General features: G+C 42.2%; 6 protein-coding genes across 10 annotated transcripts; all 6 read right to left on the reverse strand.

Annotated features, from left to right (window-relative positions):
• Positions 1-1556: 1556 nt before the first annotated feature.
• On the reverse strand, positions 1557-5191 carry LOC128442708 (thyrotropin-releasing hormone receptor). Its single transcript, XM_053425273.1, has 2 exons — positions 4415-5191; positions 1557-2807 (listed from the first exon to the last, which is right to left on the reverse strand). Exons 1-2 carry the CDS (start codon positions 5189-5191, stop codon positions 2409-2411), a joined length of 1176 nt encoding a protein of 391 aa, XP_053281248.1. The 3' UTR covers positions 1557-2408.
• A 1623-nt stretch (positions 5192-6814) lies between these two features.
• Positions 6815-10822, reverse strand: ocstamp (osteoclast stimulatory transmembrane protein). 2 transcript variants are annotated; one of them, XM_053425137.1, is made up of 3 exons: positions 10728-10822; positions 8724-9738; positions 6815-8636 (listed from the first exon to the last, which is right to left on the reverse strand). In XM_053425137.1, the coding sequence occupies exons 1-3, from the start codon at positions 10763-10765 to the stop codon at positions 8304-8306; spliced, it is 1386 nt and encodes a 461-aa protein (XP_053281112.1). In that variant the 5' UTR covers positions 10766-10822; the 3' UTR covers positions 6815-8303. The 2 variants fall into 2 exon arrangements, with proteins under 2 accessions (XP_053281112.1, XP_053281111.1); XM_053425136.1 differs by having other exon boundaries at positions 8724-9741.
• Positions 10823-11865: 1043 nt separating this feature from the next.
• slc13a3 (solute carrier family 13 member 3) lies at positions 11866-18223 on the reverse strand. 2 transcript variants are annotated; one of them, XM_053425198.1, is made up of 12 exons: positions 17973-18223; positions 17448-17630; positions 17172-17209; positions 16316-16532; positions 16108-16233; positions 15847-15924; positions 15633-15737; positions 15426-15523; positions 14344-14456; positions 13805-13966; positions 12654-12791; positions 11866-12572 (listed from the first exon to the last, which is right to left on the reverse strand). In XM_053425198.1, exons 1-12 carry the CDS (start codon positions 18206-18208, stop codon positions 12408-12410), a joined length of 1659 nt encoding a protein of 552 aa, XP_053281173.1. In that variant the 5' UTR covers positions 18209-18223; the 3' UTR covers positions 11866-12407. The 2 variants fall into 2 exon arrangements, with proteins under 2 accessions (XP_053281173.1, XP_053281174.1); XM_053425199.1 differs by lacking the exon at positions 15633-15737.
• Positions 18224-21350: 3127 nt separating this feature from the next.
• On the reverse strand, positions 21351-25263 carry LOC128442876 (uncharacterized). 3 transcript variants are annotated; one of them, XM_053425487.1, is made up of 5 exons: positions 25173-25263; positions 24222-24350; positions 23876-24089; positions 23218-23304; positions 21351-22238 (listed from the first exon to the last, which is right to left on the reverse strand). In XM_053425487.1, the coding sequence occupies exons 1-5, from the start codon at positions 25197-25199 to the stop codon at positions 22153-22155; spliced, it is 543 nt and encodes a 180-aa protein (XP_053281462.1). In that variant the 5' UTR covers positions 25200-25263; the 3' UTR covers positions 21351-22152. The 3 variants fall into 3 exon arrangements, with proteins under 3 accessions (XP_053281462.1, XP_053281463.1, XP_053281461.1); XM_053425488.1 differs by lacking the exon at positions 23218-23304 and adding an exon at positions 23305-23348; XM_053425486.1 differs by having other exon boundaries at positions 23218-23348.
• A 7962-nt stretch (positions 25264-33225) lies between these two features.
• Positions 33226-34781, reverse strand: tcf15 (transcription factor 15). The gene is made up of 2 exons (XM_053425278.1): positions 34034-34781; positions 33226-33512 (listed from the first exon to the last, which is right to left on the reverse strand). The coding sequence occupies exons 1-2, from the start codon at positions 34499-34501 to the stop codon at positions 33450-33452; spliced, it is 531 nt and encodes a 176-aa protein (XP_053281253.1). The 5' UTR covers positions 34502-34781; the 3' UTR covers positions 33226-33449.
• A 17310-nt stretch (positions 34782-52091) lies between these two features.
• On the reverse strand, positions 52092-56508 carry scrt2 (scratch family zinc finger 2). The gene is made up of 2 exons (XM_053423990.1): positions 56346-56508; positions 52092-52891 (listed from the first exon to the last, which is right to left on the reverse strand). The coding sequence occupies exons 1-2, from the start codon at positions 56506-56508 to the stop codon at positions 52092-52094; spliced, it is 963 nt and encodes a 320-aa protein (XP_053279965.1).
• Between the last annotated feature and the right edge of the window lie 14054 nt (positions 56509-70562).

A 70562-nucleotide genomic window follows, 5' to 3' on the forward strand; every position in this document is an offset into this window, starting at 1 on the left:
ACATCTCAGTTCAAATTACCACCTTTTTCTTTCTTTCTATTTAGTTCTTTCTCTCACTTTAATTTGTTCCATAATTACGCTCAAGAAGAATTAGCACCTACACGTTAAGATGTGCTAAAATCCCAACTGCTGCCTCCCTACTTTGTCTCTTATTGATAAACAGACAAATTAATTCAAACATACGAAAGCTTATCAAGAAAATACTGAATAAAATAATAGAGCATCTTCTCCTGGCAGCGTGATATGCGACCTGAAACAACAAGGCTGCCCTCCGATGATATGAGGACGACAAGAGCTCTTCACAGTTCCGGTGAATTATTCATTCTCACAGGAGCAGCTCATTGTTTTCATTTATTATAAAGAAAATGTTAATGTATTACGACGACTGCTATGTTTTATTCATGACCTGCACATAATGTGAGGTATGGTGGTTTTATTTGAGATTTATCTGTAAAACACATTCAGCATCACTTAGTCAGCGCAGGGCTGCAAGTTGTTACAGATCCAGAGATGAAAGTTCACTCAAAAGAAAATCCTCACATGAAGAGATGGAAAAAGGAAAAACTGTGAGAAGCTCAGAAATAATGAGATCTAACCTTTTTCCACTTTGAGGGTAAAAGGTTGCGTGTATCTACTGTTGTCGTTGTGTATCTGTGTAGGAAGTTGTGTCTTTGGTGTTTGTCTGGAGCAGAGAAATTAAATCCTTGAATCTTTCTTCAGAAAAACTCACTTTTCCTGACAAACATATTGAATTTCTTGCGAATTCCAACTGATGTTTTCTGTGGCGGAGCTGAACAGAAGAAATAAATGGCGCCGCTATAGAAGCCTCTTCAGCTTTGTGTATATCTGGCTCCCATTGACTCTCCCTCAGACCCTTGTGACATCTCCTTCATCATAAAACCCCTCATAAGGGTTTATCAGCCCTGTACAGCCTGCACAGGGTTTTGAGAGGCTTAATTGCTTTATAAGATATTTTTCAACGTGACTGAGAACAAGGCTCCTGCATTAAAACACACTGACAAGGTCGAGTATTGACAGTGAGCTCAGTCTACAGGCGCCAAGTTCATGATATGGTGCCTACAGAGGTTTTACATATTTCATACATGTTGCAAATTATTTTGTATTTGTTATATATAACTTATTTTAAGCAATATATAGAATAACCTTGTGATTTGAGGTATATAAAGCTACGCTAGAGGGTACATATAAACATATATGTTTTTTTACTATCTTTTATTCTCTATTCACAACTCAGTGCTGTGTGCCACAGATCAACTTGTCTAAATCTATGGAAAGTCACGAATCACCCGTTAAATATCTCTCAAGATTTATTTTAATTCAACACAGACAACTCTCATCAATAAAGAGAATGAAACATTTTTAGGATTCGTTAAAGGGACAAAGTTCAAAGTACAAAGTAACATGACACAGGATCTGCAACCAGTAAAAGGTTTCACATACGTGTCTTATACTGGTTTTATATATATCCAACAGCAGGTTACACGACGAGGAGAGAGCTGGATATATTGAGATGCAGGGACATGCAGTGTTGGGGCGGACATGTCGACAGCATTAACACAACAGCGAGCTCGTTGGCAGCAATTAGCGTCACCATGTTTCCTTTAATCACGCACTTGCTGTTGGAGTAGTTGCACCAGTTGCTAATACGACAGCTTTGTTCTCCTTGTCGGACTCGGCTGATGTTTTGAATAAGAACCAATTTGTTTGCTATTAAAGCTTCGATGGTCAAAAGCTCCTGTCGAGCTGAAAATCGGATGTGGATTATTTTGAATTATTAATTACTCTGGATTCAGAACTGATTTCAATGGACTGGCTTTTCAATAACCTAATTAAACACGTACATTAAAGGTCCTCTATACAGTGTTTTCAGTTACTTATAGTAAATCTCTATACTTGCTGAAATGATGGAACTGTTCTGATATTTACAATTTATTTTATCCAGCGCTAAATCATAACATGAGTTATATCAGGGTACTTTATCAAATTGGGCTGGTTTATTTTCAGGAACCCCAAAGTGATTTTGATTCAACCTCTGAAACCATGAATATCGATCGGAAAACTCCATGATAATCAACACACTATCAGGTATTATTGTATTTCAACTTAATATAACCCTAAATTCTTTATTACCATTATCTTACATCAGTTAGTAGTTTGAATTAGCTGAAGAACAATCCAAAATACCAATACTTAGAACACAGTTACAATACTGAAGCCAAAGTACCACAACTACAACACAAACACAATTTGCATCACAGCAAACACAAACAGTATCCACAGATTCCAACACTTTTTATAACAGGTAGAAATAACCACGTTTTCTAAACTTTAAACAGAAAAACATCCATAAATAATTAATCACACACAGTTTTATCCCAGAGCTTTTATCAAGAGACGCTGAAGGTGCTTGTGTCGTCAGCCTTCACGTTGAACCTCTTGAGGGTTTGGCCGCTCACGTCCTCCTGCTCCGTGATTGGCTCGTTGCTCTCGTGGGACGAATCCTTCATGACGCTGTAATACATCGGCACGTTGTACTCCACCGCCTTCTCCTTGTGCCGCCAGTTGCACTTGCACAGCTTTTTGAAGGCCACGCGAAACTTCTGGGACATGAGGTTGTAAATGATGGGGTTGATGGCGCTGTTGGTGTAGATGCACATCCGGCAGAAGAGCAGGAACCAGGTGTTGTGGTAGGGCGGGTCGATGAAGGAGTTGACCACCACCAGCGTTCGGTAAGGCATCCACAGCAAGGCGAAGAGGACGACCACCACAGCCAGCATCTTCGTTATCTGATGGTGCAAAGTGAGGGAGATGGAGGAGCAAGGAAAGAAAAGACAAGAGTGATGAAATCCTGTGATAATGATAAGGAAGAGGGCAATTATAACATCCTGGCAGACACAGTGAATGACTCAATGTTAATGCAAGAATCCGCAGCCCTGCTAGCTGCTGAGTGAGGCGGTAGTAAACGCTGACGATGCTAATGTCAGTATTGGTCACGATCACAATGCTAAAGGTTGAGTTAATGCTAGAAAATGTGCAAATCTGAAAGGTCGGCCACATTGGAAGGATGAAATGTTCCTTCTAAAGGATACTTGAGAAGCTTTTGTATAAACTCTGGGATTTCTTCCTAGATCTCATTTCGCGAGGCACACGTTTGTCAGAAAATGAAGTTGGTTTGAACCCTGCTAGCTTCTCAACTGCTTGAGGTCGGTTGTATTGACTGTCGGTGTCAGAAAATTACAGAAATTGCTAAACACAGATTTGCCAATTCTGATATGTGGACGATATTTTACCATCTACCAACACCTCCCATGAGGAAACACTGGCAGCCGGACATGCTGATGTTTAACATCATGTTTACAATGTTCACCATCTTAGTTTAGTGCATTAGCATGCTAACATTTGCTGACTAGGACTAGACAGCTGAGGCAGATAGAGACCTCGATATTATTAGATATCCACGTCTCTAGAAAAATTAAGCTTTCGATTTGATGGTGAATAGTGAAACTCAATCTCACACTAAGCAAACTAAGTGGCTGCCTAGGGCCCCCTGTGGCCACCAGAGGGCCCCCAAGAGCCCTTGAAATGCCCCATGAGAAAGATACATTTTATTTTATGATGTATAAGGATCCATTAAGTCAGCGGTGGCCATCATACAAATATGCAATATCATGTTTATGCCATAGCAAGTTAATACTTCTGGTTTAATCAAGTCCTGCTAACGTGACACCAGCTGCTAACAGCGGAACTTGACTCACATATATGCTCATAACGAACATATGTAACTAAGTAAACTAAAAAAAAAATTGTGGGTTACACCGTTATGATTATTTATAGTCGTGGCTTGATTGAAGCACGTTTGTCGTGCACTAAACACTAAATCCTGACTCCTCCTCACATCTGGGTGCAACTGTTTTCACTGAACATTGGGTCTTTGTCATTCTGGATTCATTATAGCTGTATCAACCAAAGCATTATCTTCATGCATAGCCAATGGATCTTTATTGAAAAAGGGCAATTTGTATTTCATCTATTTTATGTCTGTGCGTAGAGCGAAAGTAAATTGCTTGTACCAAAGTGGCGGGGGGGGCAAGTCAAAGGATCACATACTGTATGTCATTGAGGTTCATGATCTGGGGACTGTAAGTGTCCAGTGGTGATATTTCAGTCTGGACCAAAGTAATGAACCAACCAACTGACATCGTCATTGTTTCCTTATGAATTGAAATATATATAAAAGGGAAATAATCAAGATTTAGAAAATTCTGACCCCATCAAGGTCTATCAAAAAAAAGAAGAGTTAACTTGATCAGAAATCTACGATGTCAATATATTCTCATACAGATGTTTTCTTGTATTAGCTCTGACCATTTCCTCAGTCAGACCTCCCCAGTACCTGTTTCCGAGCGGAGACCGCACCCTTGTTGGTCTTGTTGGTGCTTTGTGAGTGACCCTGGTGCACCGACCCTCCTCCCTCTCTGTCGGTGAGATGCGACGGCAGAGGACTCATGAACAGGATCCTCGCGATGAGTCCGTACAGGACGGTGGCCACAGTGAGGGGGATCCCGTAGAACAGGGTGAAGTCCAGGAAGTAGATCGGCATGTAGAGACTCCTGGAGACACGGTAGCCACACGTGACCACCACGCCGTTGGTATAGACGGTTTCGTCTGTGTCCACTAAGAAGAACCACATGATGCAGTAGAGTGAGGTGAAGACCCAGACCCCAGCTATGATCCTCTTGGCCCGGGACACGGTGCATATGAACTGCGCCTTTATGGAGTGACATATTGCAATGTATCGCTCGATGGTGAACGCCGTGATGGAGCAGGACGACACGTTGATGCCCAGGTACTGAAGATAAGTTATACACAAGCATCCCGTGTAGCCGTATATCCAGAAGGAGATGGCGTCGGAGATATTCGGAAGCCCCGCGGCCAGGAGCACGATGAGGTCTGCCACAGCCAGACTGACGAGGTAACAGTTGGTCGGGGTCACCATGTGCTTGGTGCGCAGCACGACCAGCACCACCATGATGTTCCCAGCAATCCCAACTCCACAGATGAGCATTGTCAAAAATATGGTTATGACCTGCTCCTCGAGAGGGTTCCGAGGCATTTCTGTCAGATTTAAAACCTGAGGGACGTCTCGGAAGATCGTCGTGTTGTTCTCCATCGTGTTGAAATAAAATTCAGTTGATCTCCAGAAGCACAGCACAAGAATCCTAGAGACAGAAATACAAAGAAACACTATTTAAGACCAGAATGAGAGTTGATTTGTTTTTATTTATCTTTGTCAAAAAGCAGGGTACTCAATCAACCAATCAAATTGTATTTGTACATAGCCCACATGCACAAATATTTCATATATAAGATATAATGCTTTAGCCACTTCCTATAAAATGTCTAAATATAAACATTGAATATAAGTGATATCTTTAAATTCCAACATTTATGTCTGTTTTGATGCAGAGGAGATTGAAGAGAGAGTGAAAGTTTTAAACACTGAAATCCATAAACATCCATGTGTAGTTTGCATTTCTCTTAATTTGAGCTCTGAAACAGTGACATCGTTTTTTTTCCTCATCATATAATATTATTAAAAAAACCTGCACACATTAAAGTAACAACCTGATCCTTTCAAAATTAAGATAAATATCTTGTGGTGAGTAAATTAAAAAAGACCCTCGCCTGCTCTCAACAAGAATGAGTGCCCTTACCCTTTCTGAAATAAAGCAGAAGTAAATCCCTTAAAAAAACGAACAGTTGATTCAAGTCAAGACAATAAAACCATTCGAGAATAAAAACATATTTTCAAGAGAAGAGAAGTGAGGGCTTACCATCCTCTGCAGCTCAGGCAGCACTCACTCTGACATGGTCACAGCACTCAGGTGCAATCAACCAAGGAACACAGATGACTGCTTTGTCGTCGCTCCACTCACGTCTCTCTCTCTCTCTCTCTCTCTCTCTCTCTCTCTCTCTCTCTCTCGCTCGCTGTCTCACTCCACTCCCTCTCACATCTCACACACACACTATCACAGTAGATCCACACTGCAACACAAACTTGAAAAATCAATTCCACCTCCCTATCCAAGCTCGGAACAGCATGTCATCCACGGCCGGAGCAATAAACCCCGCAATTATCGAGAGGGCTGAGGAGGTTCGACACATTATCCACTGCAGCAGCTGGCTGTTCAATTGAAATGGTGCTAATTGTGAAGCTGGCCTTTGTTTTTCCTCCCCAGCAGAAATAATATCGATAAAACTTCATCTTGTGCAAAAGAGATATAATGACATCTCTGGATTGAGTGTAGAAAAATGTATTCCAACAGCAACAACTAAAGATCATCGTGCAAAACAATCTATCAGCTGTAAAAAGAGATTGTGATTCTCAGTTTCTAATACATTTTCATATGAGAGTGATTTACAGTTGCTGAACGTGCAGTCCACCACAACAGCCTCTAAGAAGAAACCTGCAGAACTCTTCTATTCCAGGTTATTGTCTGATTGAACTGCTGCATGCAAAGAGTGTCAAATATTGTGTTTAACAACTCTTCATCTGATTTAGATTCATTTTATATCAATTCACTTATGCTACATCACAACATATTGTACATTACACAACAAGCAAACAGCTGGTGACTGTGGAGAGGAAACAACTCCCCTTTTACAGGAAGACGCCTCGAGTAGAACCAGAACTCGAAGTGGTTAAAGTGAGCAGAGAACAATCTCTCTATCTTTATTTATAGCTTTGTTTCTTAAACTTGTTCTATGTCCTAATAACCGGCTGGTATGGAAGTCACTGGAAACCCAAACTTTATTATAGTTATAGAATGTTTCACACCCAAATCCATTTACTTCAAGTTTCATTTGAGATTCCGAGGCTTGAAAAAATGCAATTTTACTCTTTAACATCATTAGAGAATTTCCACCACACTTTGTGTTACTTTCAATGTTGCAGCAGTAAAAACAGTGTTTTGAGTTTTCATATTTTACATCATATAAGTTCAAGAAACAGCGGAAATTAGCTGATACAGAATACACGGTGTGGTAAGAGCTGACTTTTCCAAACTTGAACAAAAGATTAAAAAAAATCTTACATTTGATCAATAATCCATTCTTGCATTTCCAATGAATACAAATCATACAAAGCAACATGCTGACAGTGAATATTATTTATTTATTTCATCAATTATTTCTGCACCAACATCTGTACCAAGACGGCTGCATTTTGACACAATCATGAAGTAGTCAGCAGTAAAAATAGATGTATTCTATTTTTGTTCTGGGTCTTAAAATAAACTCCTAGAGCCTCGTGGGAACTTGAAACAGGGACGTATTCAAAGAACGTTTTCAGAGAAAGGAAGTGTTTTTTTTTTTTGTAAGGCAACACAAAAATAGACTGGTGATGTGCTCATGTAGTAGATTCATCCAGAGGGTTAAAGATTATCAAAGCCAATAAAATACTGAAAAGTTACAGTAGCGTTCCTCATTGGCCTGAAGCACAACAGTGTCATCTAGTGGAGCTGAGGAGTTAAAGAAACACAATAAATCACAGACAAGAGGAAAAACCACATTGCAAACAAGGCAGAGAAAGAAAAACCCTTGAGGGTTTGAAACAAACAAGGTCCAACTGGAGCTGATGTTGTGATACATCTATAAAAATCACATCAGGCTTATTGTGAACTTCTTTGAGGATGAAAATGAATCACACACAGGAAGCTCTTTTATTAGTTTATGTTTTCAGAAAGACGAAACAAAACGTAAGAGCACCACGTTGTGATGCAACTTAAAATAAAAAGGGAAGTGTAGGTGATAAGGTTAAATCAGAGTCGTGTTGTGAGGCAGAGGTCGGACACAGCATGAGCTCAGATGATTGTTTGCTAATCAGAAAGTTTAGTTTTTCAATTATTGGCTCTGTTAGGTTTACAAGTGAAGATATTTAAGTTACTTCTTTAAAAATACATTTACAATGTTTACAGTCACAAATGTATATTGTTATTTACATATTTGCTGAATCTGCGTCTGTGATTCTCTCTCACACACCGACACCTTCTTCACCAAATTTCATGAAAATCCATTGAATACTTGTGGAGACAATTCACTAAAGATCAAAATGGTTAAAAACCTCTAGTTGGCACCAGAGGACAAACCAAGGAATCTTAGACGTCTACAGACTCAATATGTCTGTTGCTGGAGACAATTCAGCCTGGATCAATATCAACTCACTGATATCACTATGCCGCCGGCAAATCCAAGCTCTACATCGTTCAGTGGCGTCTTCACCTTCATGCGATCTCAACACAAACAGTCTCTTTTTGCTTTGCTTGCATTTTCTCCAGCAGGTAAACCCTCCTCCGCTCCTCCTGCTCCCTGAAGAAGGACGCAGAGATTTTCCTGCGCAGTCGTCGGGCGTAAACCTCCAGGAACACCAGGGAGTAGCTCATCAGCCAGAGACATCCCAGCAGGAGCGTGACTCCCAGGTTCGGGGGCGAGGTGGTCACGTCGCAGAGCGATGGCTCGGGGCTGAAGGTCCACTTGTAGTCCCTGTGGAAGTTGGTCAGCTCCTGTGGGCGGCAGGCTTGTGGGATGAGACAGAACGCAGGGGCGAACCACTGAACCTAGAACAAACCAGAGCACATACAAGTGTTGGGAAACAAATGCTGCAGGTATAGGAAGAGGAATCTCCAGTCTTTGAGCTGTCTTACCTTATAATCAACAGTAATGCAGGCAGATGTTGGTGGGAAATCCAGAAACCAGGGCGCCATCACCTGAACTATGTGATAGACGACATGATCCAAAGCTACTATTGCAGTTATTGCAAGGAAATACAAAGTTACCAGGATCAAGGATATGAGGCAAGAGGCACATTCCTGTTTAGATATTCTACAGTTTGACAGCTGGATTTGATTTTTGGCCGGTCTCTCTGTCCCAGGAGGAGATGATTCTCTCCTGAGCTCCTTGGAGATGTAGCCATTGTCAAAGTGAACTGACGTCAGATATGATTTCAAGTAGCGCGAGGATTCAAGGATCAGCAATGCAACGAAGATGGCGGCGAGGATCCGGTTCAGCAGCAGTTTGCCGTCTGTCAGAAGGCTCCTGGCGTGTGAGAAGTTGACCTCTATCTGCCCGATCAGGTTTTTAAACCGGCTTTTGACCGCGGACAAATCAACGTGCGTGAAATGGTCCAGCTTCCTTAAATTCGTGACAATGCTCAGGTCCTCCCTCCTCACCCTGATGGTTTCTTCAACGAGCTCTCGCTTCGCCTGGTTCCAGGGCTCGGATGAGTTCAGTAGAGTCTTCGTGAATCCCTCGGCGGTGCACTTGAGGATGTGAGCTACTGCCCCTACGTTCACCGTGATATTTGGAATGACGTTCACCACCAAGATGGCCAGAGCGGCGGAGATGAGGAGCTTGCCTCCCTGCTTGGTGCAGGCGGTGGGAAGGATCATGGTGAGCACACAGCGCAGAGGGTGACACAGGAAGGAGACCAGGAACATGGCCACGCCGTAGACGCAGGCGGTCTGAACGGACGCCTCGTGGTCATATCGCAGAGTCTTGGACAGCCAGTGATGCAGCAGGCCGCCGGTGAGGAGGGTCAGTGTGAAGCAGAGGGAGAGAAGAGTCAGGACGTCTCTGCCTGCAGGTGCAGGTGCAGAATAAACATCCCAGAGGTAAAGCAGCACAGATTTTAAAGACTGTCTTCGAGATCCCTTTCTGCCCCTGCTGGGTAGAAGAGAATAGAACCATAAGGAATGTGTTAACGCTGCAGAGAGATGGATGAGAAGATGAAACACTGGAAACAGTGGAAACCTGTTTCTGTCCAAAGGTCAAATGTGCCTCTTATCCCCACTGGTTCCCTGCAGCTTCATGGGGTCAGCACGACTCCAGTAAGTCCACTGGGCCAGTGAATACTACGCTGATTAAACAAATGGGCTGCGGTAGGTTAATTACTGAGGTTTAGAAATAGAGGAACCTGCAGGACCAGGTCAGCTGTTTCTTCCTGTTTCCAGACTTTATGCTAAGATAAGCTAAGTGTTACAGGTTGAAAATGTATTTTACAACTCAAGCCATCAAACAATTCAATTCTAACGATGACCAAGTGAATTAGACATTTCCTGTTCACTCCTGATGACTGATGAGGATCTTATATTTGGTTTTAACAACATTTTATTGATGGTTTTAGACGCTCTTGTTTTTTTTGTTGTTATTTGATGAATTCATGTATTTATGTTTTTTCGGGGACAATAAAGTTGAAGTCGTGTCTAGTTTCAGTTTGAAGGTATCTAACTAGATTTTAGGTTTTTAAATAAGTTGCGATAAGAAAGCAACAAGTTTTAAACTCAGCCTTGACTTACTGCATCATGTACTTTGTAATTAATATAGTGGATTTAAAAAAAATGTTTTGTGGTTGTTACTTATTTACACATCATTATTATATAATATATTAATTATAATAATACTACAACAATTTCGCAGGACTTCTCTTACACAGATATACTTTTTAAAAACATAATCCTGTAATTTTTTTTATTATTCAGTCTCATGAAAGACACATTCAATAGCAAAAAGTACTATATATATAAACCCTGTGTTTGTATAATAATTTTTCAACAAATAGATCAACAGATGATGTTAGATTGAAACATCCATTATAATAGGAAGTCATTAGACTATTAAGGCTCAATTGAAAGTGCTGGAAAAGATCTTACCTGAGAGGAGGAATAAAAGTCTCTGTGATAAACTTCATTCTCTGCGACACCAGAGAGTCGACACTGGGGATAAATAACTGGGAAGTGTTTGAACTGGGAAGTGTTTGAGGGACTGTGAAGGTAAAAAAGGGAACTTCACTGAAGAGTCACAATCATGTTGGTGTTTGTGTGTCGCCTGCAAGCTCCCACGCTCAGACCTGTGCCAGCCGAACATGAGACCAGATCATATGGAAAGAGGCATGACACATTCACACCACACACACACACACACACACACACACACGCACGCACACACCCACCCACACACAAACAATGTGACTGTAGTTTCAGAATGACACAGGATTTGATGTAATTTGCTGTGTTTGTTTCTGTCATCACACACACAGTGAAGATGACCACACGGTTTATTTTATGGTTTATTATTTTCAACATCATCTGCTTAAGGTGGGAAAGTTCATCAGTTTGTCTGAATTCAGACTCAACGCTGAACCACTTCCTGTTTTACACTTCACTTTGTTCCAGTTAAAATGAAAAGACGAAGAAACTAATGTGGATCAAGGTTTGTGCTCAGGCCCAGTATAAAGCTATTTGTAAGAAATGTTTTCTGGATCACACACACACACTAACAGACACACACACATACACACACACACACACACACACACACACATACACGTGTCATACAGTTGGGTACATCGTGATCTGAGCTTATGGGTTCAGCTGAGTCATTTTTAGTTTTGCATCTGAACGTGATGGGACCTTTTGCACCGACCCTGCCAACACTGAGTTACCACACAAACCTGCACAAGTTAAATATTGTTGTCTGGCCCAGTGACTTTAGCAAAGGTCCTTCAGGCAGTTTACAACAGCAAATAGATATTGTGAGGAATTTACGACTGTGTGCTCTTTCTCTCTCTCTCTATTTGTCTCTCTCTCTCTCTGTCTGTCTCGTCTGAAGAGGCCGGAAACTGTAAAACTTGTAGAGCGACATCTCATTAAAACCTGACCAAACTCTATTTGGTTGTTGGATTCTATCAAAAACGGAAACTCAGCCGCTTCAGATATCCTGACAATTTCGTCATTGCAGTCAAAAATCAAATGCATCAAAATGATCACGACAAACTCACACAATTTCCTTGTAACAGCATTTATACTGCATTACCTGCAAATCACTCTGTAACAAAATGTACACGTTCATTAGTCAGGATTCATCCGCTAATACAGACAAGATTTAAAACACGACAAATAAACAGGTAACGTGATCTGTGGGTGATTTCAACCCAAAATATATATATTTTTAAAAGAATTATTCACAGATTCTCTCTCTCATTCTTCATCGATACAAACAGCGCCCTCTGCAGTCACACTGGAGTTTCAGAAATATAGAAAACGAACTCTTCAGAGCTCGAGCTGTTGTTGTTTTATTTTTGTTGAGGTGAAATGTTTCTCTGGTCCTGTTTTTAAAAAGTAGTAAATAACACAACTTGTTCTGAATGAAATCTTGACACTTTCGAGAGCCTGAAAAGACACTTGAACGTAAAAACTTATGAAAAGCGTCGCAACAGGTGAAAGCTGAAGCTCCCAGAGCGACACAGTGTTGACGTGAGTCCCCGTTTAGTGTTGGATCTTCACACGATCCTCTGACCTCTGACCCCTCTGACCCTTCTCCTCTGCGAGTGATCAGAGAGTCGCATTGAGCGCCTGAACGACCACAGCAGCAGTCTTGTTGATGGGATGAGCCCATTCCGGATACGTGTGCAGGTCAAACATGGCCACGCCCCACGTGTTCATGGCCAGAGAGACACAGAGGATGCCCAGGATGTTCATGACGAAGCCAGTCTTCACCTGAGGAGAGACGAGGATGTCGATTAGCCGCAGTTTGTTTGTGTATCGCGTTAGCATCGAGAGCCGCCGCGGTGATCTCACCATGTCTTTGACCATGAGGTGTCCTGAGGCGAAGGCGATGGAGTTGGGAGGCGTGGACACGGGCAGCATGAAGGCATATGAGCATCCTACTGTGGCTGGTATCATGAAGTACAGAGGGTTCACTGACACATGGATAGCCTGCAGAGACCAACACAAACACATGTGGACGTTATATCACCAGCACAACGCTGCACAGATGATCCCATAGCTGCACTGGTTTCAATCAGACCTCACAAACACCCAGGAGAAGCCAGAGCGAAGATGGTGGAGGTTTTTCTAGAACTCTAATTAACCGTCAACTCAATCTCTGATGAGCACGAGAACATGGGGGGATAGGTTGTTGGTTCAAACTCTTATTTTGTATAGAAAGGCTCTGTTGAAATCCATAAAACGTGCTTTATATTCTTACACGGATCGAAAGCTGCCTACAGAAACAAAATGGGTTGCACTCAGTGGAAGGAAATCTAGAATCTTCTATTTGCTTATTGACACCGTTTCATACACGTTATTTAAAAATCACACAGGCTGGAAATTGTAAGAGGTAAGGGAGAAAAGGTTTATGAGCTTGTTACCTGTTTGTAAGAAGGGTTACGCAACAAGCTACTGAAGGGATTACCAGGTAACTCACTGGTGAGGTTCAGGAAAGAACCTGTTGAATTTAAGTGTGGATATGGGTCAAAAGGCAGATCAGGGCATGTGTTTTGGTGCAGATAAGTACAACCTGACACTATTGGGCCTTGGCGGAGATATATGATCTCTGACCGCCCTTCAAGTCAGCTGCGATTGGCCCGAACCCCCCCTCGACCCTCTGAGGATGAGCAGCAGAGCTAATGAGTGGACGGATGATGAGGAAGCTTTTCCATACGTCCTGTAAACGATTGTTTGAGTTTGTGCTTTGCAGAACAAAAAGCTCCGGATAATAATTAGTGAGAGCAGCAGTTAATGTCCAACAGGCTTCAAACAGAACATCTCCTGCCAGAGTTTAACATCCCCACTAAGCCTTAGACCAACATCCAGCATGAGGTCAGCTTTAACCCGTGTTCCCAGCTCGGTTCACCAGTTTCCATTGCTTTGCTCTGGCCCCGCTACACAGCAGGAGCATGTACGTAAAGTTTAACTCTGTCTCTCTGTAGGTAGAATCCCAGTCTTACCAGTTCAGCAATGACGGGCAGGAATATGATGATCGTGGCCGTGTTGCTGGCGAACTCGGTGAAACAGGCCAGGAAAGCAGTGATCAGCATCACAGCTGCGGCGGGGGGGACCTCGGCCAAAGGTTGGAGGTGGCCCCCGATCCAGGAGGCGAGGCCGGACTCCTGCCAAACGCCACAAGACAGGGGTCAAGGGTCAAGGAGCAAATCACAACATAATAGAGCCAAACGGAGAGAAGGACCCAGACAGAGCAGAGCCTCGTTCCTGTCACAGTTTATCTGGTTTCATAAAGCACTTATTTTTGAAAAGATCATTTTTAATATCTTAAGATTAGTCTTATTTGTAATACATTTGTACATATTTAGTTGTCTTAACACTTTGTTTTTTGTAGGTTTATTCAAAGTAGATTTGACCTTTACCGCTGCTTCAACATTTCTTTATGCAGGGCTAAGCTATTCAGCTAACAACTGTGACATAATTAGTAAACAAATAAGATCAGTATTAATATTAGTTATGTTTTCAGATGATCCAACATCTTTACCTCACAAGCTTTGGCCATAGCGAAGCCGCCTCCGAGCAGGAGGATGATGTTCCAGGGAATAGAGTCCTGGGCTTTCTGCCATGATAAGAGAGGAACGTAACGAGTGTTGGAAGCTGAGGAAAACGTGGAAGAAAAAATACAATATAAGTCAAAGATAATTCAATATGAGCTTGTTTCAACTTTTGGAAAATGTTTCCATAATTTACTTATCCTTGGAAGTATTAAAACATAGCTGGTGTGGGATTGAATCAATATCCCGTTTACAACCTGTAAATACAGTGGATGCTTTTCTGCTGCTTACAAATCAAATAAGGAGCTGGATTCATTTCCAAATTCAAATCAACAACACAAATATGACAAACAAAAAAAGAACCCCAAAATCTTATTATTTGTGCTGTCCTGCTATGTCTTTAACACTTCAGTAGTTTCCTGTTAAGCTTTTACATTTTGCTGAGCTACAACCAATTTTCCACTCTGCTAGATATTCATGTTCTTCTCTATTAAAACAATTTGACCCAAATTGAAAGAGACAAACGAACCCCACGATTTGTTTTTTTGGCTCAACCCCAGTGGTTTATTTGACCAGCTGAGCATAATATGTACACCCACACGTGTCTCCTGTTACATGCAAGACACGTGCGCACACACACACACACACACACACACACACACACAAAAACCTCTGTGACAACATAACTTTGAGAGCTTACTCTAATCACAGAAACAGAGGAACCACAGTCTCACTGCAGACTTTCTAATCTGCATAATTAACATTCCTCAGGTTATTTCCACAGTTTAGTATCAGCTGTTCCGGAGACAGACTGAATTTCTCTGAATCTCTCTCGAAAAATGTAATGTATGAACTTCTGACCCGACCTTGAAAGGTCAGGAGCTGTTAATTGGTCGTTTCCAGTTGTTTTAACATTTTGATTTCTTTCCCTTTGTGTGTTTCAAATCTTATTATTCTTATATTTTAAACAGTTAGTCACTGATGATTAATTGGTTTAATACATTAATTAGAATATGTTTTATTTCTAGTAAATGAAAACTATTCATAAGGACATTTACGAGAGGTCGCTGACCTTGGGGGTCGAACCACCAGCTCAGAGAAGGTTTCTGCGACGGGAAGAAGAACAAAATGGAGACGATGATCACACCAGTGACGGCATCTGAGACGTACCTGCAGGACAACAGGAGGAGAGCATTCAGATCCTCAGCAGGCGACCATCATTTCCCAATAGAAAATGCACTGTAATTCATAATAAATCCACTACGCTGTGTTTTCTTACCCTTTTTTGAAGAACACAGACCAGCCGGTGATAAACTTGGGATCTCGTGTGAAGAGGAGAACAGCGAACAAAACAAAGAAGAAAGCGATGGCTCCCTGTGCGAAACTGAGAGCGAGTAAAAGAAGAAAAAGTCAGTAAATGACTCTGTGATAATGAGAAATGACCTCATTCGCCGTCTGTTGCACGAGACTTGCAGACATACACGAGTCCTCACTTTATGGGCCCTAGTTTCCTGTAGTCGTCCTGGATCAGCGCCTGGGCTCTGGCCTCGGCCTGGGCTCTTCGGTCGTGTCTCTGGATGCACAATCTGCAAAACAAATAAACTGTGAGACACACGGTATTTCAAGAGAAAGGAACTGTTGATATGTGTCCATAAAGAAAAACAGTTATTCTGGCTCACAGGATTTATATCAAGAAATGACATTTGGCCTTTACTGACAGGGACAAGTGTCATTTTCATTTCAGACATGTATACCTTGTGTTGAGTCCCCCGTAGAGGTAAGCAATCCACAGCCATCCCACAAACAGGAAGATCAGCATGAGCGGGAACGCGAACGCAAACCAGGAGCCGAAGTTGATGAGGTCACAGTCTGGAAAGTAACTGTGAAGCCAAAAAAAGGGTTTGTGGTCAACTTGTCTGAAAAAGACCCAGTTCTCTGTTAAAGCACAGAACTACAGGTCACCTCTTCAGCTGGCCAATCAGGATGAGGTTTGGTGCGGTGCCGGTGAGCGTGGCCGTTCCTCCGATACTGGCTGCGTAAGGAATACAGATCAAGAATCCTTTCCACACCTTCAGCTGATACTCCGACTCTGATCGGATCTCCTCAGCCGTCCTCACGTCCGCCGGCTCCGTCCCGTCCGTCCTTTCAACGTGATCGGACACATCGTTGTTTTGCATGATTTAGTTTTTATTGCCCGGTTCAGGACTTTAAAAGGAGATAGTTTGACATTTTGGGACATTTGATCCCATTCATGTCCATAACAGATATAATATCATATCTTATAATAATAGAAATAAACATTAACTTCAAAACAACAGAAATATGAAAGCATTTACAGCATTAGACCACAACTAAGTGTTAAAAGTGAAAGTAAATCGTCTTTATGCTAAGCTAAGCTAATTTAGCAAACAGCTGGCTCCAGCTTCATATTCACCCCACTCATATAAGACTGATATGAATCCTCTCATCCAACTCTCAGCAAGAAAGTTGCTTGAATGTTTGTTTTCAATAGTCAAATGATTCTTCTTCTTCTTACCCGTCTATCGACAGCAGTTGTTTTTCCACGGGCACGGCCGGCAGCGAATGCATCTTTAAGGTGCACTGACCTGAAAGAAAGTTAAAGAGTTTAAACTAAAAACTACATCCGGAATAACACTGATCTCCAAAACGTGAGGGAAAAACACTTTGTGTCTTTAATACACAACAGTATGTCAATAAAGTGTCATTAATCAATCATCACTTGAATATTGACTAACTTTGTGTCTAACGACTCAGTTTGTTGGAAAAAGAGGCTCAAAGTTCGCAGCTTAGATTACACATTGAAGACTCGTGGGGACAGAGGTGAAACATTCATGTCTGTAAGTAAGTGTGGACACGTTTCATCAATAAACAAATATTATTAAACCTGCAAGTAGCGATTTTGGTGTAAATCTGTGGCAGTGGGATTGAACTGTAAACACAACTATGGCATATTATCACCTTATGTCACTGGCAACATTATCATTCATTTATTCACTAATATTCACTTGCTATAATCTTGATTAAAGTAAAAACTGGCTTAGTTTTGCCAGGAAAACTATTAAGAAAATATGACGTACCATTAATGATATCGCTGTCTGAATCCTTCGGGGACTTGCAGTTCTTCTTCAGCGTCTCCAGGTCTCCAAACAGACTCTCCAGGATGGCGTTAGCGATGGGAAGCATCATGGCCGTCGTGGCCGTGTTGCTGAGCCACATGGACAAGAAGGCTGAAGTCATCATCATTCCAAATATGAGCCTGGAAAGAAAAAGGTTCCCGATCAGATCAGTGACACCGATCAACCCCACAGCCGCTCACTTGAACCTATGACTTTTAAGAGGATAATAGGATATTCTCAGTGTTGATAAATCACACAGGAGGACAAAACCATGTCTGTCTCTCGATGCTTTCACACTTCAAACTTTCTGTCATGGCTCTCAACTCCAACTCCACGAACACAGAAGACTTTATTATTAAAATTGGTCTGAAAAATGCTTTTTAAAAGATGCCACTGTTATTTTATCAAATGCAAACCAACCAGGAGTCCTGATTCCGTGGGGAACTCTCTTGAGCTCCCTCGAATGTCAAAGTTTCTCTCACCAGGCTGGTTTCACTCCCACGATGCTCAGGACCTTCAGGGCGATTCTGCGATGCAGGCCCCACTCCTCGATGGACGACGCCATAACGAGCCCGCTGAGGAAGAGGAAATTGGTCTCGAGGAAGTACTGAGGGCAGATCTTTTTCGACGGAATGATTCCCAGTGTTGGGAAGAGGCAAACTGGAAGCATCGCGGTGACGGCGAGAGGAAGGGCCTCCGTGCACCAGAACGTCGCCATCAGCACCACCACGTAAAGACATCGTCCCTCCTGGAAGAGAAGGAATCATTTTGACTTCGGAAAATCACTTTAATGGTGTTTGAGTCATCTGTGTGCACAAGAGGCCTTTTCTGTGTAAAGCTTATAAGTAAATCAAAACAAAATATTAAATGTTGATGAATGGCTCATTATGAACAAAAGGGAATTCTTTAGATTTATGTTGCAAATAAAATCATCAATTTACCCCTTTTATTTAATTGTTTATTTAATTCATTAACCACTGAAGTCAATACAATATCCAAAAACGCTTCAGTTTATCCATGACAACTCATGAGAGTCTCAATAGGATGTTTTCAGTTTGACTATTTTGTTCAATACAAAGTCCGAAACTAAAAGATGTTCAGAGTTATGAGACAAAGAGAAATAAATCCTCTTATTTGAGTTACAGGAAACATGAGAATATTTGTTATTTCATAACTGAAAATATGAATCCATGTTCTAAATAGCTGCTCGTCTACATTCTATTGATTCTGTTTTCAATTCATTGATAACTTGTTTCAGCTCTAAATGATTAATATGATGCACATTTGATTTCTTTCTATTCCTGGAAAACTCTGGCACTCACAACTTAGAAAACAACTTTTGACACATGTGGATACATTTTTCTACGTTTGTGACATTTCTTGTACATATCTGTGAATAAACTTCAATCTTCCATCCTTCACATGGAAAATGCACACGTGGAGAAATGCCACTCACCTTTTCTGGCAGAGTAAAAATCAAAGGCAGGAAGACGAGGGGGGTGATCAGCAGGATCAGCTGCTTGTGGACGCACCACAGCTTCTTGGAAACCACAGAGATTTTCATCGCCGGAGGAAAGTAGTTTGGCTCCGTTTGAGGGGAAAGGAGCTGCAGGCTGTTCTGAGAGGAACCTGCTCTGCTGCACTTTGAAGCCCCGAGCTGGAGTGTGCAGAAGATTAACTATGAGCTGAGCTACAGGTTAACTCCTCGTATGGTGGTGACAAATTGTTAAAAGGGCACAGTCTTCCTGTCAGGTTTCCACATGTCTCTCTCTCTCTCCCAGACTGGAGGAGTGAGGCATCTTCAGACACACATGCACACACACACACACACACACACACACACACACACACACACACACACACACACACACACACACACACACACACACACACACAGACACACGCTCAGGGGTTAATCTATGTAAATGATATGTCACTGTTTGTCAGTGGAGCTGCAACATTAGTGCAACTTAACCCTTAAATACCCTGACACCTTACAACTTACAAAATAAGGAAATGTAATAAAGAGGTCAAGAGGCAAAATATATCTTGTATTTGCATTCTTTTTTTTCTAATGGTTATGACATGCAATGATAACATGACAGGTAATGTGTTTATTGTGTAGTTAAATGCATGGTTGCGTGTTAGGATTCATAGGGCGGATCCAGGAATAATTTGAATGTTCTTTAAAACTGTGACATAGGGCATTATACATTTTAATTTAACCAGAAACTTCTGGATTCAGTGAAAACGTTTGATCACCAGTAGGTTTTAAAACATCTTCTACATATGTTCTTGAGTAAAACCCTCTGAAACTAAACTAAATAATAAGATATCTTCAGCATTCACACCACATGCTCACACTCACTACTTTCACTCTTTGATCCTGGATGCTGAGGAGCCCCCCCCCCCCCCCCCCCCCCCCCCACACCCTGGACACGATTTGGCTCGACTGATGTTTCAGCTCCATCAGAAGCATCACCACCTCCTCCTGACCCCTGTAATCTGAACACACTCCCTGTGTAGACCTGGAGCCAGCCTGAGTCCTGGCAGCCTTGTTGACATCACGGTGTGTGTCTTCATGACAGATCATCAGATGAGCCAGATCATCTTCTTCACAGCAGACATTTTGACTTGATGTGTCGTAGCAGCAGAGACACAGGTGTAGCTCACAGACACGAACAGTGGCTCGGGTCCAACAGGCACTGGGAGAAAACTCATGTGCTTTACTTTCACTGCACTTGAGGATCCTGCTCTTTTCAGTATCGAGTTATTATTATAATTATTATTATAAGTTTCATAATAATCAATTAGAATCTCACAATTTCCTCCTTGGGTCAAGAACCAGGAATTATTCCTTCAGTGAAAATGTCTCACAATGTTAAAGAAAGTTCAAATCTTGGATCTGCTACAAAATTCAATTTTTATTTGACCTATAAACATCCATCCAGCAACAAATCCATAAAGTAGATTTTTGACAAATCTTGCTAACAAACAAATAAACAAACAAACGTTATGACCAACTTAAACAAAGGTTGCAGCAGAGGTTTGAACTCGAAGTGCAAACAAAGCTATGAATCTAAAAATGAAAGACGTGAGTCCATAAACACAACACATCATAAGCTTAGTTATACAATATATCTGCCACATACTGGTAATGGAAAAAACCTTTATTATAACAATTGTCATTGCTGCTCCCTTCATCTCTGTCAGACATTTTCTGTGGATTAGATATTTTAGATATTGATATATAGAGAAGTAATATATATATATATATATTAGACAGTGTTTTTTCTTATGAAAGATGTTCTTTTGTTGACATATTATGTTTTATTTTCCCTTTTTGATAGTTTATCTTCATTCTTGCTGAGAGTTGTCACGCCCTGTAAATCCCTATGAGGTAAATTGTGATTTACGAATGTGTAAATATACAATTCAAATGTGATTGATTGATTTCTTGCTTCTCAAAAGCTCTAAGCACAGATCATGGTGTCAACAGACTCTTGACTGTGTTGTGAGGGGTGTCCAGCAGGTGGCGCTCTGTGCATGTTAATCTCCTCACTGTGAGCCTGCTGTGCTGCTCTCAGTGAGGCCCCCCCACTCCTCAGTCATCTCTTATCAATATTTACAAGAGGCAGTGATTCACGTGCTTCCTGCTTTAATCTGACTTTGTAGACCAGGAGGTGAACTCAGTGGTAGACGAGCCCCCACCCCACTGGGACAATAAGTGGGTTCTACTCCAGGTGTCTGCTGGGTAAAAGCTGCAGGAGTCCTTCAGAGAGCATGAATATCCATATCTTCATATCTTCACATCTCACACAGGAACCACATCAAGAGAATAAAAGTCTGACACTGATAACGATGGTTGAGATCTTTATATGATAACGTCAATACAACATCAGATAAATGCAGGGTGTCTCATTGGCGTGTGTGTGTGTGTGTGTGTGTGTGGTTTCACTGTTTCGTTTCAGACCCAATCCGGGCAGGAAGTAAAAGTGAAACAGGCATAGGGTGAGAACCACAAGAGGACCCAGTCTAAACACATTATTATTTTACATTTATCAGTGGCACCGTTGAAAAGCAGTAGAATAATTTATATTTAATCTATAAGCGTTGTAATTTGAATTGAGTGTTTATTTCAGCAGTTACATTTAATTTCTCATGTGTGTCACAATTTAAAAAAATTCAATTTCTGGAAGCAGGTAAAATACAGCACAGAATAAATACTTCTATTTTCTGAATTTAAGGATTTGTCTAAGTATTTACACAATCTGTGCTTTGTGTGGTTGTTTAAATGCAGCTCATTGGTGTGTGTGTCTGTGTGTGGTTTCACTCTTTCACACATGGTGTCAGGAAGTAAAGTGCAACAGGCAGAGGATGAAAACCACTAGGCATATTTGTTATATAACTTGTATAAATGGCACAATTAAAATCAGCACCATACTTACAATTTAATAGATAAACATTTTTTATTTAAACCCAAGAGTTTATTTTAAAAAGTGGAAAACGTCAAGTTTCAATTTACATATGTTCTATGTGTGGTTTTCGTTCATCCTCTCACATCCTCTCATGTCTGTTATAAAACGAGAACAGAAAAAAAACACTTTGTGGAAGCAAGAAAAATCCAATGAATAAACAAATGAAATTATTTCTCTGTGTATATTAATACAATCTCTGGAAGTGTCCAATCAGAGGAATCCGCTCCTTTCCCTTTGTTTCGATCTTCTTGAAGTGATGACACCAATCACCTGAAGGATCGGAGAACAAATCAATTAAGACACTTGCTCGTTTGGAAAGTGCTCCCCCCCCCCCCCCCCCCGCTTTGTAGAGACGAGAAAACAAAAGCCCACGAGCTCTGAACAGTCAGAGCAGGAGCTCGATAGTTAGGCCACAAAAAAACATGAAGACTCCCACAGGCGTCTCAGAGGTGTCAGATTCCCACACCGGTCAGGATTACTCAGAGTTTCACACTGAACATAAATGAAACTAAACCAGCTCAAGTCAATTAAATTTCAATTCAATTGTGGTCTTGCTTTCAAACACTTAAGTTGCAAGTGTCAGGTTTCAGAACACAACATGTACAAGAGGGCACACTTCACTTCTCTGTATGGAAGAAAAAACACCAGCTTCAAATGTGAGAGAATTTACTGCTTTTCCACTCGATGTAAGTTTCCAAATGTCTTTAGCATTTGGTCCATTTGAGATGTGACGATATCATCTTGTGCTTTGGGCCAAATTATTTTTCTCCTTCAACCGATGAATACAAATACAAATAATTGACCCAGCTGAATAATCTTAACTTCTTCTCATTGAATATTAATCTCTTCCTATGCAGTGATCTTCAGTAATACTGCTTGTTAAAAACATGTGGCTGGAAAATAAAAGTCTTTCAAACGTTGTCTCTCTTCTGCACCTGTTTCTGGTGGTGCACCTCAGGGTTCAAGGTTAGGACCTTTTGACGTATGTTTCTACAGAAGTCTGTGTGTTGTGCGGCTGTACTTCCCCATTAAACCATTGTTTACTGTGAGTTGCTGGATGGAACAAAAGCGTTTCTGGCCAATCAAGAACAAGAGATAGAATCAGGCTTTAGCCCCGCAGGTCTGTGGTTTAACCACCGATTGAGGACATCAAAATGTCCCCTTGACACTTTTGAAACACTGCCATTTGAGCTCTATGATAACTGAAGTAGAACGGGAACAAAGGAGAAATAAAATGACGTTTATTTACCCAAATGCTGATTATGGATAGAATGACTTTGACAAGACCCACTGTCACAAATCCCAGAATGCTCCACAGGTTCGACAGCTCCTTTACCTGTGCATTGGGGGGAGGGGACGAAGTCGTAGGAGTCACACAATCTGGGTTTGGACAAAATAAAAGATGAAAGCTGGAGAAATCAGTGCATGAATTTGATGTTTCCAAACTAAATCAAGTGTATCACCGCATTAACCTTTGTTTATTTCTCAGTGATGTTTAAACATGGCAGACACATGTCAATCTATATCTCTTTGATCAGATGATGGTTTTAAAAATCTCTGCTCACGCTGCCGTGCAAATTTGTTCAGTGGGTGGAGATTTATGTAAAATGCATAAATGTCACAGTGGAAAGGAAAATGTTACGTGTGTTTGTGTTTCCTGTTCTTTTATGTGGCTCCGCCGCCTCTGTTGAAATGAGGGTAAAGGCGACAAGTTTGGGACACAACTTGTGTTGACTGTCATATAAACCGATTATATCACGTTCTGAATGTTGGTGCATCTTTCCTAAAGTCCTGAAAATGATGTGATAGGTTTGAAATCCAGATTTAAATAGACGATAAAACAGTGTCAGTGAGAGTTGGTTAGTAAGTAAAGGTGAAGGTGAAGTAAAATAAAATTCAAGACGTACCTTGAACCGTTAGGTAGACATAAGAATTCCTGTTTGTCCCCCCTATATTTGCAGCGATGTAACAGTCGTAGTTGCCTGAGTCTTCGGGCGTCACGTTGCGAAGCATCAAACTGTATTTGTCCCCGAAGTCTGACGCACGGGCGGACGTGAAGGCCGTAGTTCGATTTTCCCTTTTTTTCCTCAGGATGATGCCATTTCTGCTCTGGTTGTTGAGCTGTTAAAAGTTAAAATAAGATAAAAGCAAATTTCAGAAGTCAAATCAAAAGAAGAGCAGAAAAAAAAGTGTTTATTTATTGAGTTGATTGGTGATTAAACTCAGCATAATCATCTGAATTGGACGACTGACCTTGTACCATGTCACAGAGATGAAGTTGATGCTTTCAATGTCTTCATAGCGACACGGGAGTGAAACGTCTCCACCGCAGACGGCTTGAATTCCTGCAGAACTCTGGGTTGTGTAATGCACCAGCAGCAGCTGAGAGAGTCACAGCACAGTGTTCACAGAGAACAAATACACTCAGATTCAATGTTAACACAGATCTAGATACATGCAAATCACCTCTAACACAACAGAGCTGCAACATGTTCTGTCTTCAGGGGGCTTGTTTGTTTTTTAGAGTTTTTAGAGGGGAGTTGATTCACCTGTTCTGAAGGTGTTTCTATTATTTGTTCTAATCTCCCCTCCTCTTTTTGCAGCACCACAAAAACCATAAACAACCAGTTAATCAGACTTTATTTGTATTGAATGTTCCACACAAACAACGTAACACAAAGTGCTTTACGGACTAAAGCAATAAAAGCAACATCCTCTCCACCCGCCTTCATCCACACAACAACATAAACAGGAGGTGAAGCAGCACTGCCGTAAATCTCACCGGTTTGAAATGAGGAAACGCCAAACGGAAGTAAACAAGGGAAGATTAAACGATAAAGATTAAATAATAAAATGCGAATAGAGATTTGAGAAGGATAAAAATGATAAAATAATAGAGAAAAACATATCGATTAAATAATCAAATGCAAAAAGAGATGAGAAAATGACAAAGGTTAAATTATGACAAGTAGATGTGATAACTTGAAACACAAAATAAAGATTAAATAATAAACGCAAGGAGTAAGTAGATTAAACATAAGATGAGCAAGTCAACTAAAGAAGTGAATAATACAAATAAAAGAATAATTAAATATAAGTAGTAATTAATTAGAAACAAATCAAATAGAATGTGATATACTAAAATTGAATATAAACTTTATGTGATATATAAAAATGAATTTAAATGTGTGATGTTTAACTCACCTCAATGAAGAAAGCCAGCATGGGCATCTTTCACGTTTCTTCTTCTGCAACGAATGGAGTTCTCATTTTCAGTTTGTCTGTTTTCCTGTAGAAGGAAGTGAGAAAAAAAAAGGTGTTTGCAGAAAACAGTGCATCAGTACTTTCTTATGACCGCAGGAGGTTTCAGGTTCGGGTCACTTCCCCTAAGCCCACATATCAGCTCTGAACTTAATTTCTATTTAGATAGATTTCGTGTTGTCTTTTAAAAGTTGGGCAGCTGGAAGAGTGAATTAAGTCGAGAAACTTTAAACATGAAGTTCAGGTCACTCGTCAGGAGGTTCCTGCTCAGCCTGTGAGAACACTGGTTATTCATCTGGTGCTGTGACCCATTTGACAAACTGAGGTCAGGGGATCTCAACCTCAGGTTCTTTACACTTTGCGAGTCTGTCTCCATTTCACAAGCACAGGTCTACATCTCTGGTGGGTTAACTTCTCACCTCGGAGCAAATAAAGATGGATGATGCTTCTTCACTTCCTGCCACTGTTCAATCAAATCAAAAAAAATCAATCGTACATTTTCATTCCCTTTTTATAGCATCAAATAAGAAATTAAAACGAAACTTACTGGAAAAATTAACCCTTGACGCAAACATCAGTGTGACAAGAACTACTATGACAGAAGCTGTACTCTGACTTTTTCAGTTCAGTCCATGTCCTATCTACTAACATGGAAACGGGCAATGTTTATTAAACATGCTGCAGCCAGCCACCAAGGGGCAGTCAAGTTATTGTGGCTTTACTTGTGGGATTTATCATGTTGTTGGTCTATGAGATGTGCAGGTGGACATAACAACAGTTTTTAAAGGACCACTGCAAATGATTTAGTGCCATCTAGTGACGAGATTGAAGATTGCAATTGGATACCCCTCCCCTCTCTACTCCTTCTCCAAGAGAAACTACGGTGGCCCTCAGGTAACAGTCCTCTCTAGAGCCAGTGTTTGGTTCGTCCTATGGGGGTCATACCGTAGAATCATGGCGTGTGGCGTGGAGGACGACCCGCTGCTGAGGGTAGATATGAAGGCTTTACTTTAATGCTACAGAGACACGACAATTCTGAGTTTGAGATGATTATACACTTATGATAATGTAATGATGATAAGAGCTCAGACCTAAATCCATCAACACAATGCGACAATATGACACTCATAGGAAAAACTTGAGAAATCAGTATCACTCACCAGGGAGAAAGTTTGATGGGTTGAATTTAAAATGGAATTTACTTGATTGGTGAGTGAGAGGTTCCTCCAAGACACACAAACACACACACACACTCACACGCACACACACACACACACACACACACTGTACGTTATGAGGCTGGCTCATCCTGTTGTTTTCATCTCAGGGAACTCCCCATTGTCTCCCTTCAAGCATATTATTTGTATGTGTCGCTCCCGTTGACAAAGGAGGTCGATATATGGTTATTAATAGCTGAGCGTCTTTATGGAAGAGGAAAGACTGAGGTCTTTGGATTCCGCCATCTGCATTAAACAATGCGTCAGTGAGCAGCTGCTGGCACAGCGAGCTCCGACACAGAAATGTACTGATGTTACAACAGAGCATCAGTGGAAATGAGGCGTTCTCGGGCCACTTCCTATTGGACGGCGGCGACTGCAGCTGCAAGATTTATGACAGGCACTAATCTCAGCATGAAAAAACTAAATGGCAAATGCAAAAGCATGTAACACCAACATTCTTGACATATCTCTCAGTTGTTGGTCAACACAGGATGTTCCAGTGCTGCTTTTAGTAAAACTTCTTAATCGAGCACGAGGGAGTTTTACTTTTATACAAAATAAGTGTCACAAACTCACAAAATGGAAACAGTCTGTGCATGTGGCGCCTGTGCGACTCATCGGGGGTTGTGATTCTCCGAAGGGGTTCGATCGTGGGTGCAAGGTGTGAGTGTTGTGCGCATGTGACGTGTGCATGTAAACGTTTGATTGTGGCTCTCGGTGTTTGCAGTTAAAAGAGGTGTTGCACGCCACAGTGAATCCCAGAGGTTGTTAGCACGCCCAGCTGCCGGTGCAGGGCTCCATGATTCTGTCAGCGAGCTTGTTCTGCACACCCTTTAGCCTCTGATTGAGGAAATCCTCTGACTGTTTGCTCTGTTTGCTGAAATCAAACGTCCCAATGGTTCCGCCGTCGCTCCCACAGGCCCCCCTGTACACGGACACTTTCCCATGAAGGCTGTGCATGTTTACTGGGGTGTGACAGATGTATGGCTCTTTGATGAACTGTCACAGTACCTGCGTCTCTCTGCTGGACGAGCTGATAAGTGAAGCCTCCAGGATGGAAATGGCTTCACTGAGACTCACACTAACAGACCTAGGAACAGTTTGTATCCAACTACCATCAAAGCACAGCCTGGTTTAAGTGCTATAACTTTTTATTTTATATTTTATAATTAGCTCCTCCAAGGAGATCATGATTTTTCACCCAAGTTTGTTTGGTTGTTGGTTTGTTTGTTACTCGGATTAAATAAAACTCCCGGAGTGATTTACACAGAACCTGGTGGAAGGATGTGATATGGATCAGGAAGTATCCTAATCTTACATTGTGAGGTTTATTTTACATGTCTGCTGATTGGTCGGGAAATCCTTCATCAATCATCATGATAAGATCAGGTATATTTAAGGGACTGATATTTATATAAGTGGATAATTGATTGAATTTGATGAGGCTGTTAGGCCTTGGTGGAGGTATGCACTCTACTGAGTGCCTTTCTAGCTGCATATTCTATTTATGTGTGTATCGGTTGTTTTATCTTTCATATTTTTTATTATTTTTCTACTGTGTGTGCATAAAAATGATGCAATAAATGGTGCTGCATAGTTGTGGAATCACAAATAAAGGATTTCTTTCCTAATCTATTCTACAGAAAAACAACCACAAAAAAGGGAACTGGGTCAAATACAGGGAATCAATTTACACATTTGCAGAATCAAGTTTTTAATATGTTACACGACTGATTTGGAAAATCCTCTAATCTAAGAATGGATCTGATTTGTTGTGATGGCTACAAATCACTAATAAAGAAGTTTTAAACGTTTTATTTTATAAATCAATATTTCACATTTAACAGATAGTTCTCTCTCATTTTCTTACTTTATCTTTTTTTTTATAACATTGCTCTTATTGCTGAGTTGACCTTGTGTTAACTTACAAATGAAAACACAACTTGAAAATTGCCTTGGAATATTCACATCGGGGAATTAAATTTGTTCTGTAATTTCATGTTTTTATTGTGATTCAGTGCAAATTTTAAGCACTTTACCAGAATATTTTATTTCATATATGACATTATATTATATCAACTTTTAAATATTACATTTTTCAACAAAAACTCTAAATTCAGAAGGAAAGATTGCAGTTGTGCAATACCATAAATATTTATGTGTTTGTGGATCAAACTTTCTACATTATCAGCACTTTTCATAATTTCAGCATATTTGACTAATAATGGTTTTATTTACGTTTTCACTGCAAAACTTACATTAAAAATTGAGTTCTTAAAATGTCTGACTTCTTCCATCACGGCTGACAGAAATCTGATATGTAGTAAAACCATAATACTGACCTGTTTCAGTAAATTGTCATATCTCAAACACTCATTATAATAAACATATGCAGGTCCCACACCTTAGAGATGATTTATATTGAATAGTGGGTGTGTGTGTTTCTTCAGTTTAATCTTGATGATGCATTTGTTCTGGACTCCTGTCGGTGACGGTAACTGCCTGACATGATTCCTGTCTTTGTGGGGGCGGGGGGGGGGGGGGGGGGGGGGGGGAGGGGGGAGCTGTGGACGCGGCCCTGCATCACGCTGCCTGTTCAATTGTTTACTCAAGGAAGCAAAAAAACCTCCTCAAGTCTGTGCTTCTGGATTCTCACCTCGGCCTCTGGGCTTTGGCAGGAGGCTGATGGTACGAGCCTGCAGCAGAACAGGGCCGTGCAACGACCAATTGTATTGTTCCCCTGATTTCTTCTCTGGGATTTCCTCTCACCAGCACCCCCCCGCCCACCCCTCCTATTCAGGCCGCAGCCCTCCATCATCCTCCCTCTGTCTGGAGGCCTTGCCAAGCTCTCTGGCACATGAAAACAATTGTTCTTATGTGGGTTTGAGGACACATAATCGACTCCTCAGACAAGCTTTTCTCCCCCACACAAGCCTGGCTGACGGTCAGGCAGACAGACTTCCTCCTCCTCCTCCTCCTCCTCCTCCTCTTCACGGAAAAAGTGGTCATGTTCAGTAAAATCGGAAACGAGGTATCTGAGTCTCGAGCCACAGAAGTGACTCAGAACCATTAATATCTTTGACATGCAGGTGGAGCGAGGGGGCCATCTCCCCAGCCGCCGAGTGTTTGAAACCTGCTGAAACTGACTCTGCGAGAGCAAAGAGCTATAAAAACATTACCATGTGCAGGTTTGTGTCTAACAAGAGCCCTCTGGCAGGACTACACAATCCTGGGGATAAGCACCCATGTGGGAATCAGGACTCTGCTCCCAGATGAGGTTGAAAAAACGCTCCACATCCTTCCTCTTTCTGGATCATCTATTTTAGCGATTCTCTTTCTCTTTTTTTCTTCTTGCCGAGGCAAAAGGCAGGAAGACGTGATTTTATTTTGTTCTGTTTGTTTGGATCACACATCATCACTGTTTGTCAGTCGACATCACATCAGGGACATTTATGCACAAAAACAAAACGTCAAACTTTATTCGAAAATGTACAATGAAACACTGAGCTACACAATAACTTTAATGATGTCATAATTTGTACACACTCAATACTGGTTCAGGGTTAGTCTGAAGTTTTATTGTGCAATTGGAATTTTATTTCTCTACTGCAGCCATTGTTCATAGATAACCTATCATTTCTGCAGCTGTTTTATTATCAGTATTTAATCCCACACACTAAAAATCACTGGACAAAAACAAAGCACCAGCACAACACTGGTTTGTTTGGACCAGTGTGGCCAGTTTGGGTGATTTTCTTTATATTTTTCCCTCTTACCATTTAATATTGAGTGTAAACCTCGAGATTATCTGTGAACCTCTGTGAAAGTTATAAATCTACTTTATTACAACAAATTATAATTATGACTAAATTATTTTTGTTCTTCTTTAAATTGCTCTAAATCAAATTGCCTTTAGGATTAATATAGTTGTATTGAACTGTATTGTATTGCTAAGATACATTTTTTTTTATTTGCATGAGGTGTTATTGCTCTGGGATAAAAGACTTGTAAAAGCTGAAATCTGTTCATACAAATGAAAACAATATGTCAAACATTATATATATTGTTTATTTTGAAGCTCTCTGATGTTTTAAATACTTTTGTCAAATCTGGCGAAGTTGGTTTATAATCCAGTGATTATGTGTATTCATGTATATTCAAGTAAAACATTGTGATTGTGGCAAACTGAAATAATCTACTGTAATAATCAACTCTCTTTTGAACATGCACATGACTGTGTTTTTATCAATAAATAATTTCTTTATCTTTTGCCATATCGCTCTGTACATTTTATAATATATGTTTTTTGTGACATTTTTAAGGCAAAACCTGATTTTGTGTCAATAAGCCAACAGCTCTACTTTCTGTGCAATTTGTCAACACTGGATTTAACCCAGTGGTACATGTTGATTTACCCAAACTAAAATATGGTCTTGTTGTAAACTATAATAATTATTCATGCTCCACATCAATATGTTTTGATGAATAAATAATAAATGAATATCTATTGTCATCTGTCCTGTTGCTCAGCATATTTAACAATATACACTTTTAATGAAAAACTTGATGTTTGAATAAGAAAGACAACAGTAATAAGAAAAACAACAGTAGCAGTGGGTCAAAACAATCCATTTGTTCTGGGTTAAATTAACGTGTCAGTTGTATTTTGACCTACGTCTTTAACCCGGTGGTTTTTATTGTGCAGGAGAGAAGAACGGAAGCAGAACTCATCTCTCTTTGTCTCACTCAGCGTTATGATTGTTTATATGAAGTTACAAAGGTAATTTCAGGCTTCATCCATCAAAGAGGGGACAATATGAAATGTAGCAGAACTGGAAAATAAAGAGCGGTAACAAGTGTTTTGCTGCCGTCGATCTCATTTCTTCTCTTTCACAACACAATAGAGCAAAGACCATAAAGGGTCGTTTTTCATCTCGGGTCACAGAACCGGCAGGAGGAGGTGGAACCGGCCGTCCGGCTTCATTTCATCTCCAACTGGAACTCTTCCTGCTCGAACTCTCTGCTGGGACTGAGAGAGGCGAGTGTCCACAGAGGAGAGGAAACTCGCCAAAGTGAAGCAGTAAACCTCCTCACTGGTCCCCAGGTGTGTCCTCGCCTGTCAGCCACGTTAAACACTTCCACACTGACCTTATTTGCTGCCTCTGCTCTTCCGTCACATCTCTTCTGATGCTCTGTGCCATCAATTTATCACCTGTCATCTCGGAAGGAGGGGGGGTGGGACACAGGCTCCTTCCGATTGAGTTGAGAACTCACTGTTTGGTTCGCTCGCTCTGCAGAGCACCACCGGAGAGGCCGTACATCTGGGTCCCAGAGCTGGATGATGTCAAGACTGGCGCTGACCCAAAGCCCGCCGCACAGAGAGTTGCTCCGAGGGGTCGCTGGGGCGTTGTTTTCCCTTCCTGTGCCTCCGTGACATCTTCCTGCCGGGGGGAGCCTTGGGGAGCCGTTTGGGGGAGGCCCCGGGCCCCGAGCATGGAGAACTTGGCACAGCAAATTCTAATTAGCCTGACAGGGCAGGTGGGGGAGGGGGAGGGGATCTTGGCCCCCCCACCACAGCATGCACCTTTAAACAGTGCTTTGAAAGTCTCTCTCTCCGCACAGCCTCTTGCATGTGCCGCCCCTCCGCTGTCATTTTGAGGACTGAGTTTGCGGTTTGATTCCGACGGGAGCTCGGCCTCAGCTGCCTGAGGGTCTGAGCCTCAATCTGCCTGTTAGAGCGGCTCAGTCCGGCTGGAGGAGACGGAAAAGACTCGGCTGCTTGAACTCAGCACGGGTTCGGAAATGTTTTCCAGTCGACTCTTGACGCTGAAAGAAACATGACGATGTAACGAGAAAAAAATTACAGACTCTTCCGGTCAACTGTAAGAAAATAGGAAAAACAGTAATTACCGGTGGCGGTGACAGCGATAGTGAGAACATGAGTCTTGCGTTGATTACGAGTCGACGGGGTTTCACGCCTGCGCTGCACCGTGACCTCTGACCTCTCACCCCATCTCTCCCTGCCCATTGGGCCGACAGCAGTGATTTATCCCCCCTGACATACCAACAGCTGTGTTGGGGGCTCCGAGCGCAGAGCCGGCTACTATTTGCCGTGACTAATCGATAACAGACTTCAAAAAACACCAATCGTGAGGTTTGGAACAAAATAATACACCAGGCAATGACACCAGAAACCCCCCCGAGCCTTCACCGTGGCTCCGCCGGCTTCATAAACAACGCCTTGGACAACATTACTGGAAACAATGGAAATGTGTGTGTCGGTGTGTGTGTGTTTGTGTGAGCGCGTGGGTGGGTGGGTGTGTGACATGTTTCCATAAAGACATTCATCCCTCTAAATAAGCGATTAGGATGATCTACTGCACGTTTGCAAACAGCTAAAGATGAATAAACTTTGTTCGCTGAACTTTCAGACGTCCAAAAAGGAAATATTAAACTTTCCTAGCAGAGATTTTTAGTTTTTTCCAGGAGAAAACAATTGTTGCAGCTGCTGTTGTGAAATGAGAGCCTTGTTTCTCCAGCACCAGCCAACCTGAAACAGAGCCTGTTCTCCAAGGACATAAACATTTTGTTTTGTTTGAATCTCCATCGTCTGCATCGTCCCAGTCACCATAACAGAGCTCTACTGTAAAACTTCATTTTACACGAATCACTGGAATAAGGCACTTTTATTTTTTGATAAAATATATTTTATTTAAAACTTTTGAAAAAACAAAAAAAGACAAAAAACTCATAAAAGTTTCAAACGAATGCACGGCATCCATGAAAGGCTTCTGCTTTAAAAATTCTCAGTCAAGTATAAATAGTCTTTCTCCTCTTCGATCATCTGATCCAGCATGTGTAAATACTGTGTGTGTCTGTGTGTGTGTGTGTGTGTGTGTGTGTGTGTGTTTGTGGGTGTGTGTGTCTGTGTTGTAACTCCAGCTTTGACTCTTCCCTGAGAAACTCTTTGATTATTTTCAGGTTGCTGATGTTCCTCCAGTCAGCGTCTCATCCGCAGTGGACCCAGTCCTCGCATTTTCAAACAGTCTTTTCCAGCTTTAATCTGCAAAATAAACAAATGTCACAGTTAAATAAAGATTCAACAATATTGAATTGAACTGAAACCAGAAGTCACTGTTGTGTTACAGCTAAACAAACAAATGATTCATTGTCTTCTTCCAGATATAAACAACTCATTTATAACCCCAGTGTTTCATGTCAAATTAACTTGTACATGTAAGAGGCAGCTGGAAATGATGTTGAAGTTAGTCCAGTAAAAAAAAAAACTACAACCATCTGTGTGTGACAGTCTGGATTTGCACTGAGCGCCAAGACATGTGCAGTGCGTAAAAGGCGCTTTTACGCACAGAGAGCTGCAGTCAAAGTGAGATGAAGTGGTGAAGTTTAAAAAGATACGCAGATGCCTCATTCACAAATATCTAATAAAACACAATTAGGTCACAAAAATTTGGTTTGAAGATGATGAATCTGTGATGAAATTCAAGCATTTAACACATCAGTTATATTTCAGATGCACTGGGTTTCCAGCCGGTTTGAATGACGGGGGCATTAAACTGTATTTACCCCTCTCCTCTGGTGGCTCAAGCAGAAGGTGCAGATGGTCCTCGGCTGCTTCGCCCCGCTTCCCCCCTGCACATGCACGGCGCCGAGGCACGGCTGTCCGTCCGCGCCGCCGTCCCCGATGAGAAGCTCGTTGGCCAGATGTGAGATGTAGCTCGATGCCAGGCGCAGGGTCTCGATCTTGGAGAGCTTTCTGTCCACCGGCTCGGTGGGTATGAGGGTGCGCAGGGCCGTGAAGGCGCTGTTGACGCTCTGGGTCCGGCCTCGCTCCCTGGCGTTGGCCGCGCTCCTCTGCTTCACCACCACCGGGGAGTCTCCCTCCGCGTCGCGCCTGCGTTTCTCGCCGGACTCGCAGTAGCTTTGCTCCGAGCTGCCGTCGCTCTCGCTGCGGTTCTCGTCGTCCTCGGACATGAGGGAGAAGTCGGAGTAGATCAAGTGCGTCGCCGCAGGCCGCAACATGGCGAAAGTCATCCTCCAGGGTCACCAGCTCCCAAATCCTCTGTTTAATCCAGGACCTGTGCTACATCTCAGTTTGACTCCGAGGCTGCAGACAACCACCTGTGGGAAAAAAGACGTGTTTTCATGAGGTTTCACTGGTGCATGGTGGGGATGGACGCTGTACCTGGTCAGCTGGGCTCTTATAGCTGGATGGGAGGAGCTGGAGGAGTTACAGTAGCTGCTCAACAACAGCTGGACTTATTCTGCAGCTCAGTGTGGATAAATCACACAACTGTGCACAATAATTACACACAAACAGGACTAATGCTTAAAGATCACATCCTGCTTGTATCATTAAAGAGTGTGACTCTCGTAAATGCTTCAGTTTGCTTTTGGCAATTTAATATCATACTTTTTAAACAGAAACAGAATTTGATTCTTTGTTATTTTTTACTTTTGCAGACTGAAGTATCACAACACGCAATATATTAAGTAAGTTAAACATGTAAACAGTGTTGGGAGCTATTTACACGTCTTTCAACAACAACAACAACCCTATTTAAGTACATAATACTTTTGCGTTGAAGGTACGTTAGTATATCAAATGTAAAAAATCACAGAAGAAGAAGAGGATCCCTGATTGTTATATTACTACATATTCAGAATCAGCTTTATTTGCCATGTGTACACACAATAGGAGCTTGAAAGACACACAATTAACAACAGACGACAAGAAACTAGCACATTGACTGTGTGCAAGTAGAATTAAACTGTGCAAGAAAGTAGTGCAACGGGAAACAAGATGTGCAACGATGGACAAAAACTCTATAATCAAGACTCATGCACTGATAAACGTATGTGTAATAGCATTATACTTATTGACATGCAGTGAAGGCTGAAGTAACTTTATACTGTACAGAGTTAATCTGATGGAAATGCATATTTTGTATAAACCAAAAGCAAAAAGACAAATACATGAAAATGTTTCCCTGTGTAATAATACAAGGCAAAAAACAAGTGCCATAAAATAGATGTGTGGTAAATGTGGTTGTTTCCCTCCCTGTGTGAACAGGATGCAGGAAACTCCTCCTGCATAAAATGTTTCTGGGCACAAATATCAACTTGCTGAACGTTTTTATATCAAAAGACATTTAGGAGCTAAAGTTTGTTCTCCAGTTTAATATTTTGTGTTTGAGGTTTGTTTTTTAATCATCTGGTAAATCACAGAAATCTATTTACCTTATTTGTCAACAAAAGGTCCACTGTGCTGGTGTTTGGAGGATTTTGTGATTGTATGTAAATTCTGTTTGACCTGCAGGGACTCACATTTCCGATGGAAATTTCTCAAGCCAAATGCAAGAAGTTCTTTATTTGAATATCTCTCTCGGGACTTAATGTTCGACGTCGTCAAAACAGAGTCGAGTTAATGTGTGAAATCCTCCCGTGGACTGAGAGAGAGGACGGCCGGTCAGACAGCAGGAGAAAGTGAAGTGTGAGTAAATAAACAGCGACCAGATGATCCTGGAATGGCAGCGATTTATTTACTCGTGAGTTCAAAAAACAACAAAGTGGTGGCAAACGGATGATTTAGTCCCTCAAAGCCACAACAGCCACTTCAATGTGCCTCAGCTGCATCAACAGTCAGACATCAGACACCAGCACTGTCTGCAGCAGGAGCTACCGAGGTCCCACAGAGGACACGCAGCTCACACAGGAAACAGCAGAGCAACAAGCCGCTGAATATTTCAATTAGTGGAAAAAAAAGGAGGCGGTCGCTCTCCGGAGAGTTAACTTCATACATTTTAATTAAAAGAACAACGAGCTATGAAGGAAACGGTGACTGGTATTAATTTGAAATGATATCTGACGGAATTAATCAGCCGAGAGATTACAACCCTCACGTACTCTGTGAGGGTGTGACGGTTCATTACATTTACCAGGAGCCATGAAGACTGAATATCTTTGTTTTGGTGTGTGAACCAGTGTGATTGAAATTACAAACTTGTGGCCCAGTATAAACACAAACAGATCAACTTATCAAGGCCTCACTGTTGGTTTGCATGTTTTCTCAGGATTAAGCAGCTCTGCATCCTCTGTGATTTCATGTTTCCAGCAGCACATGGCTCATGGCCCTGTAGAGACTCAGGATATTGTTGCGTTGAGATAAAGGTAACAGGGAAATGTGACAGGAACCTCAGCACAGTGGCATGACGGTCAAGTGACTGTGAGATAATCAGGTTTTATCTTTAAAAGGGTTTTTTAAATGGGTTCTTCTGCAGTAGTGTGTTATACTGCGATTATAAGACAAATACATGTCTACATAAATATTGGTAGCCTTGTAAACACAGTCAGTGACAGACTTGTTTTTCTTAAGGTCTGTTGAGACGGGATAACGTGTGAACCCGGATTTATATCAAGGTATCCTAAACTTTTATTACCTTCACCACGGAGGTTATGTTTCCATCTGTCGACCCATTTTATTTCAGTGCCGATCCAAAGCAGAGGGCAGATCTAGGAAGTGTTTTCACTTTCTTTAAAGTTGTGAGATTTGGGCGTTCTTCTACATTTCTGTTGACTTTTGAGGTTCCCAAATAAGAATCTGGATAAAGTTAATTTAAATGTGGTTTCATTCTCGGACAGTTGGGCCTTGATGGAGGTTTATGCACAGTTTGAATCCAGAAAGATATTTCACTCGTTGACAGATATGTTTTTCTGTCCCTGCCAAAGTCTTTCCCACTTTCACTTTACTGAATCCCTGCTGCCAAACCATCTAATATGAAAGTTGTACTACTAGTTAAGTTGTACTACAGACTGTGCCATCTGTCAAGTTGTTCTTGTTCACTCTGATTATCAATACATTTCCATGCACATTTCATTGCACGGAGTAAAACAGTATAAGTAGTAAACTTGACGTTTTTGAAGTGATATGACACTTGACGAGTTCGGAGCCTGTGTGGAATACAACCTCCTGCCACTAAACCACATGTATACTTTAAGATGAAGGTTTGTGCTCGATGTCTGTGTGGTGAGGTCACAGGGTGGATACGCTGCGGCAAATCTGGCACAAATTACACGCCTGCAGCCAAAAGTAGTCTGAGGGAATTCCGGATAGGAAGCTGTGAGAAGTGCTCGTGGACTCGAACACCTAAAACTAAACTCTTTCAAGCGGATTTGGATGTAATGCCTCTGCCAAAGTGGAACAAATGGCTGAGCTGCCTAACCAGAGATCGTTTTTCAGCCTCATTTTGGATGTAGACAGATACTGCAGGGGAATCAGCTTATGTCTCTGCGGCTCTGTTCTGCCTCTGGATCACTTTATAGCCTCGGCAGTTTGAGTAAGACAGAGATAAAAAAGAAAAGAAAAAAGCTCTTTTCTCTCAGTGTTTATCTCGTTATGATCTTGGCTTGTAAAATGTTAAAGAACTGGCAGATTTGTCTGTTTCAATAAGCTCCAGAGTCTAATAGTCTAATCTTCCTGAGGTACCGTGCAGACATGTAGGAAGTATGAGTTCAACATGTATCTTCAGGGGGCAGCAGATTAAAACCAGGGTAACACAGAGATCCAGAGATTAGTGTGATATCACTTCAGCTGGCAAACACAAGACACAGGTGATAGAACAGGTAATAAATCTGATGACCCACGTTCATTTAGATTCCCTCAGGACTTTAAAGTAAAATTCTAAGGGTCTTCTTGCCCCAAACGTTAGCTTCGCCTCTGCTGTTGCTTAAGAATTAATTTTATTTCTTTCCAGTTTCAAATAGTTCAGAAATACAAAGAAAACAAAGCAGTAAACAAGCAAAAGTGCAAGTAGGTAGTAAAATAAAACCAAGACAGGACAGGTTATACGCACCAGAGGACAGACTCACATACAACTCTGGATAACTGTGTATTTATACACAAATGAAACCAAGAAAATAGAGATGACATCAAAACAAAACTGACAAATGACTCAAAACAGTAGTAGTTCATTCAGAGATATTTTGGAAGTCAAGTTTTTCTGTATATTTGAGAGAGTGGTAACGTGCTCCTTCAGTTTCCTTAGTGTGAAAATCTACTTACAGTTTTTTAACAACATGCATCAAACACTCACAGCCCCGCTGCCTCCTGGGGCCTGGAAATACAACTCAAATTACAAAACTTTTTCTAACTTTCTGCACATAAAAAATAAGACAGATCAATATCAATCAGCTGATTTTAATAGACCTCAATCAGCGGTGAGTGTAGTGTTTGTTATTGCAAATACAAAAATAGTCTTGTTTGATTCTTAATTATTTTTTTTGTCCTGACGTTGCAGGAGACGAACTTCAATCGGGATCCAGCAATTAGATCCAATAATCAGGTCATTCCATCACTAAGTCATCCAGGAACAACACAACGGCACATGTCAAATGAGAATTGACGCGGCCCCAAACACTTCCTCTTTCTTAGCCGCTCTAAATCTCCCTGATCTGTTCCAATCCTCAGAGATGAAGGGTTCCGAGCCACCCATGGAAACAACAGGTGCAATATATTTTTTCATGCGGGTGTTGCGTGTCAAAAGCCCCTTTGAGGATATGGTTACTTCCAGACAGTGAGCGAGCTACAGGAAATCTTCTCACACGCGACGATTCAGGGGGAGAACATTTAGGGGCCTTCAGGGCCGGTCGGTAAAAGGCGGCCCCGGGTCTCCCTTCATTTCCTCGATGGCCACCGAGGGAGAGCATCAAGCAGCTCTGAGCTCACGTCTCTGAGGCGCTGACGTCGGAGAGGCCTCGTCTGTGCACGCTGACCTGGGATGTATGGTCTACTTACATTATACTGAAACAGTTCCTTCCTCCAAAACAGAGGCAAGGGAAGTGTTGTCTGGATTGATTTAGGAAGCAGAGGCCGAGTCAAGTTCGGGACCAACAACAAACAAGGCCTTTAAGTAATTTGCTGTACTCAGGCATTGACCTTCATCGTCAATAAGAAGCCAAACCATTAGTGTCATTAGGTTTTTATAGAGGCTGCTTTATATCTGGTTTCCTGTAAGTGGAAAGTAAGTGGCAGTCTGAATTCCAGCAGGGACCTTAGTAAGAAAAGGGATATATTTAGTGCAGTGCCTTTTGTAAACCTGCTTGTTTGTAATGTTGTGTTCTCTTGTCCTGTGTTGATGCTGCTTCAGAAGGATTCCTTGTCATTAGTGAGTCTTTCTCACGCAGTTCTACACTATACTTAGAAAACATTGTGTTCATCCTACCTGGTTTATCTGCAGGTGAGATTGTACAGTCAGTGTTTATCTTAAAATGAAACTGAATCTGCTTTATCAGTGTTCAAGTGTGTTGTTTATATCTAAGTGTGAAAGATTTCAGCGTCTGTTAAACAATCGACACAGTCTTCAGACTCACGTTCACAGCTTTTCAAAATAAAATCTCTGTAATTCAGCTCGGTATAAAGCTTTACAGTAGTAAAACAAATCTTGGGGCTTTTACTTTGAAGACATATTCACTTTATTTGTGTCTTTGTCTCCGGTGAAAGGAAGAATATCGTATAATCTAAGAAGTTTTGAGGTGCAGTTTGAAGTTTACTCCTGTAGAGGACGTAGAAGAACACATGCTCCACTCCCCCCCCCAACACACACACACACACACACACACACAATGTGCTACATAATGAACAAATTCACTTCCCTTTGGAAAAGCACAATGTCATTCTGAGTGTGAAGTGGATGAGATGAACTGTGCGATCTGCTGTGAGAGCCACAGACAGATGTTTGTGGAATTAGAAGGTAGACGGAGCTGACAGGAAGTGAAGAGCGACCTTGACTTCTGTGTTCTCTGTTGAACTGATCTTCACAATGAAGACATGAATCTTTTCTTTGACAACAACATAGAATCTGGAATGTTACAGGATTATTGTTCCACACAATGAGAGAGAGAAGACTGATGATGTGAAGTTTGTTTAGTGTAACTCAGTTGGATAAATGCGTCAGCTAAATGAAAATGTAAAGTAGGTGCAAGCTCAGCGAGACTCACCAGCATCTTGACGCCGTCAGCCCGATGTTCCCGTATCAGCTGACTCCTCCTGCAAACCATCTGGTCCATAGGCTCCCTTCCATCACCTCGTCTCCTCGTGCTGTCTCCAACGTCACATCAGACTTGACTGAGCGTGAACACAGTGGAACGCGTCGCTGGAAGAACTGGGAACCGTGTGACACCTGCAGCACTGACACTTCACAAAGTTTGGATCCAAAAGATTCATCACTTCCTCCTCACGCTCTGTATTTTGCACATGAAATATAATTTACCTACAGAAGTGCTTCACGACGAGAGGCTGACTAGAGCCACGTTTTGATCGTTTCAGACTAAAACTAGAATTCTGTGGTTGTAAACCTCCACCAACCAGCACAGCTTCAGATAACATACACATATTTAATATTAAATCTAATTTAAACTGAAATCTAATCATTTCATGCACTGTGACCTTGACCTTTGACCCTTGTCAGCCCAAATTTAATAAGATAATCTGTGACTGTAATTGAGCACCTTTGGTGTTATTAAGATATCACACAAGGGCAAATAAGGGGTTTCATCAGGTCACAGCTACTTTGACCTTTAACCTCAGACCATTAAAAATTGTTTGTACCAAATTTGAAAATCTTTCCTTCAGGAGTTCTTGAGATATCGTGTTCACAAGGACGACACCACCAGAAAACCTTATTCCTCTGTTCACTGGATGCTGTCGATGTGGAGACATGAAAACTTATAAATAATATAAATAATATAAAAATTATATTAAAATCTTTCTCAGTAGAAAAGCAGAGAAGTAAATACTGAATTGAATGATTTTACCTTCATCAGATCAGGGGCATGAAGTCGCCTCCATGTTTCCTCGTTCACTTCCTCCTGTGCGATGCTTCTCTCTCTAGGATCATTATGACACAAACTATAAACACATTTAGTTTCTTTGTGCTGACTTCCTTTCACTTTCTTTAATTAAAAGTTTCCAGGTTCTCTTTCTTTTTTCTATTATAACTTATGGAAATCCTCAAAATTCCTTTAATATGTCCAACTGGTTAGAGGAAGGTTAGCGCTGCTCACACACACACACACACACACACACACACACACACACACACACACACACACACACACACACACACACACACACACACAGTCACATTTCATTTCAATGTGACGTGTGTAACTAAAGAGTTATGTTTCCCCCTGCTGGTAAATAATTCACTTTGCAGTCAGCAGCTGCAACAGAGGAGTCACAGCCGCGTCACAAAGGAAGAAGAAGAAAACATTTAAACTATTCAAGCTGCCTCAGCGTCACGTGACTGAAGGTGTCAGCTGAGTGTTGAGGTGAAGGTGGAGCAGGGGTTCTGATTGATTCTAAAAATAAATGTGGTTAAAATTAAAGAGACCATACAAATTATGGAACTATTTAAATAAAGAAAAAATATACAAATTGGTAGTTACTGTATGACATTTTAATACAGAAGAGTAAGTGTAAATCTCACACACCAAATACTGATATCCTAGAAAAACTATTTGTGCCTTTTACTGGTGTAAAAAATCTCTTTTAGTGGACATTTCATGGCCGTCGCAGTTGCCCCATAACAGTAGAAACAGCAGTTTCATGTTTGTCAGAAGAAACGACCTACTGGGCAGACTCCAACAACTTGAAAAGAACCATTAGTTTAAACACTCACATTTATAAACACTACACAGTTTACATTTGTAAAAATAATTTAAATAACGGCAATTGTGAAATCTAAATTTTCCGAAATTAGATTTACAACTTTGACTCATCCAGAATGTGCACGAGCCCACAGATATCAGTCTCCTAATCAAAGGTCCCTAATTAATATTGTTACATTATTTTCTTGCAATGTTAAAGAAAGAGAAAAGACTATAATTCAATGAGTTATATTTTGACTCACGTCCCATTTCACCCCCTGTTTTCATGAAAATCTGCTCACTAGTTTTTACGTAACCCTGCTAACAATAAACAGGCAGGAGTGAAAACATAACCTCTTTGTAGAGTCTGAGACAAAAACAGAAGAAATGCATGAAAAGGAAATAATGAACTCATGTTTAGAAGCATTAAAAGTTATGAATTTTTTACCTGACAGACCATTACTGTTAACTGGTTTGTATTTCAGAGTGTAACCAGGCCTGGTGGTAACATGTTGAGTATTTCATGGCGCATACAGGTAAACACACATTTTATCCATTTTAGTCACATAACGTATTTGTTTCAAACAGTCTCTCATTAAAATTCACCGCAGCAATTAGTCTCGCAGTTGAAAGGAGTCGCCAGCAGCTCCGAATCCTTTGGTGACAATGGTTTTTAATAAAGTCGGTGTGTTGTATCCTCGGCTGTTGCGTGATACCGGCCTCCTCCTTCAAAGTGCACTTCTTGATCATATTCTATTTTTGCAGGGATTTTTCAAAGAGCCAGCCAGGTTGCTGTGGTTACAAAAGATTTTTAAAAAAAAGAGAGGACGTCTGGACGCGCGGCTCCGAGCAGGTAAGTGGAAATCTTCAAAGATGAGCTGCAGCGGAGCGGAAACACAACTATTGTTGTTTTCCTCCAACCCTCCGCTGAAACATCTTCTAATGAGACAATTAAAAATGATTTCCTGGACAGCAGAGGCAGACCACCGGATTGAGTTATTACAAATACCTTGAACTACAATGGCGGCGTCCTCCATGTTCATTAATTGGTCACACAGGGATCAGTTACAACATGAAGGAGGTCTATATATAGGATGTAATCATTTATAGTGGGATCAGTACATTTTTCCTCGTAGAATAAGAGGTATAAAACACACGTGTGTAATTATGTCAAGTTTTGCAGAAGCAGCAACAATTTCCCAGTTTCCTCCTGAAGCATCGGAGCTTAAAAAGCTTCACGTTACATTTTCCTTCTGTTTCTTTTCTCCTAAAGAGATTAAGTGACACCGGTGCGACGTCAAAACAACAGAAAAGCTCCAATTAGACGTCACGTTGCTGACACAGCTGGCTGCGTGACTTGGAGTTTTCTGTATGAATAAATACTGTATAGTAAATATGTATGCTGACATATTTCCCCCCCCCGGGCGTTCTGCGCTTTCATACGTTGTCAAAGTGGAGATGCTGCTTTGCTGTCAATCAAACAGCCACTTCATTAAGCGCCAAAAGAGAGCAGCATCACACGCTGGGAAGAGAGCCTGTCACTCACAGCGTATAGACATGTAAATCACGTGTGCTGCCGAGGTGGGTTTGAGTCCCACTACACTCTGCGTGACCCGCCGCTGTCACAGCAGGGCCGCGCCCGCGTCGCCCGGCGTACCTCGATTACTTAGATTGAGTTAGTCACGCAGGTAGAGCGGCGGGTCACGGAGGAACAGTTCCCACGTAATGATTTGCTGTTAATATTAGATTTCAGTCCCCACGGGATTGTCACACTTAGAGCAGCGGGAGAAAATTACCTGCCAGGCCTCCGACGGGGAAGTGAGCTATATTTATTTATACCTTCTCTGGTTTTTTTATCTTCACGTTGACATCCTTTTAAAGTGATAATTATTCCGACAGCGATTTTTTCCGTCTTCAGACTAAAACTTTGTGATGGATGAGTGTGTCTGAAATCATGACACGGTTTAGCAGAGGTGGATGTGTGTCTGTGTGTGTGTGTGTGTGTGTGTTTGACTGATTGTTCACTGGCGGCTCTCGTTGCTTTAAACCTGTGAAAACCATCTATCTCCTCCTGGTGCGTCTCCCTGCAGGACGGGATTCCTGTTTAATGATCTTCTCGCCTGGAACGAGAACTTGCTCTCCCGCCCTGAGAGGAAACAAGTAGGTGTGGGGTCATTTAGCTGTAGATGAAGTGGCATAGTGTCTTTCCATTTACACTTAGTTCTCAGTTCATTAACTTTACCCTAAAAAACAGCAGCACAATAACATTTCAATGGACACAAAAGCGCCGTTAAAATGAACGTATCTGTCTCGGAGACAAATGATAAAGACCTCGACTGTGTGTGCTCCCTTTGCTTCCCGTGTTGCTGCATGTATTGTATATGAAGAGGAAGAGGAAGCTATTTAAAGAGTGCCCTCCTTGACTTCTTCCCCGAGTGCTGATGACAAGTTGGATATCTTAGATGCATAAAAATGTGATTTTGACACGACTTCAAAAGGAGAAGCATACGGATGAGGTGGACCCTCTGCCAACAGAGAGACGGGGAAACAGATGGGTTTTACACAAACAGCGCAAACATCAAGAACACTGAGTTAAAGAGCTTGGCAGTCGCTCTTGATGAAACACTGAGGAATGGAGGCGCTTTTAATGAGCATCTCTCCTGTGATGCAGAATGGGAAAAGACAAACTGTTTGCGCTCTTAAAGGGCCAGTTACCGTCACTGGGCCCTGACTGGTTGAACTGGTTCCTCACACCTCTTGTTTGGGGACTTTCAGCGTTCCGGTATTTGTGTTTCTGTTTGTGGAGTAGAAAAGTCTCCAGCAGATTTTCCTCCTGCAGAGGAACCGATGGCTCCGTCATTAACCAACAAACCCTGTTTATTATTATTGCTGCGTTCAGCTGACGGGCGGTGATCAGCCAACAGATGGCGCCAGATGAAAGAGAAGGGTCAGAGCCGTAAGGAGAGAGGGGGGCAGGGGGGCAGGGGGCCGGCTCCAGTGGAGGAGTGTTGAATCAAGTAATGATAGTTTGTGTAATTACAAAGATGACATGTTGTTGTTTGTGTCGACTGGGACCAGCTGAGAGACACCAGTTGAAATCAAAAGGGTTTTAGTGATTCTGAAATAGACAGAATCAGCGATAATGAACATATTTATTCATCCTTATTTCCTTTTTTAAAGCTGCAGATTCAACATTTTACTCATGAATATGTTGATTGTAGTAACAACAAATTGTTTGGTCTATAAATGTGAGATAATAGTGATTCATGCTCATCACAGTTTCCTAAAGACATCTTCAAATTACCCACAATCCAAAACAAAACGATAATCAATTATGAGATGTCTCTTTTCTCGAGAAATCAATGAATCATTTGATTTAAAAAATATATAAATCTAATAAGTACAAATGATTTTCAAACCACAAATTGCCCTTTTCTGTATGAGGACGTGTCCAGAACCCAAAGATGTTCAGTTTGAATTCTGATTTAAAGCAGAAATTAGAAAAGCTAATTGACTTTGCTTGTAATTGTTGGTTGAATAATTGGATTGTATTATAATATATAATTTTCCTCCATATTCATTTGTCAGCAGATCAGATGTGAAGTCAAATATGCAGCTGCAACTAAAAACGATTACAAGATGCACGGCTTGTTTTTCCCGACCATCTGTCCACAGCCCAAATATTTCCAGTTTACCTTCAAATGAGAACAACATTCACAGTTTAGTGGCTGTAACCACAACATTGTTATTTTTGGCATCTTTGAGAAAGTGAAACCAGTTGCACCGAAAACACTTTCCCCTCTTGAACCTGCCATCTAACCAATAAAGATAGTCTGTCTACGCACGGTGAGGAATTACTGTTTTCCTATGAAAACCAAATGTTTCAGTGTTTCTCTGTGTTTTCTGCTGCCGCTCTAGATGCGTCTGTATTTGCTCTGTGAGAATCTCTCACCACATCAGGAGCCGGTCATATCGTTCTCTCACATCTTCACTGAGATCATGACGGATCCTCAGGTCAATATCTTTGAAGTGAGAGTTTATCTCTCTCTCTTTTAAAGCTTGTTTTCAATAATTTACCTGATATGCTCTGAGTGCGTGTGTGTGTGTGTGTGTGTGTCTGTCGTGCTGTAGAGTGTTGCAGTGATATGTATGCAGGGCCATAATCTCCCATACCTGCCTCCCTGTGCTGATCACTCACAGCCGCTATTGTTCGACACACACACACACACGCACACAAACACACAGCACACCCACGGGTCATGTAATTGGATTCCATGGGTTCCCATTTGACAGTCCATTGCCATGTAATGAAATCAGTTATTTACTTTCATCATAAAATCTGATAAGGGACAACATCTGCCGGGGTGAAGTTTGAGCGAGGGCTGCACATGAATGTTGATGCAGCTCGTTTCTGATCTGCAGCATCGACGTGAGCTGTTGCATCGTGCTCAGGAATCAACACCTGGTTGTGCGGCTTGTCATTATCCTCTTCAAGGGGGAGGGGAGGGGACAGGGGGGGGGGGGGGGGGGGTCAGCATGATGAAAACAGATCGACAATTTATTCGGTTATTTGTTTTACCTTTAGCGACACGACAGACAAACAAGCAGCAGCAATGGAAATCTCTGCCTCTGCACATTAAAGGAAGGAGTGTGCAGCGGAGTGTCTGGTTTGTGAGTCCGAGCTCGGCCCTGCTCTGCTCTGCTGTCTCATTATGCTGCTGCTGCGCTGCTGGAGGACACTGAAGGACACAAGCGATTGAATTCAAGTGTTGTATATTCCCTGGAAACCAATCAAGGAAAGCCCCAGAATAATAATCCCTGCCCGCTGTCATGATTCATTTTTATTTAGTTCCATATTTCTACCCTGGCGTTTGAGTCACTCAGAAAGAGTAGTTCCAGCATGAAATCAATGTTCCATTAACATTTAATGACCAGGAAGGGGCTTAATAGAGGTGGTACAGACGTCTGTGCTTCTGATAACGTCCACGTCTCAGGAACGCTCATTCAAAAACCACATTGGTGTTGTCAGGTCTCCTGTTCCACCGCCGCCGCCGGGACAAACAAAGAGCACCGGTGTTTATGTGCCTCAGAGCGGAAGAATTAAAAGCTGGTAAAAAAAAAAAAGAGACTTGTAAAAAAAATCCATCAAACGTTGACCGAGGAGGCTGCAGCTGACGGCACGTTGTAGTCACATGTATAATTACTCAGGGAGTTATTTGACTGAGGGCGATTCCAAACCACACTCACCAGATATCTCAGCATTTCATCATCGTACGGACGTAAATTATGAAAATAAGGTAAAAGAACAGGTCGGTTTATCAATCTGCTGTGTTAGTGTGTGTACTTATACTCATATCTTTGTACTTCTGACCATTTGGAGCATGTACCTTAGGACACTGTGCTAGTTTTTGTTGCCTCCTCAGGTTTTTTTCTACTGAGTATCTGAGCTATATCCTAGTTAAGGTCAGAGGTCAGATGTGAAATGTGGTTTGGTTAGGTTTAGGCATAATAAGCATAGCTGCACAAACTGTGTGTGTGTGGTCCAGGTATTACTTATGTTGTGGGGACCTGAATGTGTTTACAGAGTCACAATATGGGATATTGTCCCCATAAGGTAAATCATTTAATTGAAAGGCAAAGACATGTTTTAAGGTTAAGTTGAGCTTTTAAGGTGAGGTTGAGGTTAAGATTAAGTTAAGGTTAGGGTTAAACAAGTAGTAGCTATGGTTAAGGTTCGCGTAAGTCTCCAGAAAATCAATTTAAGTCAATAGTCCCCTGAAGTCATGGAAACAAGACTGTGTGTGTGTTGTGTGAACGTGTTGTGTAGAAAAAAATACAGGATTAAATAACACAAAATACCAATTTCTCCATTTCACGAAAATAAATGTGTCTATTGTAAAAGGAATAAAAAAAAAGGCTTGCAGGGTCCTTGTGCTATTGTTTTTATTAACGTTATCATTGCTATTGTTGTCATCATTATTAATTAGCAGAACAAGATAAATCAAAACACCCCTCAGCAATCATGGCTTAAGTTTCTTCGTACTCAGCTGGAACAGAGAGAGAGAGAGAGAGAGAGAGAGAGAGAGAGAGAGACAGAGAGAGAAAGTGGAAAATCTGAATCAGTTTTTTCTTTTTCTTTGAGGACCATATGGAAGGTTTCAAGCAGCCGACCATATGTTGAAGGCTTTTGTCATGGAAATCATACTTTTTGGCACTTTTTCATTGCGCAGCCAAGCCGGGCACATAAAGAAAAAGAAAGGAAGAACAGAGAAATCATACAGAACATGATCAAATCTTTGAGAGTACACAGAATTTGAAGTTTCTCGTTTGTAACTTACAACAGATAGCGTTTTTTAAAATCAAGACACTCCCTGATTCACGTGGCCACCCGGACTGCAATTGGTACCTGTAATTGTCTTTTCTTTCTCTTAATAAAAATAAATAAAATAAATAAAGACAACATGAATAGAAAAAGAGCAATTAAATGTCCACATGCATTGTCATATTATTGCTGTGATATATTTACAAATATATTTACAAAATTATCAAAGAGGAACAATGTTTCCCTAAATCTAAATTCACACGTTCAGAATCAAATTGTGCCTCTTTGTCTGTGATCAGTATTTTTCCCCCTGGGGACGATGACGCCTAAAGTTCGATTCCAATTCCAGTTGATTTTAATGAGCTTCATACTTTCTATCTGGCTCCGTCCCCAGGTTTCAGAGGTACATATTCATAATTGTGTTCCACAGTAAAAAAAATAAAATGTAGAAAATAATCTACTGGAAGTGGTGATTTCTGCGATAGCTCAATGACACAGCGACGTGCCAAACGGTGAGTGGTGTAAGCCAATCAGGAGACAGGTGGTTCGGACGCTCTCATGCAGTGATTCAGCTGCAGCACTTAGACGACCATTGACGAGACGGACGGACGGACGGACAGAGAGAGAAAAACTCTTCTTTTCTGTCCTTTCTCCTCTGATTTGCTCTTTTCTCTTCGTTTCTTTGTTTTGCTTTCGCCGGACGAGCTCTCAGCATCACCGCGATCGTGTCATTGATTTGGAATATGCAAATCGCTGACAGTGCATTTGCCTGCTGGTGCTTGACCTTCCCCTTGGAGGTCGCTCGCCGACTCAATTACGCTCCCTATCTGCAGTCTGTCTGCAAACACCTGTTATCCTCCCACACTCCACCACCCACCGCCAATCCCTCTTCAACACATCTCATCCTCGGTGCGTCTGTTTTTAGAGGCGGTGGGGGGGGGGGGGGATGAGGACGTATGGTGGGAAGGGGGGGAGGGGAGGGACGACAGGCAGGGGGAGGATATAATGGAAGGGAGGGGGGGGGTTAAAGATGCATTTCAGCAAACCTTCTTTACCATTTCCAGTTAGTGCTGGTTAGAAATGTACACAGTCATCATAATGTGATCTCAGCAGGTTTCTATCCTTTAACACATCAGCTGTTTTAAATGGCAGCGAAACATTTGGGAGCAGCGGTGATTTCTTTTTAGGTTTAACTATATTTAAACGTTTCATTATGTCAGTGACCCTAAGTGGAAATTAACGTTTTCCTGCTGCTGAATCTGTAACTTTCAAACACTTCAGTCAAATCACGTCCCCCCTCAGCTGCCAGAAGAGATTTTATACCTGGTTAATCTTAAACAAAACAAAAAGAGACAGTTAAATTAATAATAAAAAAATAAAGAACATCAGCTTCTTCCAGTTCAATTAACACTTGTAGCATATTTTAGCTTCGCTGTGTAAAGGATGGAGTGTTGTCCACTGTTACTGCATCACTATCTTTATTGCTTTTGCACATTTTAAAATCTGGATGAATTACACCCATCGTTATTCAACTCTCTTTTCGGATAGTGTCACGTGTTTATGAACATATCAACGTCCATCTCTGGGAATTGTTTATTGCCCCAGATTTAAAGAAGAACCTCCAGTTCACGAGGAGGCCGGGGAAACAGCAACATGGAGAATATTTAAGTTTTTCATTTTCATCGTTTCTTTTTATTGCCCTAAATCGACTGAAAACAGGACAGTGACTGTGATTGTTATACATGTCAAATTGCCGTGTCAGTGTAAGTTATTGCCATGAAAACAAAAGTAACTCTGCATTCATTAGTTGGAAGTTCTTCTAGCACTGGTACCGTACATTGTTCCTCTTTAAAAAACTAAGTCCCTCGGACTCTCTACAGTTTTCATGCATATAAACATTTTCTTTGAAGATCAGCAGCATCTTACAAGGTCAATGGATGTTCATATTGTTAAATTATAAACAGTAAAATAAATACATGATAAATCAACAAATAATTCTGTCTTCAATAAATACACAACATAAGATAAATAAATAATACAAAATAAATAGATAAATAGGTAGATAAATAAAGTATTTACATGATAAATAGATGGGATGCATTTAGAACCGTGGGCGGAGCTTGGAGCGACATATAAAAGGGACAAACAGAACGATTCACTTTGTAACTGAGGGCGCGTGAGTCCATAGCGTCACTCGCAGGTAACACTGGCGGTGGCGGAGCACCTTGAACACTGGCTGCACATTGCTTCGTTGAGACTGATGATGCACCATAAAGGCAGCAGAGTTTATGAAGCCACCATGGTGGAGGAAGATCAACGAGAGTTTCCATTGCTATAGACGAATCAACCGCGCATGGCACTTAAAAACAACACATCATTTGGTCTGGCTCTCAGAGTTTTGTTTTTTGTTCTGCACGTCAGGGTGAGACTATGAATCTGATTGGATGTGGTGTGATCACCTGTTCAACAGGCCTGTTAAATGTTTTAACATCACGGCTATCGGAGGATTCGACTGAACGACCTATGGCCTGTTATCATCATCTCGTCCAGCTTATTGAAATTAGCTTATTTTTTTGTTTTGTTTTAAATACCCACAGTTACAAAGATTCCTTTTGATCAACAAGGGATAAGAAGCACAAAAAAATAAAATTTAGAAAAATCAAATACAAAAATAACATCCGTTGAATTAAAACACTGGTGTGGAAAAAAGGGTTTTTGTCGTTTAACCTTTTAAAATGATCTCCCTTTTTTTTTGCAAATACTGTCATAGTTCACATTTTCATAAAAAGTTCATGTTGGCAGTTGCAAAAGAATTCAATTCTTAGCAAATAAAAAGCAGCATAAAAATACAAGAGGTCATTTTGTCTCTAAAAAACAAAAGAACACTGTTAGTCCTTTTTTATGTTGTTTTTTTGTCTTTTTCTCATTACTATTTGCTATAAAATATCAGGAATCTAAATATTATTACTATTGATATCAATATCATTATAGTCATTGATAAAAATTCACATGCCAGGCCTCATATATAATTGTGTGTAAGTGTGTGTGTTTGTGTGTGTACTTGTACTTCTGTCCTTGTGGGGACCAGCGACTTTTACCCTATAAGTGAGGACATTTGGGAAAGTCAGGACCTTCTGGTTCCCATTAATACAAAGGGACATTTCAGGGTTTACTAATCTCAGGTTAGATTTGGGATTAGGCAAAAGATTTGGGATTAGGCATTTAGCTGTGATAATTAAGATTAGCATCGGGGTTATAGCATTATGTAAGCATGTGTCCTCATAACGATTAAAGTACAAGTATGTGTAAGTGTATATGCATACATGTCTGCGTGAGTGTGTGTGTGTGTTTACATGAGCACGCGTCCATGCGAGCACATGTTGAGTCATTGTGTACAACTATCATCTACAGTCTCTATTTGGGGGAAGGTTGTTGATTGTATGTTTCTGTGGACGATTAGCTACTGTGCAGGGAAAAAATCCAGCATCTTTTTGAAAATGTCTTTGCCATAATCATTAGAGTTTCTTCACGTAATCTCAGTGAAAATATTGCTTTCTAAAAAAAGGGAAGAAAAAAGGCATGGAGGGCAGAGTGAACAGGGTTATTGGTGGTGAACCTACAACGTGGGGTTCAAAATTTAGCTTCTTTCCTCGGGGGTTAGATTTCTGATCCAGAGTCGTCTTCGTCCGCAGAGCCCTTGAAGCAAGCCGACTCATAGTGCTTGTTCAGGTAGGACTTGAGAGCGAAGTTCTTATTGCAGCGCTTGCATCTGTAGTGCTTGAAGGCAGAGTGTGTTTGCATGTGGGCGCGGAGGTTTGAACGGTCAGCAAAGGCTTTGCCACAGTGGGCGCAGGCAAAGGGCTTTTCCCCCGTGTGTGAGCGCATGTGACCTTGAAGGAGCCACGGCCGGCTGAAAGCTTTGCTGCACACGTCGCATTTGTGCTTGAGGTCATGAGTGAGGATGTGCATGGCCAATGCCGGCATGGACACGTACACTTTATTACAGGAGGGACACTTGCGGGCCATCTTGCTATCCAGGCTGCGGTGCGTCTGCTTGTGTCTGCTGAGGTTGGAGGAGGTGGCGTACGTCTTGCCGCACTCGTTGCAGGAATGGCGAGCCGTGCCGGGTACCCCCTCCGGAGTCCCTGCGTTGGCGCTGCTGCTTCTGGAGCCTCCTCCACGACTCTCGGTGTCACCCTTTCGCCTCGAGCGCCCGTCAGAGATGAAAAAGGCATCCATGGTGTAACCCTCGGCCAGGGCCTCCGATTCACCACTGTAGAAGCCGCTGGCGGTCATGCCAGACTGGGGGCTGTCGGGCTGCTTCAGGTCGGGGTCACAGTACTCCCCTCCGCTGCTGGGCGGCGTGTACAGGGGGTCTGACACCGGCGACGCCAACTTGTGCTCCATCTTCTTCTCCCCCTGGTAAACAGATGGCGTGATGTAATCCTGGATATAGCCTGGGAAAAAAGAGACACGCAAACACAGTTGGCCAGGGGTTGTGATGGATAAGGACACAGTGACACACTGGTGATTACATGATCATCGTGTTGGATGATTGCCCTTCGTAAAATGGGGAAAGAGCGAGTGGTAGCTCAGAGATAATTGCATTTTTTTTCCCAGAGCTCACAGGTTGTACACACAATAGTGCGGTGATGCAGGGAAACATGATGTGCTCAGCTGCGATTAGGACGGTTGCAATTTTGCAGTGAGGATGAGCGGGAGATAATAGCTCATCAAAGAAGACTGTGAGTGGATGCATATTAAATAAAGTCGTCTCATTGATCAGACGTCCTCTCCTACGCTGTGTCAGTCCTCTGTGGCCAGGGCCTCGCTCGATGTTTACTTATTGAACACCGGCTCAACGATTACATCAAGTCTCAACTGCAAAACCCAAACAAGACCTTATTTCCTCAGATGTTTTATTGTGACAAGGATTTTAATTTGACTTAAATCTGTGTTCTAAAACCGAAACACCTCAGAACCGGTCGATTTGAGAGCTTTCTCTATCAATTACTGTTTGAATCTTTCCTGCAAACGATTAAATAGTTTAGTTTTTGCACCGATTCCACTTGTTACATCCTGTCAGACTCGGTGCTACGTCTTTGAAAAGTGCTGCAACACAAAAGACACCATGAGAGATTTAAATGTCACCAACTGTACGGAGCATGATTTCAGAGAGATGTATTTTCATCGGCATCACTCAAGTCTTTCCTTCCTCTCTGAGGCAGCTCGGTGCCAGAGGAGCTAAAAGGCTCGCTGGCAGCTAAATGCATCCAAACACAACTCAATATACTGAATACTCTGATCCTGCAAATCTCAGGAGTTGAATAAATACTAAATGCATTTACCTCCAGGTTTGATTCTGTAAAGGGTGGAGCATAGCGAGTATAAAATGTGGTCACATTCCTTTTCGGAGAGTAATAGTGCATGACAGCAGAAAAAAGCCATTCCTAAGCACTGTGTGCAGCAAGCGGTGGAAATTGGGTATTGACGTGTTTTTAATGAAATTCAAAGTTTTGAACTGATCAATAGGCCATCATCTGTAGAATAGTGCAGCTGTTGGAACAGCCGAGCGCAGGAGAAGATCAAGTATCTGCGACACACAATAATAGTTTATTGAGCACGGTGCGCTCGAGGGCCGATAATGTGCGACGTGGCGTCGTACACATTGTCTGTGAAGAGGGTCACCTGCCCACCGCGGCTGAAGAGCCTTCAAGAAAACAGGCCATTGAGAAATCAGCTGAAGTGCTCTCTTCCTCCAGCGTCTCCAGTCCCAAGGGTCCCTGTTCACACAGCCACTCTGTCAAAGACACGGCCGTGACACCGGAGGTCCGGGAAACACCGGGCCTGTGCACACATCGTGATGCTGCACTGCATGGGTGCACTGTTTTCAACCACACAGATGGTGAGTGTGTCCGAGAAGGAGAGAGAGAGAGACTGAGCAATGCTCTCTTTAAAAAAATAAAATAAAAATATCACTTGTTGTTCTTTTTAAACCTAAATTCTCTACATTTGCGATTTAATTTGCGATTAAACAACGCAGCTCTTGTTATTTGTAAGCACCTGTTTCACAGTCACTCGTGAAAACAGCACGATAACCTTTTATTTTGCAGAGTTCTTTTTTTTATTTTTTGTAATCTCCACTAAGCAGAGTTGTTTACTGTGTTTCAATTACCCAAGGTCAGACATGGAGCTCATCATTCGGGGACTCTCGCTCTATCAGCCTTTCCAGCTCATAGACTCGTTTCTCTAATGCAAAGCAAGCATGTAATTAATGGACCCTCTCAGCCACCCCTCTTTGTTGTTCAACAGACACTCAAGTCAAATGTCTCCACAATGGGGGGAAAGAAAATCTCCTGGCACGGCAGAAGTGCTGATGTGAGGTATTTCAGCCTCGCAGGGAATTCTTTCATTTTTTTTCGCTTCCTCTTTTCTTTTTTGGAATCAGCACGAAAAAAGATTCTTTTGTTTCGGATTAAAACGCCTTTTGTCAACATCAGTGTCGTGTCTTATCGCGCTTTTTCTCATTTCTTAATATAACGCTTATTTTCCATGGTGTTGAACAATAGACTCTGGAACAATAGAGAGTGACAATAACTATACTAATGGATTCTGTAATAATAATGTAATATTATTCAGCAGGAAACTAAAAAGAGCATTCATCATCACAAACTGCAGAACATGCAGAGCAAATGTATAAAAACATTTTTTAACTCTTTCCTCAGCAGGTTGCTTGAAATTTAACACTTTCCATTTTTAGTTTATTAAATAACAAGTTGAATGTTTGTTAAATCCCTTAAACCCCCGAGCATGTAAATATCAGTGAAGCTTGATATTGACGCGGCTGAATAACAGGTGGGCATCGTCACAACATGTAGCTGCGGACCGCGAAGCCTCTGTGAGAATATCCTGACGAATCACAACAAAGACACATATGGCCCTCGCAACGTGGCCACAAAATGGAAGCGGCGAGCTTAAAGCAGAGCGTGAAAGTGAAGGTCGCCTCTCTGCACCGAGCGGGGATTAGCGTGGCCCGGCCCGTGTGGTGACCACAGTGCAGCTATGTGCCTTTCTTCATGTTTACTGTACAGCCTCCGTCACGTGACCGGCCTCTTTGCTGCCCCAAGCATTTTTGTCTCCTTTTTCTCCTTCGCTTCGCTCTCCCCCCTCAGCCCAGCTCCCCGCCTCCCTTCCGGCCGTACTGTACAGTGTGTTGATGTCTCTAGTGGCGGCGATAGGCCTGCACGGCTGAAACTCTAACCCCTGCTAGTTTTCAAATGCCCGGAAGGAAGAGAAAGATGTAGTGGAGCGATGGGGGTGGGGAGGCTGTGCATGCTCCACTTGGATGGGAAGAGGGGGGCCAGGGAGGATCGGACCGTGATGGGAACCCAAGGACAATAACAGCTAAGGACAAATGTATCATCCGATACTCATCTCTCATTTTCATGAATTTTTTAGTGCACATGATGACCAGATATAGTCGCTGTGTGCGTGTTCCGCTACCACAGGGTTGGTGCAGTCACACAAACACACACACACACAACTGGAGCTTCTCCTGATTACACACACGTTTTGTTCCCTATTTACATAAGCTAATCCGTGGCTGTGACCTGAATTGTGTCTGTCCTTCACTGGAGTCAAAAAACAAAAGTCTGGGGGCACAGAGATGGGGGTGGGGTGCCTCCGGAGAGGATTAATCGGGATACTGATGCAAAAATCAGCCGGCTGCATGTAACATCTCACAGTAATATAAAACACACTCTACGAGCAGGAGAAACGCTGAGTTAACGCAAAAACAAAAGAGGGAGCCATCTGTGCTAAGTGTGGAAATGTGAGCGAGGCTGAAATCAGCAGTGTGCAGGCTCCTCTCTATCTGGAGCAGCGCAGACAAGTGGAGGCATGTTAACTCACCATTCTCGCTGAGGCGAACACCGAGGCTGGTCACCGAGTCTGTGATGGAGCGTGCAAAAGTGAAGGAGTCGTCCAGGTGGTGGTGATGATGGTTGGAGTTGGCAAAATTGGACGAAGAGAAATCATCAAGCTTGATTTTCTTCACCAAAAATGAACGGGGCATGTTTCAATGGATAAAAACACAGAGCTGAGAAAAAAAATGCATGAGAGAAAATATGGAAACCCTCGGAGGAAGCACGCGAGCAGAGCCGGCTGGAAGGTAATCCGTGCGATTAATGTGAAGACGGGCGGCCAAAACATAAGATAAGAAAGAAAATGGAAACCGGTGGAGAACAAGGCTGACGGCGATGCTGTGTGATACTCTCTGGCTCCCCCAGCTTCCCCAGGAAAAATAAAAAAATAAAAAATAAAAGCGATCCTGTTCAGCACTGGATAGCTCCTGTGATGCAGCAGGCTTCAGGGACCAGTGAGGAAGAGAAGAGATGGAGACAGACAGGGAGAGGAGGGAGAGAGAGAGACTGTCAGACTAGCTGAGATCAGCAATCACGCCAGCCTTTATATGGGGCACAGGCAGTGGAAGATCAGGTGGTGCTGCGAAATGGAGCTGCTTAGCTTTAATCCATCAAATGTCCCCGGGGACACACATCAAATTACTACTGAACCGTCTGTGCATTCGCACACAGACAGAGGAGAAAGAACACAGCCAGACCCCCACTGCCCCCACTGCTGCTCCCCTCCCCTCCCCTCCCCTCTTTCACCCCCCTTATGCTCCATGCTCGGAGGAGGAGTAAAAGAGGAGGGCAGACAATGGAGATGTGGATGAGAGCGCACTCAGTGTCCTGTCCCCCATTGTTTTCAGATGGAGTGGCACAGTTTATGTTTGCCTTGTACAGGCGCTGCCTCCCTCATGTCATCCCTGTCTCCTGGAACAGCCTCAGATCTCTGCGTCCCGGGGACACGCTGCACTGTGGACACATGGGACAGGAGAGGAGAGCGCCGGCCGGACCTGTGTTCTGAAGCTGCACAGGACACCAGCACTGTTGACACTGTCGGTGGTGGGGGGGGCGGGAGCTCTGTAGTGCAGCACTGCTCAACTCGTCCCTCTCTCTCTCTGTCTCTCTCTCTCTCTCCCCATTACCACTGCACAGATGTGTGTGCTGCCATGCGTGGCAGTGAATTATCTGATTAATTAATTACATCTTTTTTGATTAGGGTGAAATCTAGAATTAGATTCGTGCTTTGCTAAATTGGCCAGATTTCTGCTTGTTGGTTTGTGTTTGTGTGGATTCATTAGATGACTTGTGTGGATTTTATGCTACACTGTACAATAGACTGTGATGTCGTTTTCATTAGAGACGCACACTTGTTGTTCCCCCCCCTTGTCAGAATGAATGAGAGTTCAATATTTACACGGGCAAAAACAAAAGTTATCTTGTGTAACTGAATTCATGCACCTGTTTGATTCAACAACAGGAAACACTTGTGACACGTCACCTGTTTGATTGAAACGTCTCTTACAGCATCAAACTAATAAAATCAATGACTAACGCTTGTTTATTCTGATGTTTCGCACATTATATAAGTAGAAGTCAGAAAAGAACATTTATTATTCTGTTCTATTTTGTCGTTTCTTCGGTTTCTGTGGATTTCATGACAATGGGGATGGTAAATTCATCGTGTCGGGAGAAACAAGTTGATGCAGGAAGAATAGGAAATGAAATGTCAATCTATTTCCTGTCAGTTATTGTATTATTTACCTAAAATCCAAAGTGGAATATTTAAATATGTTTAAAAACATTATATATTTACATTTCTGTCAAGTAAAACCAACAAAATACACAAAAACACACATTTTAGAGAAGGTCTAACGAGACATATAACATTATTATTGATTAGCACCAGATGAATGGGCTTTGTTGCATATTTGTTCAATTTAAAACTCATACACTCACAATTAAATAACATTAAAACAGGTGGTTTATGTGTTTTGTGTGTTTCTATGTCTTCAATACTACTACTCAATACAATACTAAATTATTTATTGTTATATTGTTGTGAATGGTTTTCGTATCTTCTATTAACTTTGTTTAGTCCTTTTTTATTGTTAAAAGTCACATCCAACTTTAAAACAACATATTTACCATGATAAACCTTGAACATGTTGTTAACCACTTGTAGCATCGACTGGGAAACTTATATTCATATGTTTTGCTCTTTCAGATTTGATTGTGCTCCTGAAGTCGTGCTTGACTGGTGTTAAGTGTGCTCTACATTAACCCCGCCCCTCCCCCGCTGCTCGCTCTATATCATATCGGGGCCACTGACGGTGACCCTGCAGCTCGGACTCGACAGGTTTCAAGAGGGGACGGCGTTAAATCAGCCCCGTCAGGATTTATCATACGTGTGTGATTGTACATTAGAGGACAAGTTCACATTGATGTCACTAAGCCAAGCTGATAGAGGCAAGGACGACAGAGGTCAGGGGAACAATGAGGCCGGGCGACGGTTTCTGTTCTTTCTCTCTTTATAAGTCACCATGTGAAGAATCATTTCAAAGGAGGTCATGATATATTATATTTCTTGAATGATCAAATTTCACCTCTTTTCTTCAAGATACAACAAACTGCAACGTATTGAAATGTTTTTCTCTTGTTCCAAAGAACGATGAGATGATTCCTCAGGTTCTGACTCCGCGGAGCAGAGAGGTGGAGTAAACAGTGAAACCTCCTGTGACTGACATCAAACCGTTTCAGCGTCTTTTCAAAACCTGTCATCTTTATCAGCCTGAACTTCACTTCACCTCTGACACACGCTCTCATTACTCTGTGCGAGCGCAGCACAGACACAAGTACAGACGCTGCAGCCTCACAACAAGTCGGAGGAGGCTGGAGGAGAAATATCGAGGTGGTGATAGTGGAGGCTGCAGGGAATTAATTACGGCTGTAACTAATTATTATTCCCAGTATTGAATAATCTGCTGATTAATACCTCTGCCAAGGAGGTTATGTTACCAGCCCGTGTTCATTTGTTTGTGTGTTTGTCAGCAGGATAACACAAAAATTACACAACAGATTTATTTGGGCCCAGTTATTGTCATTGATTGTCACATTGTGATCGGGTTATTGTTGCTTTTCCCCAAGTGCTTTAACTTGATGTAAAGATGACAAAGACAGAACCTAATGTTTCACTTGTTCTATTATTACATGTTATATTATTTATTTCTTTATCAGCTCCCCATCACTCGACTTGTAGAGGCCACCTGTAACCAGTGTGTTTCCAGTAGCTTCACATGAAACCCCTCTGTGCACTCAGGCTGTTTTTTTGTTTTTTTTAACTCAACGTTGAAATAATGAACACATTCATTATTTCTCCATTCCATCACGTTTGGGCTTCAAAGACACTTCAAAGGAACGAGTGCAACAAGTTGGCCACAGGTTAGAAGAGACGGACAAAGGGAAACATGCTGGGATCGAAACCTTTTCAAGCAGCAGGAGACTCGACCCTTTCCTCCTCCTCCTCCTCCTCCTCCTCCTGCAGGAGCTCGGGTCCACTTATGGCCCCCCCGACTCCGACATGTGGTCACTGCCTCGGGATGTTACCATAGCTACGGACCCCCTCAGGCTGGAGGAAAGGTTTTTTTCTCACTGGATGGGGGGGGGGGGAGGATTTCACTCTGGTCAGATGGAACGAGGGGGTAGTGGGGTGGGGGGGGTTTACAATCAGCCTCATTAACATCCTGTACGACCCTCCGGGGCCTCGGAGACGACCTCGCCGGCTGACTGGATGAAGTCAATCTAGTTGATTTGTTCCTTCGCACGGTTTCACGCGACTCTCGTTAGCCCACATACACAAGTTTATTATCTCCATTTACAGACGTGTTAAGTCGCTTTAATCATTTAACTTCCAGCTAATTCACGCAGCCTCACGCCGAGGAAGAGGAAGATTAACCAAACAGAAAAAATATGATTACACATCTCGTGGAGAGGGCCGCGCTTATATAAAGACACTCGGAGCCGGTTGGGCGAGGTAAAGTGAGGCTAAGAGTCCATTAGGCACAGCCATGTATAATTCACCTCACTCTTGCTTACTGGGTCACTTCACCCGGGCTTTTTTCCAGCTGCTGCAGGAGCAGACTGATGTGCTCTTTAGAAACGCAGGAGCTGACGCTGGAGGAAAAGTTTAAAGCACAACACGAATTGGTTTAAAGGATCGCAACAAGTATTTATTTAATCGGAAAGGTTTGATTTAATTTGTGATTTTTAAGATGTTTCGTTGCAGAATCCTTTATTTATTTATTGAATATCCTTTTTTACGCAGACACTGATCAGACATGGCCTCAATGAATAAGACCATGAAGGCAATACTTAACATTTTACTGTGGATTTCAGGTCCAACATGAAGTCTGAATGGACCTTAACAGCCTCCCCAGCCGCACTGTATCTAATGCTGTTTGGCAGATAGTTCAGTGTATCACTCATGCCCTATTTGGCTTGTGTCTGCCTGTTGTCCTGTATGCATCTCCGAGCGTGTGTGCATTTGTTGTCCACGGGCAACTGTTCAGTAAATAGGGCAATTAAGTGTGAAAAGCAGAAAACGAGCTAGCATGTTCCCATCTCTTTGGTGGGGGGGAGATAATTTATGCTAATAACATCTCTACCGCTCAAGCTGCCCAAAAATGATAGCAGACCCTTTTGGCTTCAGAAGAATCTTTTCATCCTCTTGGAGAAAGAAAGAAGAAAAAAACCTGGTTTCTCAACACCTTGCAAATAAGACAGCTGTGTGGCAGAGAAAGAGTCTCTCTCCCTCTCTCTCTCTCCCCAGCTTTCATCTGCAGATGATAATCTCTTCTCCTTCACTGTCTTGTGTGGCGCTTGTTTGTTCTTCATTTAGCCTGTGGAATACTTGAAACCTACTTTTCACCACCATCATCTCCCCCCCTCAGCTCTCTCTCTCCATCTCTCAGCTCTCTCTCTCTCTCTCTCTCTCTCTTACAGCCTCACACCCTGCACACAATCTATCATCATTTTTCCTTCGAGGGCCATCACAGGAAGTCGCAGCATGTGTGAATGCATTACTGTAAATAGTATCCTATGCATGAGTGATGCTTCTGAATAAAACTTAAACTCGGTCCCCGCATGCTGTTCATGTGACATAAATTCCTCGATCATACCGAGGGGGCACGGAGGCGCCGGGTGGCTCGTGCGCGGAGCAGGGGCCACGATGGCAGTTCAATAAATAACCTCGGTGAAAGTGGGAGCAATAAACCATATGAAATCTCTACCAGCCTCCCACTTTCATGCACAGTGAGGAGCTCTCATGTCAGCCGCTGAGAACAAATGTGTCAGCTTCCAAGGCTGACATAATTTCTTTTGTGCACTGCAACTGGAACGCCTGACCAGAATGTGGGCTACACTTTCAAACACTGCGTCTTGGGGAAATGCTTTCAGGGGGTGGGGGGCTGGGGGGCTGGGGGAGTGGGGTCTGCTGCAGAGAATTGGAAGAGAAGGTCGATACTATTCTCATGACTGTAAATATAAAAGCCACACCAGCAGCTGCAAATAGTCTTAAGCTTCTTTATCACCAGTCAAAAAATCTACTAATACTCATAAACATCTGGATTTTGTCTTCAAGAGGGACGGCGTCAATCGGCATCGAGAGGCCAGGTCAGGTCAAACAGGAGCTTTAAAGAAAAGGCTCATACCTGCTAATGTTGATGTAAAAGAAGTGTGAGGCAACAATGTTTCCTTCGGTAAAAACAGTAGAAATGATTGCTATTTGAAATTAATAAAGAGTAATTACATCACACAATGATAACTGTTTAACTTCCTACATGCTAACGTTAGCAGCTGGAAAACCTACATTTAAGAATGACCTGAAGTTGTACAGAGTTGGAACTTAAACCTTTCGACGTACTGCAAAAAATAACAAAAACATGTTTATAATGATAGAAATACAACTTTTTACTATTCATTAATCCATTAGCGATACAGTTTATCCTCTGAGGGTCGCAGGTGGACTGGAGTTATGCTAACATCAAGCGAGAGGTGAGAAACACCGTGGACGGTTCACAAAAGCCAATCAGTGACATATTACCATTTACTTTTGCTGTTGGGTGATTAGAAGTAATATCAAACAGTTTGATATTTACGACTCGAGATGAAGGAGACTCCCTTCTTGTCCGGAAACATCCCCCCAAATGTGGGAGGGGCCAAATCGGGTCTCAAATCGTCCTGGTTAACCTCTAGTCTGCAGCAACTTAAGCTCAGTTAGTCGGCTACTGCCTGTAGCTCCACAGAGAGAGTGTGAGAGAGCCTGAGTGCAAAGTGTTTCTTTAACTCCGAATGAGTTTCCCTCAGAGGAACATTTCTTCTCCTCGGCTTCTATTGTCTATTTCAAACGGAAGCTGTAGCAATTTCCTTCAAAGACCTGGTACAGAAGGTTCCAGTGTGTTCGGAGCAAAGTAATTTCATCTTTGAATGCTGTAATTAAACCTTAACTATAATAGTCATCATCACACCTTGCTCTGATTTATCGAGAAATAATTGTTCAGATAATCTTAGTCTAAATTAATTGGGTTAATTAATCACCGGCACTGTCCTCGCCCTCCCTCCCTTCAAATAAAGGCATTGTAGGTCTTTTCACATTATGTTCCATCACGAAGGTCAGAGCGGTGGGTAATAGACTGTCGTTTCCAATTTGTACTTCCACGCAAAGGAAGAGTATCTGCATTAGTGAGATGGTATCGGCCCGTTTTAAAATTAGACAACAAAATGGATAGATTTGCATGCAAGTAGCTTGGATGGAGCCGCTCAGCAGAAAGATTACTCAGGGTTGTGCAGCAGCAGCAGCAGCAGCAGCAGGTCGAGAAAACAATTACACGGCTGCTACTAATTTCTTTTTTGAGGATTCACTTCACCTGTTTGCAGCCGAGGAGCCAAACAAAGAGCGGCTCCTCATAACACAGGACACCGTGGTCGCGTGGAGAACAGGAAAGAAATAAGAGAAAGAAAATCTACAACCAAACAAATTTTCCAGCAGGTAACACTGAGACGAGCATTTTCCTCTTATGTGTTTTTCCCTCGCCGTGCATGTCAGGAAGAGAGGTGAGATCAATTTCCACAGGATTAGGCTGCCAGGGGAAAATGATTGCTTTTTCTAATACTTAGTAACAATTTTTCAATTTCCTGTGGTCTTTGTTACTCTCAACATTTTTGCAAATGAGCAAAACAGAGGCAAGCGGCGTTGCTGCTCCGCGAACTTCACCTTGGGACCAAGCATCATTTGCATATATATTGAGAGCATACGTTTTTGGTTTATAATAGTCACCATTCTGGGGTGGGGGCGGGGAACCGGGGGCGGCTGGCAGGCATTCTGTCACCTGTTATGAGGCCCTTGTCCATGAACATCCCTGGGAGACGAAAGCAGGCGATAATTACGGTGCTGGAGCTAAACTGGTGTTGCTCTCTCCCGTCGCACATTGTTTTAAATCTGGGGAGAAAAAGTAAAAACAAAGAAGGCCGGGGGGTTGGGGGGGGGGGGGCCACGTCTGTGCCTCCGAGCTCCGGGAGATTTCCCTTTTTCAGGAGGCTACAACATAATTCACAGAAAATGAAATTAATCTATCGGCACGGCACTGATCCTGTGGTGATTACAGTTTCAGCCCGGCGCTAATAAATCCACACGTTCCACTCTTTGCACTCGCACAGTGCACAGGGGCTAACTATATTCAGGCAGAATCGGATGCTCTGCAGATGGTCACATGACAAATGGCTTTATTGCCCCGTTATGGAGATTTGAATCATAATTGAGTGTCTCCACAGTGATGCGTGCACTTGGTATGACTCATAGTGAGTCTTTTGCTAGAGGACAGATGAGCTCTGTTGCTTCCACTTCAATCTGCCACCAAATATTTAGATTTCACCTCAGATCTCTTTAAACCAGCCTCAGTGGTTCTGCTGCTTTTTGGAACAACGAGGAGAGAAAATAAAAAAATACAAACACAAAGAAAGAGAAGAAACTTAATTTAATATCCCAAAAATGGTGAACTTGAGCCATTTCATCAGTTTGACAATCAGCTTCAACCCGGGGATCATAAGTTGCATAAAGGGTAATGTGAGCATGCACGTTTGCACAGTGATGCATGTGCAGCACGCATCACTGCCCCTGTGTGCGTCGAGCGCTTTTCAAAGGGCATGCTTTTGTGCAGGCACAGATGATGCAGCTGGCAGGAGCATGACTATTGCTGGAAGCGCGTCCACGTTGGCACACTTACAGAAAGCCCTGGCTCCTGGGTCACCCTCTATCTGGGCTGCGTAGAGGCCGCCTGTCCGTCTGCCGTCTCGCCCGTCGATAGCGTCTGACTCGACTCTGTCAGGCTTCTTCAGTCTAGAGGAAATAGTCGTCTATTAATTGATTAGTCAATCAACAGAAAATGATTCTGCAAATAATTAATTATTTAAGTTATTCTTTAGAGATAAGCATTGCTTGTTCCAGCTCCTCTTTATCTTGTGTGATATTGACGACAATATCTCTTGTGTTGTTCTTTCACATAACTAAGTACGTTGTTGTGGCAATTTCTACAATCGCACTCTACCAACGAGGAAACGAGACACAAGTTTCTCTTACAGTATTCTCACCTTTAATGCTCGAGCATGGTGCATACGACAAAGTTTAGTTTGTAATATGCACACCAGATAGGAAACAGTTCTTTTTCTTTATACATTTGGCTAACCCCTCCCACTCTGGTTGGGGTTGTGTTAAAGTCAAAGGTTGAGATCTTCTGATCACATAAATACAACAATGCCTAGTTAAAGCAATCAGGCCAAGATTCATTCAGTAGTACAGGAAACAGCATGATTGAGGTTATATTGTAATAGATTCCATCATGAAATAAACATGATTATTTTATGGTCAACTGTTATATTTCCCTTACAATGTGAAATAATTCATACACAAGAGGGTCCCCAGGAATGAAATGTCCAACATCCATACACAACACCTGATTCAGGAAGGTTCATATCCAAGTCATCCCCTTGTTTACTGTTATTTCTGTCGATTTGAGCAAAGTTACGCATCATTATCAAATCTATTTTGAATATTGTTCCTTGTTCAAATGCATTTTGTACTTCATAAAGGTTAGAAAATAAAAGATAGTAGATGTTAGTAAATGACAGGTTTTTGGTTTTAGATGATTGACACTTCGGGGGTCTATCCGATTTCAGCTTGGGCCAGTGAGAAATCAAACATCACGATTATCTACTGAAATATCATCAAATTTAAAAACAATAACATTCCACTAGATGTAATCAAATCTACATGATACAAGCAGACATAGACAAAACTCAACATCCTCAACATCATTCAGTTAGGTTCAGTTATCTCTTCTCTGTTAGCATGAGCTTCCTCGACCGAACGTTCAAAATCAAACTCCAAGACATTTCTTTTTTTTTTTTTATGGGATCAATCATGTTTCCCATGTAAAGATAGCTCAATTTATTCTGTAATTGCCTGATAAATTAACCAGCACAGACACCTGTCAAAACAGCCGACCATCTCGGTGAATCCACCTCCCAACAGGCTCATCTTGATGGGCTAAGTTGGTAATGACAACTCCCCAAGTCTGTCCCCTCGGGCTGAAGGATGAGAGCACCGCACACTTCTCTTTCCCGCTCCGTCCCTATTAGGATAATGCATCAAATAGACATTTTAATTTGAAGTTCATTTTCTCCTCACGGCTCTGTAAATGTCTGCGAGCGCGCGTGCTGCAAGAGATAACCTTTCTTTACAGGATGTGATCTTTTTTTTATTTTGGTGTCCTAATGAAATGTTCACTTATCATTCTGTTGTATTCGGTCTTTTATGGACGAGTGTAAATCCCGGGTATTTCCGGTGGCTCTCCTCAAATGAAGAGGCTTCCAAAAAAAAACAAAAAACAACACAACAAAATAAACCCTGATGTTTCATTACGCAGCTCCGTCTCCAGCGCGACTAAAAAACAAAGCAGCAGATGACTCATTGATTTCCACAAACAAAACCAAATTGCCAGGAGTGGTGTTCACCAGTGTGGCTCCTCATCACTCAGCAGTTATATTGTCGTGCACCCGGCGACCTCCTTCTTCAACCCAGCTAGTGTGACGATAATGTGCGTGAAATGAGCGCCGGGGCCTGCCAGCGGTGCCTGAGCCCTCGCCGGGCCCGACACCTGCCTGCGCTCAGCTGTTCCTGCCACGCTTGACCGCATGTGGCTAATAAACAGACCTGTCCTTATCACTGGAACTCCATTAACGGGGGGTCGCAGTCACCTGAATCCCTTCGCCGGGGTGACAGCAAATTACAAGGCAAATGTAATGGCTTTTGCTATATTGCCACACACTGAGATAGTGAATTACACCAAAGGCCTGATGTTATTACATGTCCCCAGGACGCCCGGGCTCTGTGTTTTATGATGACTACAGTGAAAACCAGGTCAGCGCTCAAATTGTCAACTGCTCCAGTTCTATCTATCATGTCCATTCAAAGAGGGGGGGGGGGGGGGGGGGGGGACAAAGGCATGCAGCAGGTCGTGCACTTTGTGTGTCTGCCCCGGCGTCGAGCACTTCAGACAAGTGTCTCAGTCTGAGGCCGCACACAGACACAGAGCTGCTCCCTTCATCATTATCTGGAGGAGCGGGGGAGAAGGAAAGTGATTAATCAGGAGGCTGTGTGCGGTTTGAGTCCAGGGGACCTCAAAGCAGCTGTAACACATCTTTGACACCAACAATACATCTGATGACAAGAAATTGTGAAGATGTGAAAAGGGGGCCTCGTTCACAGGGATGAACCCCGCAGAGGAACCAGCCGCTGAATCCGTGGCTCCGCTCGGCTTTATGGAGCCAGCGTCAGCTCATCACTTTCTCTGTCCGCTTCGTAAATTCACCGTTCCGGTTCGGTCGCGCTGCTCTCACGCCGTGGTTTTTTTGGCCACGTTTCTCAGTGGAGAAAATAAAATCTGTAAAAAGCCACTGTACCGCAGCATCAAACGGACGCCGGGGCCCAGTTAACAACTACCTGGCCAACGTGGCGGAGCATTTTGCAACTGAAGAGCCAGATATTTCCCTCAGGAGTCGGTAGAGAGCAGAAAACACCAGATTGGACTGTTGAATATTGGACGTAATCAGCAGGTGAACAGAAATATGACGACAAATGGAAAACTATGTGTTTCTGTAACTGCTGAGTTTCTGGATGCGACTGTTTTTTCTTTCAAGGTCAACGTCTCAATCTGAAAGACATGTTAGTGTCGGAGCCACAACTTGTTATTACAGATTAAAGCCATTGAATGTGAGAAACAACTGAAGACAGGGAGTGCAAACATATCAATCCTCTTAATGTGCCTTAAGTATTCTTATGAAAAACAAAAAAATATCCCTGAATCTAACCCCTGATACGGATCCACACCAAAATTAAATGGGTTCTTCCTTGAGCTAAACCACATTATTCCTCCAAGTTTCATGTAAATCCATTCAGTTGTTTTTGTGTGAATTTGGTCACAAACACACAAACAAACGGTGAGCGGTTGCAAACACAACAAACGCAGAGAGACCAGTTTGGATCTTTAAGGTCCCAGATTTCCATTTTCCCACACCCCGTGTTTTATTGGTAGTTTTGATATCCATAATGATATATATACATCTCATAATTCCAAATCACTGATACATTAGATTTGGTCATGTGGTAAATTGTTTTTATTTAAATATTACTATTTAAAATGGCACAAATAACAACCTTGAATAAAGCTTTTATTAAATCCAGCCTCTCTGTGGTTCCACAGCAGAGAACGAGTCCACGTCGCTGAACGGTCAAAGACAAAGGGGTTTGTTTTTGATTATTGAACCCTGTAGCTTTTCTCAGGCCATACATCTTCCTCTGCCAGGCCTCCCAGGGGCTTCAGGCCATCCAGCGCCACGGGCCAGCTCCGGAGAAGGAGGCAGGGACAATGATACCTGCAGGTCCCTACCCAGGCTCTGGAGACACCGCTGGGGCCTCGGTGACAAATTGTCCTTGTCTGGCCGCATGAGAGAGTGGGGATTGCAGTAATTGCATATTTCCTCTAATTGCATTTGTCACACGTGGGGTCCGCTGGTCTGAGGCCCTTCTCGGTGATGTGTTAAACCAAACAGCTGAACTCTCACCTGCACCGCGAGGACGGGATGTGCAGGGAGAGGCCTGTAAAGAGGGCAATAAATTATGCAGTGGCACAAAACATCAGCAGAGCAGCAGTGTGGCCGGGCACAGAGGCGGCTGCCAGACAGAGACACGCTGCCGCTCCATTAAAGCCTCGGACATGGTCCTGAAGGACTCAATGATAATGTCTAAGGACAATGAAGGGCTTCTACCTGCAAGATCACATGACCGAGCAGATGAAGAAACTGTTTTGCATGATAATATTATATATATATATATATCTTACTTTTATTAAATCATATGCATAACTATGGGCAGCTTCTAATAAAACGTTTCCTCTGTGATCAAACAATGCTTCTCTTGTGTTATCTTCCAAAATCTACACAAAGCTGACAGGTTAGATTCGTCCAAATATAGGAAAGAAGAAAGGTTTTCACATCAGAAAAAAATTATCTATTCAATAACAAATAGTCAATAATATTATTTTTATCATTTCATATTGTTTTTTTCTGTAAAATGTCTCAAAACAGTAAATGTGTCCGTGAAAGACACATTTATTAAGAGACGGACTGAAATGTCCAGTTTTGTCTCATCAACAGTTAAAAATCCAGTTTATTACAATTACACTGATTTAGTAATTCTTCACATGACCGAGGCTGGAACCTGTCATTTATTCTTCTGCATCCAGACTCGACTCCAGAGATTTACCGATCGTCAGATTACTTTCAGGATTAATTTTTTTCTGTCAGTGATTAACTAATCGTATCAGCATTTCTCTCCCCGCTCCGTTCTCACATGCTTCCTCCCGGTTTCCCTGCTTCAGCAAAGTTTCAAGTGGGGGGGGGGCCACAATATAACGAGCGGCCCCCGACTTGGCTCCTGCTGCCTCGTGATACTGGGCCAGGTTGCTGCATTATACAGAGGGGTTGTACAACTACATTTTAATCCACTCGTGTTTCTGGCCTGATAAAAGGATTCTCTCCATCTCTTTCTGTTTAATTCACACCATCATCAATCAAATGTGTCCCTGGCCTCCCCCCCTCCTCCGCTCTGCCGCTCCTCCTGGGTTTTGGGGGTCTGCAGCAGATAGGTTGGGGGTCCCCCGAGGGGGTTAGGGACATGACGGACCGGTCACAGATGCCACTGAAATTAAAATGCAAGAGTCTGTGCAAGGTGTTACATTTCTCAGACGTGCTCATTTGCAGCAATATCAGAGCAACATAAGGAGGCTTATCTCCGCGTCCACATACGACTCTCACCAGATTATGTGAATGTGATAACAAAACAAAAAACACATGCTATTTGCGAGTGCTATCTCCACAGTGTGGCTACAAGTGTGGACGCTTCCCTGTGTGGTGGAAACACTGTTTTTTTGTCTGTTTCCACCATTGTCTGCACATGACAGTCGCCACAGGCTACTTAGTAATGAATATGTGCCTGTAGCATGTGTGCAGTGCGCGGAGCCTATGAATAGAATAAATATGCACATCTCTGCACAACAGGTCAGCTTCTGAACACAGATAGAAGAGAATAGGATCAACCACACAACGAGCTCCTGGAAACTACAAAGGAATTATGTATAAACAGCTGCTCAGTCTGTGTGTCACACGATGATGTCTGATATCCCTGCAAAAAAAAACCTTTTTTGTCTAAATAAGTCTCCGTGTCTGTGTTCTTCATCGTCTTTCATGGACGTCCACACACCTCTGATGGTAGTTCTCTCAATGTGACACATGAATATACACCCGTGTGACAGGTAATTCGGGCTGAGACAGAAATAGCACATTTGCAAATAATAAAAAAAAAGGCACCATGTCAAACCACTTCCTGACACGACGATGAAAGGGAAAAGCAGATTGGTTAATGCGACGTACAGCAGCTAAAACCGAGGTGTTGTGTTGTTTTGCTCTGCGCTAAATCAAAGTGTCACTCAACAACTAAATAAGGATAAATAATAATGAAGGCGCAGGAGAGATGGATATATTCTGGGGCCATTAATTGCTATAATGAGTTGGATCTTAAAGCTGATAATGTGATGAACTGGTATCCGGAGTAAAG

The sequence above is a fragment of the Pleuronectes platessa genome, chromosome 6, assembly GCF_947347685.1.
Source record: "Pleuronectes platessa chromosome 6, fPlePla1.1, whole genome shotgun sequence".
Classification (NCBI taxonomy): Eukaryota; Metazoa; Chordata; class Actinopteri; order Pleuronectiformes; family Pleuronectidae; genus Pleuronectes; species Pleuronectes platessa.

Bases quoted from the DNA above. Each gene is read 5' to 3' on its own strand.
- LOC128442876 (XM_053425486.1), bottom strand. From the start codon at position 25,199: ATGCCCATGCTGGCTTTCTTCATTGAG. The intron at 24,090-24,221 runs GTCAGTCGTCCA...AACTTTTAACAG, and splicing joins TCTCTGTGACATGGTACAAG to CTCAACAACCAGAGCAGAAA. The intron at 23,349-23,875 runs GTACGTCTTGAA...GTCCAAACCCAG, and splicing joins TGTCTACCTAACGGTTCAAG to ATTGTGTGACTCCTACGACT.
- slc13a3 (XM_053425198.1), bottom strand. From the start codon at position 18,208: ATGGCGACGTTCTGGTGCACGGAGGCCCTTCCTCTCGCCGTCACCGCG. The intron at 15,524-15,632 runs GTAAGAAAACAC...GTTGTCCTGCAG, and splicing joins TCTGTGTTCTTCAAAAAAGG to GTACGTCTCAGATGCCGTCA. The intron at 14,457-15,425 runs GTCAGCGACCTC...CGTTTTCCTCAG, and splicing joins CTGGTGGTTCGACCCCCAAG to CTTCCAACACTCGTTACGTT.
- tcf15 (XM_053425278.1), bottom strand. From the start codon at position 34,501: ATGACTTTCGCCATGTTGCGGCCTGCGGCGACGCACTTGATCTACTCC. The intron at 33,513-34,033 runs GTAAATACAGTT...TTTATTTTGCAG, and splicing joins TGAGCCACCAGAGGAGAGGG to ATTAAAGCTGGAAAAGACTG.
- scrt2 (XM_053423990.1), bottom strand. From the start codon at position 56,508: ATGCCCCGTTCATTTTTGGTGAAGAAAATCAAGCTTGATGATTTCTCT. The intron at 52,892-56,345 runs GTGAGTTAACAT...CTTTTTTCCCAG, and splicing joins TGTTCGCCTCAGCGAGAATG to GCTATATCCAGGATTACATC.
- LOC128442708 (XM_053425273.1), bottom strand. From the start codon at position 5,191: ATGGAGAACAACACGACGATCTTCCGAGACGTCCCTCAGGTTTTAAAT. The intron at 2,808-4,414 runs GTACTGGGGAGG...TTGCACCATCAG, and splicing joins CGGTCTCCGCTCGGAAACAG to ATAACGAAGATGCTGGCTGT.
- ocstamp (XM_053425136.1), bottom strand. From the start codon at position 10,765: ATGAAGTTTATCACAGAGACTTTTATTCCTCCTCTCAG. The intron at 9,742-10,727 runs GTAAGATCTTTT...TCTTCTACCCAG, and splicing joins ACTTTTATTCCTCCTCTCAG to CAGGGGCAGAAAGGGATCTC. The intron at 8,637-8,723 runs GTAAGACAGCTC...GGTTTGTTCTAG, and splicing joins GCATTACTGTTGATTATAAG to GTTCAGTGGTTCGCCCCTGC.